Raw genomic sequence first — 69,734 nt, forward strand, 5'->3', positions numbered from 1 at the left:
GGGCCGGCCTGGATCAGGGGGTCCGGTCCACTAAAAGACGACGCGCGGCCCGGCCAACCTGTTCGGAGTCCCGCACAAGGAGTCAAGACAGATTTGGAGATCAAGCAAGATCCTGGTTGGTTAGAATAGGAATCCTTATCCGGCCACCTATGGCAATTGTAACTGGCTAGGATTAGTTTCTAGATCTGTAACCCTGTCCCCCGGACTATATAAGGCGGGCAGGGACCCCTCTAAAAAACATCTCTCATTGACATACAGTAATACAATCAAACACAGGACGTAGGTATTACGCCTTCGCGGCGGCCGAATCTGGATAAAACCTCGTGTCTATCTTGTGTCACCGTCTTGTTTGTGGCTTGCGCATCTTTCTGCCAACAATCTACTACCTTAGGCATACCCCTAGGTAGACTGCCGACCATATTTCGTCGACAGGCATCAACGCGATCAGGACAGTGACCCTGCTGACACTGTTCGAGCAAGAGGTGCTCGACACTGCTCTGATCTGACTACTGCAGCTGCAGCGGTGGTAACACATACGACGCATTCGAACACACCATCAACCATGTGTTAATCGTAGACCAGTGCGGCAAGGCTCCTAACTACCACTTACAAATTTCGTCACCACCATTGTCGGTAGCAGGAGGCGCCTGGTCGGTGGTTCCGTCGCCGTTGTTGCCAGTGGAAGGGGGCGCGCGCCTGGTTGGCGCTTCCAACGTCGTTGCCAACAGTAGGCGGCGGCGGCGTGGTGCTGTCAGCATGGCCAACGTTGCCGCCACTGGTGCTTTGCCCATCGGCGGGCGGTGAAACAAGTGGAGTGGCATCAGAGTCGCAACCTGTGCGATCGAACAAACACAAGAATATGAATTCTTAACTTTTGACAGTCATAAGTTGAGCGACAAGTGTGATATTATTGGCTACACGCGGTGAAGTGTACGTGGCGAGATTACCCGAAGCGAGGGAGGCGAAGGCGATGGTGTAGCCGACGGCGCTGTGGCAGGTGAAGGTGCTGGAGCTGTCGTCATAGGCGTAGTTGTACGTGCGCGGGCACGCCGACTTGACACACGGACGAGTAGGCCGTCGCCTGCGGGACATTTTTGAACCACGCCATGCTCTGGTCATGGGATACTACGTGAGAAGAGAGAATTAGAGAGGTTAAACGTAAAAACACATGCCACGTTGTCATGCCAAAAAAAATACCTACGTGTATTATATGGACTTGCGGTGTACCAGTTGACAAGTTTAGGGACCCAAAAATGCATTTTCCGAGTTTGTGGACCCAAGTGACATACGCTTACAAGTTCGGGGGCTGCTGGTGTATTTAACTCTATTATTATTATATCTAGGTGTATAGCAAAATAGATGTACTAAAAAGGTCAAAGCGACTAGAAATTTGGTACGGAGGAAGTATATTATTTATGATGTTTGTTCTAAACACTAAAAATATATGGAGGACTGTAGAAATGGAGCTCACCTAATGTATGGATCTCTTTGGACCTGTGCTCTCTCCGTCCTGAAATATAAGGTATATATTACAGCATTCAAAATTTATCCTAAATTGTTATAAGATATTTTAGGTGAATTAATTAACATCCCAAAGGTCCAGTCACATACATATGTGCCATTTTATAGTTAAGAGAGGGTTGCACACGTCATTTGCATTACTTCATTCGTCCTAAAATATAGTGCATTCTAGTTATTTCCAGACAAAATAGGGACCAATGCAATAGATGCATGTACCCCTCACTTAACTTCCTAATTTATTGAAATCTAATTCTATTCCACATGATTAAAGTGTGAACTCTCATTCCCTTATACAAAATATGGCAACTACATGATTTATTTTCCTTATACAAAGTAATCACGTATTTTTATTTAAGTAAATATTATCTTCTTGTTCCTGAAATGCACTGTATTCTAGGACAAATTTCAAATGTCAGAATGCATATATTTCAGGATGGAGGGTGTACTTCATAATTTGTTCTAAATTTTTTGGACCTTATATTTTTGGATGAAGGGAGTATATTCAAAATAGGTGCAAATGGAAGGACATGCATGTCAGCTGCTATATAAGTTATCATGGTCCGAACTGGGGTTGAACATTGACACATAGATAAATGAAGCCCCCAATATTCTTGTTAAGTTATCAGGGACAAGTACTCAACCTTTGCTTTTGATACGAAAAGCTGTGGCCTCTGAACAAATGGGCAAAAGCAGATATATATAAGTGCTCTGCAAGGCCACTTGAGCAGCCGTATAGATATCTATGCGAATTATGCACTACATAAAAATGATACGTTGAAAGAGAGAGATGGACAAGGCCAAGCCACACATGAAAGCAAATTTGCTTACTATCCATGCTTTATACAGAGTTGGCAGGACCGATCTGGATATGCACATATATATATGTCGCTTTGAATTCCCGAAAACAAACTTGATGTGGACTGCAACCGTCTCTGCCCAATATTTTCCTTGTAGGCAAATACTTCCTCATTTTTAAATTATAAATCACTTTAATTTTTTACATGATTTTGCTATGTATCTAGACATATATTATATCTAGATACATAGCAAAATTGTCAGCAGTTCCCTTGAAGAGCCAAATTTAATCACACCATAGTATTTACCTTTTTGGAATTAGTGCATCCAAGTCAAAAGGAAAGCAATTCGTGATCGAATAGATCAGTGAGGACGATTTGGTCATCGTACGTACGTACGTGTCCTTCATGTCATCGTCCAGGAAAATTTTGACATGGGCCGTTAGGAATAAGCAAAGTCAAATCATGAATATGTCTAAGTGTGCTTGGGATCTGTCCTGTTCTATCTTATTGCCAAGAACTAGAACGTGATAAGTCAGATAAGATGGTTGGAGGTACGGTACAAAATTCAGTTGCATGTGACCAGGTGACTTCTCCACATTTTTTTCCCCCCACAAAAGGCTTGGCTTATGGCCCACAAATATACAAGGTTATCCTAAACTCTGGTGGACAGAATATTTGCATCCGACAAAAGATAGGAACTGAACAGGGAATAATTGGTGAACAAAATGATAATATGGATCATGTGGTAGGTTTCTATAAGAACCTATTTGGGGACACTGACCATAGACAAGCCACAAATCTTTCTAAATAAGTAACTTCTAGAATGACAATCAAATCCTCATAGAGGAGAGTAAAGAAGGTTTAATCAAATCTTTTGAGTAATAGGAAGATTACAAAGCCATCTTTGAGATGGAATCAGATTCTCCACCTGACACAAATGGATATGGGGTCAATTTCTTCAAGAAGTTCTGAGAGACCATTAAACCTGATTACATGCACATGTTCTAGTATTTTCACCAGGGATGTTTTAACATCAAACGGCTAAATTTTCAAGTCATTACTTTGGTTCCTGAGATCAAGGAGGCTAATACAATTAATAAGTATAGGTCAATCTGTTTAATCTCAATGTCGACTATAAGGGCTTCACTCAAGTTATGACAAATAGACTTGTTACAGAAGTCGCCAAAAAGGTAATTGGGGCCAACCATACAGGATTTGTCAATGGTAGGAATATTTCTAGAAGGGGTTGTAGTCCTTCATGAGGTGATGCATGAATTGAGCAGAACAAGTGACAAGGATCTAATTTTCAAAATAGTTTTTGAGAAGGTATATGACAAGGTCAAATCGAATTTCCTCAAAGTGGTTCGGGGGAGAAAGGGTTTCGCAGATCATTGGACTTAGTGGGTGATGCAGACTGTTAATTGGGGCCAACCATACGACACTGTTGTGTACTAGCATTTAATTAGTTGTAGACTCTTCTTCTAGGTCAACGTAAAGCTATTCATACAGAAGAGATAAACATCAGTAAGTACAGGATTAAAAAATCAGACATACATTCCGCTTCTGAAGTTAACTGCACGGATCAAACTGAAATATATATATTTAACCATGGGCTATGAAACAACTGAAATTAACCATGAGCCTTGCAATGTTCTGTTCTGTCCTTCTGGACTGATGTAGCCAAGAAGGTCGTGGCCAGAGACAAGAAGGGAAATGCTTAGTATATATATGTATCATTCAGATATATGATGTGCAGATAATCAGCGGACAGCGATTTGAGCATAAAATATATATATAGCAAGGCTTGGACGTGTATGGCTGTAGCCTGTAGAAGCCGGAACTATTCCGTCGTCTTAAAAAGAAGATGGAGCACTTGCGGACGATACTATACTATGCTGCAAAGAACAGACGACGATACACAGCACCCTCATGCCCTAGGCCAAGGAGCCCGGCGATCGACGAGCGCGGATCTTAAAGCAAGATAAGGCGTGGACGGACAGCCAACTCATGCTCGAGCTCGACAAGGTGATTGTTTGATTAATCATCAGTTGGCCGCAGCCTCCGCCAGCAGCTTGGCGCGCAGCTCCGCCGCGTCCACCTCCGTGCCAGCGCTACCTGCTGGGCGATAGTAGCCGGTCACAGGGTCCGGCACCCACGCCTTCTTCTCCTCTGCCGCAGCGGCAGCCGTGTTCACTTCCTTCTTGCCCATCACGCGCTTGGTCACCGCAGCCGCCGCCGCCTTCTTCTTCTCGTCGGCGCCCCTCGCCATGGCCGCGGCCACAGAGTAGGCCCTCCTGCAGACCACACGTACCACCAGAATAATAACTCTTCATCAATACACCTAAAAAAAGGAACATGGCAGAAAACAAACAAACCAAAGCTTCATGGCAGAGGTACAGCTAACTAATAGCTGACCTTTGTGCTAGGAGGCTGACGCAGCTTGATGCAACTCTCTCCATGGAAGCTAGCTGGGTTGATAATCCTCCGTAGCTCTCTCGCTCTTTGCCTCTCTGAATCTGTTGAAAATATGTGTCTAGCTAGCTAGCTGTTTCTGTTTCAGATGTGAGAAGAGATGGTGCAGGGTGGCTTGTTATATAGAGCAAGCCAGAGAGGAGACGGAAGGAACCAAATGAAGATGGCCGCGGGATTAACAAAGGCTCTTGGAACATGTCCAAGGGGCGGGCAATGCCAGATGGCCGCCATACAAACCTCAAAGGCTGGCTTGCCAGGTGTATTAGCTCCAGCGTCCGAGAGCCCGAGCCGCACACGCTTCATTGTGACTGTCGTCTGTCGATGGCAAAGCCATCAGGAACTTGCCGGCCGGCTGGTTAGGTCGTCTCGGCTGGGATCTGGAATTCTGGACGGGGTCTTGGTTCCAAAATTCGAGTTTGTGCGCGATTGCGATGTTTGTTCGGTTCGGGTGGACCGACGCTGAGTGCAACGTGGAGTGGAGAGATAAAGATATGCTTCGTGCGTGAATTATACGATGGCGTATTGGCGTCCCCTGTCTAAAGAACATTATACGGTGACGTACGTCTCAATGGGACATTGAGATGAAGGCTTCTTTTCTCCGCATCACAAACTTTTGGGGTTATTAGGGTCTGTTTGGACTCCAAACTTGCTCCAAAAACTTTAGAGCAGTTCTCACTTTTGAATTCTAAAGCTCTAATATGAGGTGGATTAAAGCTTAGAGATAATTAACTTTAGACCACTTTTTTGGAGCTTAGCTCTAAAGTTCAAAGAAGAAAATCCAAAAGATCCTTAATTTGATTTGAGTATTTTCCTTTCATCCGGTAATTGAGGTGAGGAAAAACTGCTAGCGGTCATAACCAATATAAAAAAGCCGTACAGCCCATTACCTAATTAATTGGAAAATACAAAATGAGAGGGCTCTCATTTTAGCTTGAGATCTTGTTTGGTTGGATTCTAATTCGTTTCAATCCACGTGTATAGAGCTGATTGGATGAAAAACTAGTTAATTTTCCACTTATTACAAGGCCTCATATGCAGTCACATGGGACCAAGTAAGATAAGTGATGAGGTAATAACAAATTCAACTTTTTCTACCAATCCATGGTGCGCAGCGCTATAGCACCGTGGAATGATTTGACTCTCAAATAAATTAAAATAACTTACAGTTTGGGAGGGAGAGAATATTCCGTGAGGAGCCACCTTGGCCTAGCTTGGCCAATGGCCGTGTATCCGTTGACTAATATATTATTAAAGCTACCACGGCTCTCGCGCTTGCTTGGATCTCAAACCCTCCCTTTTTCATGACACTGCATCCAAGTTAGTTTACTTTTGGTACACTCCGATCCAGCTGGTTGCCTAATGTTGTGGCTAACGTCCAAAAGGTTCTACGCGCCAAACGCCAACACGGATCGCTTGCATGCATGAAGGAATGAAGCGGTGAAAGGAACGCCGGCGACAGAGCCAGCATGCACCATGCAGGTCCACACTCGGCGGCACCAAACATTCGGTAGGGGGCTAGCATATATATTGCAAAGACTAGATGTACCCTTTTGTCCATGCATGGGCATCATGATTTAAGAGAGTATAGGAGAGCTGTTTTATTATAATAAAGAGTTCCTTTTATTTTGGGTCCATCATATGTATCATGCATTCATGTGCCATACCAAATAAAATTACTACCCATACGTATATATACAACTAGAAGCATTCCCCGCACGTTGTTGCGGATGTCAAGATAGATGAATGGATTTAGGGGGTGTTTGGTTTCCTGGACTAAATTTTAGTCCATGTCACATCGGACGTTCGGATGCTATTTAGGAGAACTAAATATGAGTTAATTATAAAACTAATTACACAGATGGAGACTAATTTACGAGACGAATTTATTAAGCCTAATTAATCCGCCATTAGCATATATTTACTGTAGCACAACATTGTCAAATCATGGACTAATTAGGCTTAAAAAATTCGTCTCGCAAATTAGCCACAATCTGTGCAATTAGTTATTTTTTCGTCTATATTTAATACTTCATGCATGTGTCCAAACATTCGATGGGACAGGGACTAAAATTTTCCTGTAGTAACCAAACACCCCCTTAGACATTAGCCACTGAATAATAGGAGTATGTATATGTATGATATCGATAATGTAGGAACACGTATGAACTTGTGACGTAATATGATGAATTACCACAATCATAGATATCCGCCAGATGGTGGACGGGCAAGAGGAAGATGGTTCCATGGCCGATGTGGTGCTAGGAAGGTAGCAGGCGGTGGCAGTAACAGTGTGAACGGGAGGGGAATGGTGGCAATGTGGCAGTTTGGAGCAGCGCATGAATGTGGGGCATGGGAGGAGAGCACCAAGCACATGCAATGAGAGTCAACACTAGGGGGAAAAGTGGAGGCAAAGGGCAGCGACGTGGAACACTAGAGCAGCAAGCGCTTTCTTTTCCTTTTTTCCGTGGGTGGCGTTTCTCCAAGATGGAATAACGCAAGAAGTGCAAAGGTGGCGGCGTGAGTATTTGTTTTGCTTTTTTGCATTTGCTACTGAACAGTAGGGTCAAGTGGTTCATTCAGACTTGTAATGCATGGGGACCTATAAATTAAGAAATACTATACCACAACCAATCTGTAGCGTCAAACAACGGTAGCTAAAACGTAATATTAACATCCAACCATCGGTCGCTATAAATTTATAACAAATCATCGGTCGCTATTTTTACATATATCGACGGAACATTAGTCGCTACATATATTTAGCCTATTACGTCAAACAATCGGTCGCTAAAACCAAATGCTAGAGTCAAACGATTGGTGGCTATAGCCCATTTTCATTTTTTGGCGCGCTCAGCCCAGCCCACTCGCGCGCACTAAAATTAGCACGGCCCACCAGTCAGTGCCACCCAAAACCCTATCTCCAGCACTATTATCCACCCAGCAGCCGCATCTCACCCAGCAGCTACCAGCCGCACACATCGTCTCGCACAGCAGCGTGCATCTCGTCCGAGCTGTCGCCGCCGCTGTCGTCCCCGCCGGCGCCCGCAAGCTCCGTCTGTGCTGCCCGCATCTCACCTCTTCACCAGCGCTGCCCGCGACCTCGCTGTCCCCGCCAGTGCAACTGTCGTCCCCGCCGGCGCAACCGCCGTCAAGCCATCGCGACCGTCATCCAGGCTGCTGTCCCTGCTACGCGCTCGCCGTTATCGCCGTACTCACCCGAGCCGCCGCAGCTATCGTCCCCACCCGGCCCGTCATCGCAGCCGCCGTCCCCCTCTGAGCGTCCCCAAGCAGGTACTGGTTCCCTTCCATCCCGTCCGCTGCTCTCTTCCCCTCCTATCCCCTCTCGGCATTGGTCCCTTTCCTAGGCTTCCTTGGATGCACGCACAGCAGGTTAGTATGGAGGCGTTACTTGTTTTTTATACTAGATGGAACCCTGTGTGAACAATGTCGCCTGCATTTGATTGCACGTAAATACTGTGTAAAAAATAGCATGGTCAGTGATTTTTGTGTGGCTTGAATGGAAGTATGCAATTTATCCCCATGCATGGTTGACTTATTATTTCCAATGCATCAAGGCTAAGGCTAGTATCTTGCTAATTAGAACGTGTTTAATTTTCACCTATTTGCTTGATGAAGAAAGCATGATGCTTGTCCTTACAGAAATAAACAATTTTGGATTTTGTTTCTTATCAATTAATCATACCAGCTAAACCAAAAAGAATAAAAACTGTAATACTATTATACAAAAGCTTGTTTAAAGAAAACTGAGGCCAAGCAACCAAACATTAATCTGTTCCTCTCACCCACACATCAATATGAGCTACCATTCCAAGAGATGATGACTGTGCACCGTGAAACAATAAGTATTAGCGAAGAATGATTCTACCTACTCAAATTCAGACTCAGGTCCCATGTTTTATGCAGATGAAAGCTTCTAGTTGCAAATGCTTATAGGTGTGTGGATAGAACTGTTAGCATAAACCCATTCACTGCAGCATAGCCACCAATCATTTATGCAATTCTTAGTTGGAAGATATATAGACTTGTTTGAAGTAATAAACTGAGCTCAGGCAAGCAGGAACTAAATGATTCATCTAGCCTCTAATTGATAAAGAGTGACTTATAAATTGAAGTTGGGAGACTCAGAGAGACTGCAGTCTAGAGACTTATATACTATGTCGTGCACCAATTTTCTCTGAACTTGTTGGTATATACCAGCCAAGTCTGACCAACGCATAGCTAAACTGGAAGAGCAAATGAAAAGGCAGGAGGAAAGGCATACAGAGGAAAGACAAAATTTTATGGAAGTCATGTCACATAATGGTTCTAATTCACACCATCATGTGGTATAATACTATAACAATACATCAGCTAGTTATTTTGGACTCTTAAGACCCTGTGCAGATTTATCTCATTATTGCTTCCATTTGTTTATAGAGCCCAAGGTCTACAGAAAATGTTGATGCACATCATCATGATGCTCATTTCGAAGAAGATGAAGATTGTGGAGATAATGAAGACCATGATGCATGTCCCGAGGAGGGTGAATATTTGTTTGCACGGAGGCGTCTTGTAGCCCATACTATGCAGTTTCATCAACATAGCCCCACTAGTGCAACCCATACAGTGCAGACCCATGCAATCTCACCCCATCAGTGCACCCCCAACGATATGGCCCCTTTTGCACAGCACCATGCACCCTTGTCCAGTCACCGCTTCCCCAACAATGCAACCCCTACAGTCCAACACGGTGCAGCACATGAAGAGCAGCCCCATGCAACCTCATCCCGTCAGTGTATCCCTAGCAATGTTCTTCCTGCAGTCCAGCCTGATGCAACCCACGAAGTGCAACTCGATGCAGCAAAACAAGCAAAGACAGTGCAACCCCAGGTTGGAATGAATGTGATATTATATGAAGTGGTGAGATCCGATGCACATGTGGCTTTGGGAACAAATATTTCAACAAATCCTAAAACCATTATTGGATGTGTAGCTCTTGGAAAGCAATATTGTGAAGTTGTTGTGAACCATATGCCGAAAAGGGACGCAACTCTGCCTCGCACTTATCCTAGTGTGGAAAAGATGGTTGATGCTCATAGGTTGTCGATTGCATGGTCATACAATAGAGTAATAAACTATTCTTGTCATCGTTTCTTGTTTTCTCATATATGACAAATGGTCAAACTTATAATTTCTGATATTTGTGACAATTGAAGGTTAAGCAGCAGGCATCAAAATCGGTTAGGAAGGCATCAAAATCGTCTCAAGGTGTTTCAGGTATGTTATTCTTAGGTCACTTATCTTCTCTTGTGACAGTTGAAAGGTTAGCAATTTTCATGATGCTGATTAGAGCCTATACTCTGTTGTTTTTACACTGACTTGCAGGAGGGGGAGAGAGGAGCTAGAACTCAGGTGGGCAGTCGATATGTGATTTCTACCTTTTTCTGTTGAGGTTGGTCAGCGTTCTGTTTTTATCTTTTTCAAGCTTGCATGCAAACTGTTCATTGGTGACTAGTAGGGAAATTGCATGAAACTAACCAAACTGACCACCTGTGTATACCTCAAACACTTGAATCACTAGCACTGAAGGAGTACAACTGTCACAAGATATATAAGTTGAATACACTATCTTAAGTGCATATACTGCCTCAGTACAACCCATAACTCTCAAACAAGCAACACAATCACATGCCAGATTTAGAATAAAGTTGGGCATAACTCTAAGAAATTGTGCCATGAGTGATTGCTCGACTTCCTCTAGTGGGATATTAGCAAAATTCAGAAGCAATGGTCAAACCCAATTCAAAGATTCTTTTATGCTTGCAACCAAAATTAACTCCACATTTTCCTTATAAGAAGACAGTAGCCACTCAAGCATAAACAACTGATATGCACTCATATTACTCCAGAGTAGCCATAGATTAAGCTGTGCTATTAACTATCCACCTTGAATGATTTCAGAGGCCATCTGACTTGCAAGTACCATAAAGCCAATAGCATATTTCAGCAACTGGCAATGCCCATGAGTTAAGTTATCCGCCTTCAAATGAATCTGTGATAGGTCCCTTCTAGCTGAAAAGTGTAACTGCTAACCAAGTGCTTACATAATCTAAGAGCAGCAAGAGCATTAGGCATGTATAGTCTAGAAATAACTGTAATTTTTTTGTAGCTAGTATCTCAGTGAAAAGCCAAATCTGATAAAAAATTGATAGAAATAGATCAATAGCTTCTTTTCTATTGCCCTCGTCAGTATGTGCAACACTTTGAAGAAACTAAAACCACTGCAGCTTGTGAGGTGAATGAGATGGATTAAAACCCAGATTGAGATTGTGCCAGGGTGAGGACTCAAGCAGAAATCCATCAGCCAAAAGTGTCTTCTCAGACCATGATCTAGCCAAATCAATAAACTGAAACCATGGAGGCTTTGACATCTTACTACCTTGCTGAGGCCTGACATTGCTAGTACTGGGTGGATTGCTAGAGGCCATGAACATATCTAGCAGGTGACTATGCAGCATGTCTGTAGCTTTGACATCTTTGGTTGGCTACAGTGTAATGAAAAACACTTTGTTTGGTTGGCTGGGGTATCGTTTTCCATTCCCTTCAGTGTTCGGTTAGGGACAAAGTGCTTAGTTTTTCTGATCTATGCATGCAAGCTAGTCATCTTTGAATATGAATATAAACTATGAGGTTATCTTTATTTGTATTTTTTTACCTATGTAGGTCTCATCATTAACTTCATGTATGTACTGTGTTGTTGTGTTCAGGTGGAGGGAGGCCTTGGAGGTGTACATGATGTTGGATAATGTCACCAGGAAGCCAACATATGACATTTTACTTTTGATAAGATGGAGATGAGGCATTTTGTAGTGAATCTAGTTAGATTGTGCAAGCAAACATATGACTTGTGCCTGCCATTTGACCTAGCTAGGTTGTATGTGTGTTTTTCCTTTTGTAATGATGACCTGTCATGGATCAAGATGATATAACTTGATGTATTGCTAAATGTTGGCTTCAATGAAGACTTGAGAGATACCTTTATCTAATATAATGTGGTTAGTGTTGTGGGCAGCTATGGATTACATATGTATGTGGTTGATGAATAATGTGATATGTTATGTATGTTTATTAGGTTTGAAATCTGGATAATACGAAATTAATATTATATATAATTGTGTCAGTTCATAGCTACTGACTATTGGTTGCTAAAAAGTTTGATATCCTCGAACCATTGGTCGCTAAAACTTATGACAAATCATCGGTCGGTATAAATATTTGCGTCAAACTATCGGTCGCTATAAATCCTGTCAGTCGCTATAGACTTATAGCGACGCCACTTACGGCGACTTATACATCGGTCGCTATAAAGTTATAGCAACCGATGATCAGTCACTATAACGGCTTAAAGCGACCGGTTTAGAGTCGCTACAGATTGGCTGTGGTATAGTGAAACTGATTGCGAATAGGTGAACGGATATATGAGCATATGGATTTGGTTGACAAATCTGATTAAACAGATTATACTAGGTGATGATGTGAATCGTTGTGGAATTAGATAGACTCTCTAGTGGGGTTTTATTTTATAAGAGATAAAGATTGTTTTGGCCATGTATTATTTGTGAAGCTAGAAGTTGGCACCGCTAGAACTTAGAAATAAAAGCTAGAAGGTTAGGCGCAAAGGTATATATTACTTCTATCTCACAGGCATACAACTATGACTATGCTAATAACCAACACAACACAACTAGGTATGTTGCAATAAGTAAAACACTAAGACAAAGTATATAAGATAACTCTGTCGATGTTTTACCACCGATAGCCTGCCACAGGGGTACCCAAGACAGTTGTTCGGGCTTCGGCGAATAGCGGAATTCGGCGGTTACGCAAAGAGACTCACGATTTATACTAGTTCAGGCCCTCGACTTGGTCGAGTAATAACCTTACGTCCAGTTTTGGCGTTAGCCTGTTTGCGTTGTATTGCTTTGAGTATCGGGTATGCGCTCTTTTTTTACAATGGGTACCCTCACCAGCCCTTTATAGTCCAGGCGCTGAGAGGCGTCATTTGTGTCCTATTTAGGTACAAGGTCGGAGTCCTAAGCTACGCTTCGGGCGCCTTTTCTTGTATAGTTTGAGTTGGAGTTTTGGTTTTGCACGTTGCTTTGCTCCGTGTTCTTCTTGGCGATTGGGCTGTAGGCCTTGTTACCAAGGCCTACCTCCCTGTAGTAGGGTCTATGGGGGGCCCATAGGGTTCCCCATCGACAAGCCCCCGAGTATTTCATCATTGAGCTTCAAGGGCCGAGTTGTTGTAGTCTTGATCTAGGTCCTTCTTGAAGTGAAATCTTGAGATGGACCTCTTTGATTCTTCTTTTGGCTGATGTGCACTTTTGCTTGATGTCCTCCGGGTTCTTTTTCCTTTGAGTGCAGCGAGTGCAATTTTGCAAGAATTGCACTCATTGAGTGTAGCCCCCGAGCCTCTTGTTTTTTGGTATAAAAAGCTGGAGGGTCAAAAAATTTGAAAATATGTTTTTTCTGTGGTAGGTACTTGCAGCCCCCGAGCCTTCTCCGGGTTCTTTTCTGTTGAAAAGAAGCCAGAAGAAGGGTCTTGATTTGTACTCCTTTGATCTTTGTCTTTTGCTGGTCATGGATGGGTCTTGTATAGCCATGAGTGAGCGTTTTCTTTTACTTTTTATCAGGAATCTTGCTTTTGGGTACTATTTGCCTTTGTTGCTTTGCTCTTTTGTTCTTTTCCTCTTTCTTTCTTATGATCTTTAGCCTTGTTTACCTCTGGTTTGCTATAAATAGCTTCTTTGTTGGTTGTGGTTCTGCCTTGAGTAGGAAAATTCTTCTTCAATTCTTTCTTTATTCATAGATATGCTGGTGTGTGAGGTTGAGCAGCCCCCGGGCTTATGCTTGCTTGGTAATGAACATGCTGCTCTATCTGTTCTTCTACGTCTGGGCTGCCGCTGCTGCCGCCACTGGGTTCCTTGTGCAATATTTAAGAATCTTGTCTCTATCTTATGTCTGAGTTTATCCGATCCTGTTTGGCCGTCTGTAACCTTTGTATTTGTCTTCGATCAATGAGATGTATAATTTTTCTTTGTCCGAGTTCTTTTTCGACTGTAATCCTTTGACATTGTAATTTTGTATGTGATCCTTCATACGTCTCTGAGTTGTTTGTTCGGTTACTTATTGCTGTTGTCATTCTGGTTGTTGGAGAATTCAATGCATGTCTTCACGGGTTGTATTGTTGCTTGTGGAATATTCTCTTGGATATGCTTGTCCTTGAGTGTTGTTCTTTCACGCCAGAGTCCTCTTTCATTGAATTTTGTCTTTTCATTGTGTCCTTTGTTAGATTTCTTCTGTTGGTGCTCCTAGTCCATGTGCACCGCTTCTTTTGCCTATAAATGCCCTTCTAGAGTGCTATTTTGATTCATCGAGCCTTTTGTTGCCTGTTCTGAAGTCTTTGTAGTTATGAATATGATAGTGTGTGAAGTAGAGCAGCCCCCGGGCGTATTTTGTAGTTCTTGTACATTTTGTTGTGGCTGGAGGAAGTCTTGTGATAGGGATTAGAGGTAGACTAATCCCGCAGCGACATTGTACTTGAAAGTACATGGTGGTAGTTGGAGGAAGTCTTGTGATGTGGGCTTCGTTCCTTCATCCGGTAGTTCTAGGTTGATCCTCGCCGTCTGTCTTAAGACTATCCGGTGCAGATCAACACCTGATCCTGCATCACGTCGGGCTTGGGTAGACAGATGTCTGCCGACTTCCCCTGGTCTATGTTGTCCCACCGTACTACTGATTTCTACCTTGGATGCACTACGTCCGTCCTTTGAAGAAAATAGTGTAGCCGAGCACGGTTTGTTCTACCGAGTAGAAAATTGGAGCACATAGTCGTTCCAGAGCCTAGTTGTGTCCGGGCTCCTTTTTGCTACCTTGCTTGTCGTAGTGCCAAGTTCATTAGGTCTTGTAAGATGTGTAATCTTCTACTTTTGAAGCCATTTGTAATGGAAAGAATCTTGTCTTCAGAGTTGTCATTCATTTTTCTGCTGTAATCCTAGTTATTCATGAGGCTCCTGAGTTCTTTCTTTAATAACCGAGTTCTTTTGTTCCTTGTGAGGTGGCCCTTCATTTCTTCATGGTTGACGGGTTGTTCTTGTAGTAATCTAAAAACTCTGCCTTGGTGCTGGATGGATAAGTCTGAAATCTGCCCATTGGATCGTACCATTGTGTAGATTTGTGCCTTTCGTCATTTTAGCTATGTCAGTAAATGGATCATCGTGTGGTTGACGGTAGAAGCCGAATTGCCATATTGGTTTTGATGAAGGAATTAGCTCTGCCCTTAACCTTTTATGAAGAAAGTTTTAACTCCATCCTTATCTCGAGGAGGCTGTTGAACTGCTTGGGATGGCGATTTGGTCTCTATTTAACTGGCCACTCCGCAATTGTTTTGCCATAGCCACAATGACGAAGAAGAAGTTCATCCATAGGCAGAGTGTTCGTAAGGTGTCACGTTCTTCGCTTGTTCACTCTCCGAGGATGGCCGTGGTGGAGTCGTCGAGCGGAAGGTCTTTGTCGTCGCCTTCATTGCCAGCCCCTCCGGTGGTGGTGAAGGCTCCCCTTGTTGGGATATTAGCGCCGGTTGTCCCTCTACAGAAGAAGGAGGATCCCTCGGCTGCTCCTGTGGTCACTCTTGTCCCCCTCTTTGCTACTGATGCTACTTCGACAAGGGCGGATTTGATCGTCCTTAGTAGTGACGGTGAAGATGAGGTTGATTGGGAGGCGCTCGCCACCGAAGACGAAGTCAACTAGGGCGCCCTTGCTATCGAAGATGACGATGATGTCAAATCTATGGGTAGCGGGTCTTCGGCGAGGAACTGATGATGGCTAGATGCATTGTCATTAGCCCTCGCTTTGATGTTGGCGTAAAGGATATCGAAGGGCAGATTGTCCGGTCGTAGATTTATCTTGGTGATTTGATGTATGTAGTAGTCGTGTTCTTCTATGATCATCATAAACTTTGTTTCCCCAATTTCTCTTTTCCTTTTCTTTTGATGTGGCTTCTTTTGTTTCTCTACGTGGATGTCTCTACTTTACTTATTCGTCAGACGAATTGTGTGAGTGATCAGGATTTCTTCCGAGCAGTTGCTTCGTGGTACGTATCCGTAGCTTTGAGTAGACGAGTTGTTTCCATTTGTTGTGAAATGACTCTTTGGTAGGTGGAGTGCTTTGTCTAGCTTTCGTTTGTGCCATGTAAACAACTTAGTATGTGTAGAACGTCGTCTTGAGAGACTGTCTTTGAGTGCTTTGTCTGGCTCTCGTGCAAACAACTCGGTATAAATTGTTGTTTTGTCAGACTTCATGTTCTTGCTAGTACTGAAAAGACTTAGGATCGGTGATCTTGAGATTGATAAGCCTCTGAGTACTTCATGGTGGAGCTCTGGGAATTTCTTCTTGTTCCTTTAGGTCTTTGCCGAGCAGGGATTATCGGTGCTTTTTTCCCGGTTTTATGATTTTGTGAAGGGTGGCTTTTACCGGTGCATCAACAATGTGGTTTCTTATGTCCGGATTGTTGCCCCTGATGCTCCTTTTGAGCGGATTACTAAAGTTTCTATAATGGCTGAGTTTTCAAGACACTAGGGGGAGGCCAAAGTATAGCTTAGTGGTCTATCAGACCAAATTCTTGATCAAATGAATGTACTTTCTCCTTCTTTTCCGTCTTCTTGAACAGATGTGAAAAGTCAACCTTCTTTTGATGTCCTTGTAATATACTTTGTCTCCGAATTTTTAAGATGTGAGCAGGCTTCGTCCTGTCTTTCTTTTCTTCTTAGATGTCTTTGAATAATATGGACAAGTTTCGCCCTGTCTTTCCTTGTGACTTTTTTCTGCTTTGCCATAGCTTGTTTCGCTCTTTGGGTCGGCGACCAAGTTGTTTGGAGTGTTTGTGCCGCTCTTTGGTCGAAGTAGTCGATTGTACCGCTCTTGGGGTAGATGATCGAGTTGTTGGAGTGTTTGTGCCCCTCCTTGGGCAACGTAGTCAATCGTGCCGCTCTTGGGGTAGGCGACCGAGTTGTTGGAGTGCTTGTGTCCCTCTCTGGGTGAAGTAGTCGATCGTACCACCCTTGGGGTAGGCGATCGAGTTGTTGGAGTGCTTGTGCCGCTTCTTGGGCGAAGTAGTCGATCGTACCACTCTTGGGGTAGGCGACCGAGTTGTTGGAGTGCTTGTGCCGCTTCTTAGGCGAAGTAGTCGATCGTACCACTCTTGGGGTAGGCGATCGAGTTGTTGGAGTGTTTGTGCCCCTCCTTGGGCAACGTAGTCGATCGTGCGACTCTTGGGGTAGGCGACCGAGTTGTTGGAGTGCTTGTGTCCCTCTCTGGGCGAAGTAGTCGATCGTACCACTCTTGGGGTAGGCGACCAAGTTGTTGAAGTGCTTGTGTCGCTTCTTGGGTGAAGTAGTCGATCGTACCACTCTCCGCTTCTTGGGCGAAGTAATCGATCATACCACTCTTGGGGTAGGCGACCGAGCTATTAGAGTGCTTGTGCTTCTTGGGCGAAGTAGTCGATCGTACCACTCTTGGGGTAGGCGACTGAGTTGTTGGAGTGCTTATGCCGCTTCTTGGGCGAAGTAGTCGATCGTACCACTCTTGGGGTAGGCGACCGAGTTGTTGGAGTGTTTGTGCCGCTTCTTGGGCAAAGTAGTTGATCGTACCACTCTTGGGGTAGGTGACCGAGTTGTTGGAGTGCTTGTGCCGCTTCTTGGGCAAAGTATTCGATCGTACCACTTTTGGGGTAGGCGACCGGACCCGTATAGCATAATCATTTCCGGGTTGGCTGTTTATAGGGTAAGTAAGCAATTGTACCAGCTCTTGGGGTAAGCGATTGCGCCCATATAGCAACAACCATTTTCGGGTTGAGCTATTTGCAGGGCTGCCCCTTTTTCCCCAACCTAATTACAGGTTGGTTCTGTCCGTTGGATAGGGCTATCAGTCGTACCATCTCTTTATGGTAGAGTGACAAATGCTAGCTTGGGTCTCCTTACCTAAGAAGCTATTTGGCCATTGGCCGTCAGTCAGACCATCTCCATATGGTTGAGTGACAAGATTGCCCATGTAGCGCAACCATTTCTGGGTTGGCTGTTAACAGAGAAGCCCCTTTTTCCCCAACCTGATTACGGGTTGGTTTTGTCCATTGGACAGGGCTCATATTTGAAGTTGTTCTTCTTGAATAATCTCTGTTTTATTTCTCTTGAAACTTGAGTACAATCTGTTGTACTTAATTGTAGAATCTTTTGAGCTGGCTGATATGCCAAGTGTTCTTTATAGGTATTTCATCTGGAGTCATCAACACGTATGTGCCGGGTCCTGTTGCTGTCTTCACGATGAAGGGTCCTTCCCATGGACTAAGTAGTTTGTGTCGTCCATCTTTCTTCTGGATTAGTCGTAGTACTGAGTCCCCTGGCTTTAGTGATTGAGGTTGAGTACTTTTGTCATAATGTCTTCGTAACCCTTGCTGATATCTTGCATTTTGTATGATTGCACTGTCTCTTATTTCTTCTATTGAATCAATTTCTAACCGCCTTGTTTCTTCTGCTTTGCCTTCTTCATATTGTTCTATTCTTAGAGATAGCCATATTAAGTCGGCTAGTAGTACTGCCTCTGATCCATAGACTAGAAAGAACGGTGAGTATCCAGTTGCTCTGCTGATCTGGGTTCTTAGACCCATACTACTTTTGGTAATTCGTCGATCCATTTTCCACCATAATCTTTCAAATCTTCATATAATCTTGGTTTTAAACCTTGTAATATGAGTCCATTTGCTCTTTCGACTTGTCCATTAGCCTGCGGGTGTGCTACTGATGCAAAGTCGATTTCTATCCCACAATCTCTTGCCCAGTATTGGAATTCTCTTGCTATAAATGGTGAACCAAGATCTGTGATTATTCTGTTGGGCATGCCGAACCTATGCATGATGTCTTGTATGAATTTCACTGCCTTTTCTGCACTATATTTGACCAAAGGTTTGTATTCAATCCACTTTATAAATTTGTCGATTGCCACAAATATGTATTTAAAGCCTCCTTTTGCTTTTTTGAGTGGTCCGACTTGATCCAGCCCCCAGCATGAGAACGGCCAAGCCGGCGGTATGCATATTAAGTTGTGAGCCGGCACATGTGATTGCCTAGCAAACATTTGGCAATTCTTGCATGTTCTGATGAGCTCTTCTGCATCTTTGAGTGTTGTTGGCCAATAGAAACCGGTTATGAATGCTTTGCCGACTAGTGTTTTAGAGGCTGCATGATTTCCACAGCATCCTGAGTGGATTTCGTCCAAGATTTCCTTTCCTTTATCTGTCGGAACACATTTAAGCAGTACTCCTGATGATCCTGCTCTTTTGTATAGTTTATCCCCCACCAGAACGTAGTTTTTGCTTCTTCATACAACCCGACTTGCTTCTGCTTTGTCTTTAGGTAGTTTCTTCTCTTTGATAAAATCAATGTATGTTTGTCTCCAATCACTTTGTATGACCATAATTTATCTTGACTGGTCTGGTTCTTCTGCTTGATCTATTTCCATTGGATCTGTTGTCTCCTTCTCTTTTTCTGTGTTTCCGAGTTGTTTGATGGATGGGGCTGTGAGTTCTTCCACAAATATACTAGGTGGTACTTTTGCTCTATCTGATCCTAATTTAGCTAGCACATCTGCTGCAACATTGGAATCTCTTAGTACATGATGGATTTCGAGTCCTTGGAAATTTTTCTCTAATTTTCTGACTTATGTATAGTACGCATCCATGTTATCTTTTGTACAATCCCAATCCTTGTTGACTTGATTGATTACTATAGCTGAATCATCGTAGACAAGTAGTCTTTTGATCCCAAACGAGCTTACAACTCTTAGACCGTGTATTAATGCTTCGTATTCTGCCTCATTGTTAGTTGCCTGCCAAAGTATTTATAGCACATATTTTAACTGTCTCCCTTCTGGTGATATGAATAGTACTCCTGCTCCAGCTCCTCCTAACTTTAGGGAACTGTCAAAATACATTTTTCAATGATCAAGTATTGGTTCGGGTTCTTTTTGGCTGATTTTTGTCCATTAAGCAATGAAGTCGGATAATGCTTGAGATTTGATTGCTGTTCTTGGTTTGAAGTCTAGGTTGAGAGCACCGAGTTCTACTGCCCATTTTGATATCCGACCTGTTGCATCTTTGTTGCATAGAATGTCTTGAAGTGAAAAATTGGTTACCACTGTAATCTTGTGTTCATGGAAATAATGTCTCAGCTTTCTTGATGATATCAACACTGCATAAAGTAGTTTTTGCATGTGTGGGTATCTCACTTTTGATTCTATTAGTACTTCACTTATGTAATAGACTGGTCTTTGCATTTTGTATGCGTGTCTGGGTTCTTCTCTCTCAACCACAATTGTTGTGCTGACAACGTTCTTGGTTGTTGTAATGTATAGCATCATGTCCTCTTTGTCTTTTGGTGGTGTCATTACTGGTGATGATGCCAAGTATTCTTTTAATTTTTAGAATGCTTCTTCTGCCTCTTCTGTCCATTCAAAATTTCCTACCTTTTTCAATAATTTGAAGAAAGGTAGCCCTCCCAGTCGGGAGATGAATCTATTGAGTGCTGCCATGCATCCTGTAAGCTTCTGTATGTCTTTAACTTTCTTTGGAGGTTTCATATCCATGATGGCTTTAACCTGCTTTGTACTTGCTTCAATTCCTCGATTACTGACTAGAAACCCGAGTAGTTGTCCTAATGGTACCCCAAAAACACACTTTGTGGGGTTTAGCTTTCACTGCCATGCTTTTAGATTCTTGAAAGTCTCCTCGAGGTCTTCTATCAATGATCCAGGTTCTTTTGTCTTGATTACTACATCATTAATGTATGCTTCTGCATTTCTTCTGACTTGACTCCCCAAGCAAGTTTGAATTGCTCTTTGATATGTTGCTCCTGCATTTTTTAGCCCAAAAGGCATTGATTTATAGCAATATGCCCCAAAGGGTGTAATGAATGAAGTCTTGCTTTGGTCTTCTTCTCTTAAGGATATTTGATGATAGCCTGAATATCAATCTAGAAAGGATAACAGAGCTGATCCTGCTGTCAAGTCGATGATTTGATCAATCCTTGGTGGGACATTTGGATCTTTTGAGCAATGTTTGTTGAGGTCTGTTTAGTCGATGCACATGCGCCATTATTTTGAATTCTTCTTCTCTACTAGGACCGGGTTGGCAAGCCAATCTGGGTTGATTATTTCTCTGATGAATCCTGCTGTCATGAGCTTGGTGATCTCTTTTTTGATTGTTGCTTTTCTGTCTGGAGCGAATCTTTGTAACTTTTGCTTAACGGGTTTGGACCCTTTGTTCACATCAATTATGTGCTCAGCCAACTCCCTTGGGACCCCTAGCATGTCTGCTGGCTTCCAAGCAAAAATATCTTTGTTGTCTCGAAGAAAGTTGGTGAGCGTGAGTTCCTATTTGGGGTCGAGATTTGCACTTATGATTGCCGTCTTCTCTGGATCACCAGTCAGTAGGTCAATAGTCTTGGTAGCGGCTTCTTTTGGTGGTGCGAAGTTGCTTGGCTTCTTAGCCGGTATCTTAATCTCATCTAGGTTCATTTCGTTGGCCAGTATTGCAATCTCCTTTCCTTCCTTTATATCTTGTAATCTTTCGGATATTTGTACTGCTTGTACGTCGCAATCATGTGCTTTCTTTAGATCTCCTTTTCAATGATAATACGCCCTTTGTTGTTGGCATCTTGAGTAGTAGGTATGGATAATGTGGTACTGCCATGTATTTTGTTAAAACTGGTCTCCCAAGTATTGCGTGGTAGCATGATTCAAAGTCTGCAACTTCAAATTTTATGAATTCCGTCCGGTATTTGTCTGGTGTGCCAAAGGTGATGGGTAGGGTTATCTGTTCGAGTGGCATAGCTGCTCTGCCGGGTACTATTCCGTAGAATGGTATGCTTGTGGGTGTCATTAGACCTTCACAATCCAAATTCATCCTTTTGAGAGTATCTACGAAAATTATGTTCAGCCTGGCTCCTCCATCGATGAGTACTTTAGTTACTGCTACTCCTGTGATAGTTGGACCCAGTACCAGTGGGTAGCATCCTACGTTTGCTGCACTGGTCCATTGGTCTTCTCTTGTGAAGTGAATGGGGTACTCTGACCAATCTAGATATCTTGGGATGGCTGGTTCAGCTACCAGGATGGCTCTGTGAGCTAGTTTCTCTTGTCTTTTGATTCGTGTGTTAGGAATACCTAAAAATATCACCGCTAATTGGCGTTGGGGTTCTTGATAATCTCCTTTAGCTCTCTCTTCCTCCTTCTTGGATTCTTCTTGCTTTGGCTCTGAGTTGTTTTGATTCCTGTTTTCTCTCTTCATGAATTGCCGCTGAAAAGTGCTGTATTCAACTAACTTGTGTCTGGCCCCTAGGTGTATGTGACATGGCATGTTTTCTATGTTTTCTGGCGCTCTTCCTCGGTAGTTATTACTCTAATAGTTGCTATTACTGTTGTAACCGCTGTTGTTACGGTTGTTGCTATTGTTGTAGTTGCCATTGTGATTGCTACCATTGCTATCATTGCCGTTGCCATTGTATCTTCTTTTGTTGTCTGTGGTTGCCACCATATTGTCCTGCCTTGGTCTTTTGTCTTGCTGTCTGTAATCGGGTCTTCTATTCTCTGGGTTGTCCCTAGCAAATCTGTGCCGAGTTCTTTCTTCTGACGAAATTAGCTTCTCAACAACCCTCTTGAAGTCTTCATTTGTTCTTGGGTTTTCATTGAAATAGTCCTTGTATTGCCAGTTTGCCTAGATTCCTTCTGCAAAGGCCTCTATCACCTCTCTATCAGTAATGTCGTGGACTTGAGACCTGAATTCTCCAAATCTTCTATAGTATTCCCTTAGACTTTCTCCTCTCCTTTGCTTTACTCCTTTCAATTCGACTGTAGTCATTAGATGGGTAATAATGCCTGCGAAGTTGTTGCAGAAAGTTTCTTGCAAGTCTTCCCAATACCTGATTGATCTTGGCCTCAATTTGTCAAACCATTGTAGCGACATTGCTTCGAGGGCCATTGGGAAGAATAGAGCCTTGATGTCGTCGTCTCCTCCAGGTAATTCAATAGATTGGGAGTAAACCCTTAGCCATTGTCTTGGTTCGACTTTGCCATCATACTTGGAATGATTTGCTGGTTTAAACTTGTGCGGTAGCTTTAAAGTTTGTAGTCTTCCTGCAAAACAAGGGAATCTGTCGTATGGTTCCGTTCTTCCGTAATCTAGCGATCTTGCCCTTCTGTAATAAGACATGTCTTCTTTTAACTCAGACTCTCCGTAGTCATCTTCTTTGTCAAATCTTCTTGATATTTCTTGGTAGCGTTGGCTCAATTCTGGTTTGTCTCTTTCTTGTTGCTTTGAGTAGTGTTCCTTCCTTCCATTGATATCAGCACTTTCTACTGGTCCTATCCTTTGAAAATTCAATTTTTTGGGTGGCTGCTCCCTTTGTGGCTCCTGTGGAATTTCTTCGCCGGGTTGTTTTCTGATCCCCCGACTTTTTTCTTCTGGTCTTCCTTTGCTTTCCCGTTATTCATGAGGGTGTACAACTCCTTTGTTAATTCTTCAATTCTTTCCCTTTTTGTATTTTTGTGGCTTCTTTTTCCGCTTTCTTTCTGTTGTATTCCATTAGCTCTGCTTTGTATTTATTCCAGACTTGCTTCCTTTGTTTAGCCCGGTTCCTCCTTCCAGCTTTCAATTTGTTTTTCTTTAGCCTTGCTAGTCTTTGCTCATCATTTTCGTTGTTGTCGCTTTTCTCATCTGGTGAGATGTTGCCTTCTGATTCGTCTGAAGATTTTATATCTGGTATCTGTGGTGGTTCCAAAGGTTGTTCTAACTGCTCCGCCATGTATACAGTATACCTCTTCCGAGCTCTTCTTGTACGGTATTCCATCCTTCATTTGGTTGAGCTATCTGTAGCTTCTGAACTGGATCCGAGTTCTTTTCCCTCTTGATAAGGTAGTTCTTCAACGCGCGTGCCAGTCTAGACTTTGCTTGAGGTGAAAGAATCTGGCCAATGCACCACACAATCTTGCGGGGTCACTATCATGATCATCCCTTCTTGTGCTCCCTCCAGGAGTATTCTTCTTGCTGAGTTCATCTTGTTTTGGGTAAAGTGTTGATAGACTGATGCCGCGTTGCGCAGTCCATAAGTTTCCAAGTTCTTCTTTGAGTTGTACGGGTCATATCCCTTCGCGATCGTTGTTGTGTCTCCGAGTCTAATTAGGCTTGGCTCTTGTGCCGTGAAGATTGTCTTGGAATCAGGTTGTATCTCTTTTTCAGAGTCGGTTTCGTATCCGCTTTCTTCCTTATTCCAAGTTGTATCCGAAGTTGAGAGTTTCATCATCTTCTCGATGAGTTTGTATTGAACTTCATCATCGAATTCTTTTTCTTCTCGGAGACGGGTACGAAGCTTACCGTCATCGTCAGCCTTGCAGATCCAGGATCCGAAGACAAAGGTTGTTCCCGCTGAAAAGGTCATCTTGAGGTTGAGGTCCGCCGAACTCTTGAGAAAAAATTCGTCGAAAGCCCCTACCTGGCGCGCCAGCTGTCGATGTTTTACCACTGATAGCCTGCCACGGGGGTACCCGGGACAGTTGTTCGGGCTTCGACGAATAGCGGAATTCGGCGGTTACGCAAAGAGACTCACGATTTATACTAGTTCAGGCCCTCGACTTGGTCGAGTAATAACCTTACGTCCAGTTTTGGCGTTAGCCTGTTTGCGTTGTATTGCTTTGAGTATCGGGTATGCGTTCTTTTTTTACAATGGGTACCCTCACCAGCCCTTTATAGTCCAGGCGCTGAGAGGCATCGTTTGTGTCCTATTCGGGTACAAGGTCAGAGTCCTAAGCTACGCTTCGGGCGCCTTTCCTTGTATAGTTTGAGTTGAAGTTTTAGTTTTGCACGTTGCTTTGCTCCGCATTCTTCTTGGCGATTGGGCTGTAGGCCTTTTTACTAAGGCCTACCTCCCTGCAGTAGGTCTATGGGGGGCCCATAGGGTTCCCCATCGACAAACTCAAAGTCTTACGAAGAAGGAAAAGGTACAAGAGCTTTACCATACCTCCATGAAGACTAGATTGAGAAACCCGAGACTAAGCTCAACTCACTCTAACTCCCAACTATACTATTACTACTACTACATCTTGAGAGAGTGGAGAGGTTTGCACCTTATGTTGTGTGTTATATGTGAGAGGAGCACCTCCTATGTATGGCCTAGAGAGAGCGAGGAGGTAAGCCCTTCAATCCAAGTGATGGATCCTGCACACCTTTGGATCAGGCCAATGTAAATCCCACGGCTAGAGATGTCTACAACCATGTTTCCTTGCATGTCCAAAAGATTGAGGTTGTATGGTGCATGCAACTTGACCGTTAGCCGACCATATGGTACATTAGCCAATGCCCCCACTGACGCCTAGGACCGCCATCGTTCATGTGGTGGGTCTTAGCATGATTATAGATGTGGGTTAGGCTAGGAATTGGTGTGTTGATCTTGTTCGATTGCCTTGTGGTCCCATGGATCCATGTGACACTTCATGCGACCCATTGATCCTCCACTGACTTAATCCTGATGGTGGGATGTGATTCCTATTGTGTTTCTTCACCGTGGACCAAAGTTGGGGCCACTGGGTCTGGTTGACCGTCAGGCGACCCCCTACTGGGCCCATTTTGCCCATCTTTTGCAAGTAGGCCCCTAGAGGTGTGAGTCTTCCAAAAAGTATGGATTTTCTATTTTAGGATGTTTTAAGTATACATGACGTGCATTTTTCATCTCAAATGTGAACTCTATTGACAATAGAATTGAGAATTTAATTATCATCAACGGCTTCCTACACCAAATAAACTTCATGTACATGTGGAACTTGTCATTAGAATAAAATATGTTCATGCTATGTTCATTTCCTTATGTTTGCATGGCAAAGTTGACGGTTTTGACTATACAAAATCATACTAAAATGACCATCAATACTCGTTAACGAAATGCTTTCAAAATATGAACCGCTATATCTAATCCCATGGAACATAACACAACCTTATTGATCGGGTGTGTGATTCCTTTTTGGAGCATCAACTTGAATTAGAGGTGGTATTTTGCCAACCAATACCATGGAATAAACTTGCGTCTCTGAGGTTTTGCTTTTTGTTGCTCATGCCTTACTCCAATTATGCTTCTTCATTACTTGTTGTTGCATGTATTCACCATTCCTAGATTAGCTAATAGGCTAGTTGATAGTACTTGTACTTGGTTATAGGGTGTGCAACTCTTTTATGGGGGGTAAGTAGAGCACTAGATTATTCCTAGCTGCACTTATTTATAGCACGTTTAATGAAAAATAAGTAGAGTTCATAAATTTTTTCGGTGATGCAATGTAACTCTCCACTCTTTATTCGTGACCACATGCATCTAGATTCAAGGCACCTTGGTCCCTCCTACAATGGACTTGTTCATTGTAGCTATTGTTGTAGCTTCTATATTGTTGTTTGCACAGTAGCCTGTGAGAGGCAGCTGCAGCTGCAGCAACAACCACAACCACAACAACAACCGCTTACAAGGGCTAGGCCCAGTGTTGTGGAACAAACCGGCCATAATGTGTTACACTTTGTTTCCAACTTAAGATGAAACTACTATGTCATGGTGATGTTTGTTCTATTTTCAATATATAGGCAAGCACGCATATGCACAGTAGGCTTTTATCTAGATAGAGCTTATTATTTTTTATAATCTTTTTATAGTGTTATCTATTTAGCTTATATGACTTTTTATTTAATAAGATTAAAACTCTTAAAAATTGCACTAGGAAATGAGAAAAAGGTCCACATATGCTGTAACTGTAACTACCTGGTGCCACCCCTGCCTCCTTTTTCTTTGGAAAAACTGCAAGTTTACTGTTCCCTCAACCTCGAATAGCTAGGAAACTTTATATCGAAAACCTTGAATTGCAAATAAGGTACTCACTCTGTGTTAAATTATAAGTTATTTTAAATTTTCTAAATGTATATTATTTCTACATGTATAGTAAAAGCTATTTACCTAAAAAATAAAATGTTTTATAAATTCATAACTTAGAATGGAGGAAGTACTCTGTTCCTTTCTTTACTTGTCGTACTAACTTTGTCCTAATTTAAAAATGTGTCTTTGAACATTGATTTCAAATTTTTTATCTTGTTCATGACATAAGACTTATGTTTTTAGATTCACTGTGAAAAATCATTCATAATATATGATTTATATGTTATGAAACTATAAGGATTGTTTGAAATAAACGGTTAAAGATAGCAGTGTTTAATTTACGACAAAACTAATACTCCCTATAACATGTAAAAATAAACGGTGGAGTATTTAAATAAACACAATTCCATTTACTACTCCCTCCATTGCTAAAAGAATGCAATTCTCGTTTTACGATGAGTTAAATAGCTTAAACTTTGACTAAATGAGTATTAAAAAGTACTAACATTCGTGATATAAAATGAGTATCATTAGATTAGTTATAAAAAATATTTTTATAATAAAATTACTTAGAGACATAAATACTAATACTATTTAATATAACATTAATCAACCATAAGTTTGTTTGATCGGCACGGTTTTTACGGTTACATTCTTTTGTGGACAGAAACGGTACTGGGCATTCATACTTCATAGCCCGCTCTGTCAAGCATATTAACTTTTGGTCGGAAAAAAAATTCAGAAAACTGAATGGCAAATACACGTATAGATATAAAATAATAATAAAAAGACAATGTTGCCCTGACCTTATCCGCTAACTTTTCTGCTCGAAACGAAACGAAACGAAGCATTCGGCCGATTCCCCGTTGGCTGTCTCTGCTTACTCTCCCTCTCCTCTGAAACGAAGCATCAAATCAAAGCGTGATATATGGACTGAAAATAGGTCGTGAAATGGATTGAAATACCTGGGGCTTGAGCGTGATCTATTGATTTGAAGCGGCAGAGAGGGTGGAAGAGACCAAGCGACGTTGGGCGAGCGCCGCCGCCAGGGATTCGTTGGTTCCTTCGCCTGTGACGAGCATCCGCCAGGTACGCTCATCCCTCCCTTTCCCTTCCAGCCGTGCGAAAACGTGCACCCCATACCCTAATGTAAGTTATTTGTATTCGGATCTGACCCAACTGCAGGTCTAATGGTCTATGCGTACTAGCTAGTATGCCAACTAACTTCGTTTTTTCCCCAAAATTTCTGAAAATTGAATGAGCTATGCCAGCAATTTATTTATTGATTCATTCACTCGGCTGTGCTCTCTCCTCCACATTGCAGATACAAGAATGAGCAACATTGTCTAAGCACCTCGTCCAGACATCTAGGGAAAAGCAATGCTGCACCTTCACCACCACAGTTCACCTGTCTCTCCGCACCGTGCGATTTGTCCGCCCACTAGGCTTGCTTGTTCTTGCATATGTAACAAGGCAAACAGCAGAACCACCGCTTTGCAATCAACCAACAATGCAAAGTTGCTCCTTCCGCGGGGGTGGTCTTCTACAAGGCGGCGAATCACCACTGTTGCCAGTGGCCAGTCAGTACCAGGATACACGCCTGATGATGGCGATCAATGCCTTGAAACAGACAACAACATCTCTTTTGCTACCGTAAAGGACGCCGTCATGTAAGACTAAAAATTCCACTATAACTCTATGTGGCTTTGATTTTCACATGTCCCTTGTTCTTTAGACTGGTAGGCTACAGCTATGTTGCTCTGTATCTTAATGTCTTTCATTTCAAATGATATAGTGTGCCTTTTCTAACGATCAGATGAATAAACAGCAACCTGAATTCTGTGGGTGTCAGAAGTGAGCTAATTCTTCTAGCTCTACCAGCAGTCTTGGGTCAAGCTATTGATCCAATGGCGCAACTTATGGAGACTGCATACATTGGTAGATTAGGTACCTCCTTTACTGCTATATCTTACGTTCATTGCTTAAGTTTATTGCCATAAGCCATCCAATGTGCTTAATTCTCAGTACTTCTGTTTCATTGGAAGTAGATTTTATACCTTATGTAAGATAATATGTTAGTGACACCCAACTCAGTGGCATTATTTCTAAAAAAAATCTGGTAGAAACTTACTGTAACTGCAACATTAGCTATACTACAGCATGACTGAACTCAAAGAACATTGCTGTTTCCTTCTCTATCAAGAAAACTATTTGGAATGTCACAGTTGTGCTATATATTAATCCCTTTAATGCCTCTTACTATCTATTTTAATTTTTATGGAGTGCGCATATTAATGCATGAGCTCATCACTAGAATGCTGCTATAGATCTCCTGCGTGATAACTGCTGACATGAAACAACAGATTTCTGGCCCTAGTGTGGCAGTTACAGATGCACATTACATTATCATGTGGAAATGCACATGAGCCTGTCCTTGTTCTCTAGAAGATTGTGCATTCTGTAAACTGGCATGCAGAACCTAGGCATGTTAAAAAATACCCTACACGCTTGCCTGTCCAACTGGAAAAATGTCTTGTACTCTTTACTTACTGCATGAAAGCATCTGTTACTTCTTCCCTTTCTCACCTTTTGCATATTTTCTGAAAGGTGCATTGGAATTGGCATCGGCTGGTATTGGTATATCAATTTTTAATATTGTGTCAAAGATCTTCAACATTCCACTGTTGAGCATTGCAACCTCATTTGTGGCAGAGGATATTTCTAGGAGTGCTACCAAGCATCCTAGTTCAGGTAGCTGAATCGTCAGATAAATGCCGATTTTTTTTAACCTCACATATAGTTACATGTCTTTTATGTGCTTGCTTTATAATTCAGGGTTTGTATCTGCCGTCTGATATCATTGCAGGCAAATTGGAGCTGACATCTGTATCATCTGCCCTGATCTTAGCTGCTGGAATTGGTATAATGGAAGCATTAGCATTGTTCCTAGGATCAGGATTGTTTCTTAAACTAATGGGCGTGTCACCTGTATGTTTAAATTATGATTCTTGTTTTCATGTTTTCACTTCGTGTTATAGGGAGGAACATTTTATATTGCCTCTTCTACTACATTATTGGCAATGACTCTTTAACTGCATACAAAAATAAGTAATTTTGCACCTGTTGCAGTTCTAGATATCTCATATTAGTATTTATACAGGTCTCTCCAATGTATAGACCTGCGAAACTCTTTCTTTCATTGAGAGCTCTCGGAGCACCTGCAAATGTGATTATGTTGGCAGTCCAAGGTATCTTTCGGGGATTCAAGGATACAAAGACTCCGGTGTTTTATATAGGTAACTACCAAGAAATACTATATATTGCAATTTCATCAGCTTTCCCCTTTTTTCTATTGGAAAATTGCTAAAGCCACCTCATATGTCACTCTGATTTTGATATCTCCCCAAAAGGTGTTGTAGCAGAAGCCCACCCCTGCACTTGGCCCCATTGCAAAAACCACCCCACCATGCCCATGCTCGGTCGATTCCACTCATGGTTGACTGAGCTACCTTGGCTTGTACTGGCTCTGTGCACTGCGTAGTACGTTTTGATGCAAGTAACAGTGAGTTTCCATGTAGCCAAGTTCCTTGTTTTGGTTGACTTTTTTTTTACCATTCTTACCTGATATTCTGAGTAGTTCTGTCTATTGTGCTGTGGAATATCTTATGATTCTCCCAGTGGTGGGGCAGTGCTATTAGAGGTCTCCGTAAGGAGATGCGCAAGGCCTTAACTCTCTAATCATTCTTGTTGCCTGGGAGATATGGAAACATAGGAACGCCATTGTCTTTGAAGGTGCTGGACCAAACATTCAGACTCTCCTTCTCACAGTGGCTAATGAAAGCAGCCTGTGGATTGGCTGGCGCCTCGGCCTTCCACGAGCTCCTCTTTAGGTCGCTAGGCCCTGACCCTTGAGGGTGGTTGCAGGTGGGCTTGTTGTGGTCGTGTTTGTGTCCCTTAGCTTGGCACATCTTTTTGTAGTCTCGTGTGTGTCGTTGCGTTGGGAGGGGCTTCCTTTAGCCTCTCCCTTTTCTCTATATAGTTTGTACTCTTTTCCTTCTTATAATGGAATGATGTGCAGATCTCTTGTGTTTTTCGAGAAAAAAAAAGAATTTCTTATAATGTTCCATTCTCAGTATTGTAAATCATGTTATTCCTTTTATGCTTTAAATGTGGATGCTGTTTATTTGCAAAGTTTTATTTGAACTTTATTCTTCCATACTGTCTGGTGCCAAATCCCTGTATTCTTCCACTTCATGATTCCTGTATCATTTTCATACCCTATAGGTTTGGGCAATCTTTCCGCTGTAGCCCTTCTTCCTCTACTTATATATGGCTTTCAGCTTGGCATAACTGGTGCTGCAATTTCTACAGTTGTGTCCCAGTAAGTTCCTATCAGTGGTACTATGCAGTCATAAATTTGGATCACTGACAGAACTTTTGCTAATTACAATTTGAGTTTGTCTAACAACGTTTCCATTCACGATGCAGGTACATTATTACAGTTCTTCTTCTTCGGTCTCTAAGTAAAAAAGCTGTTTTGCTTCCTCCGGGAATAGATCAGTTAGAGTTTGGTGGATATCTAAAATCTGGTGAATGTCTGATGCAGCCACTCCACTAGTTAATTTTTTGTTCAGTTGTGGATTTGTCACGCATTCTATATGAAACTTCTTCATAATGCGTTTTTACCGGCTTTTGTAGCATCTTTGGTATACTTTGTCAGAGTTTGGATCTTTCTTGCTTGGAGCTTTGAGCTATTTTGTTTAATTTAGAAGTTTGACCCATTGATAATTCCATTTCTTCCAGCATGATGCATTTAATTTGGTCCAACACAACTCTGAAAAGCAGAAAAGGGCACTGAATGTCTATGTTCTAGGCTTCTTGCTAAAGCCCACATTGTCCTTTATGAATTCATCATTCTCTAGCCACTTGTATATCTTCACCATCAGCGAATCATTAGCTAACATATGGGCATTGTGTCATTTTAAATTAGTTATCTGTTTCTAGGTGGAATATTTATGGATCTGATTAATGCAATTAGGGAAAAAGAGAACCAGTTTTTCCAAACACCATAAAGTTTGCTGTAAGTGGTAAAAATCATGTGAGGCTAATCTATAGTTTATGGGGGTGCAAAAGACCTTAGAAGCATTTGGCAATGATTTTGTTGTTAGGTTGCTGGTCAAGTTTTATTTTGGCATTTTTTTCTCTTTTTTTTTGGACCTTGCTCTAGTGGGCTTGTATGAGTCTTCTTAGCTCGTAGTTTCTTAATACAATGATGCACAGCTCTCTTGCGCAACAACAACAACAACAACAAAGCCTTTAAGTCCCAAACAAGTTGGGGTAGGCTAGAGTTGAAACCCCGCAGAAGCAATCAAGGTTCAGGCACGTGAATAGTTGTCTTCCAAGCACTCCTATCTAAGACTAAGTCTTTGGGTATATTCCATCCTTTCAAGTCTTCTTTTATTGCCTCTACCCAACTCAACTTTGGTCTTCCTCTGCCTCTCTTCACGTTACTATCCTGGCTTAGGATTCCACTACGCACCGGTGCCTCTGGAGGTCTCCGTTGGACATGTCCAAACCATCTCAACCGGTGTTGGACAAGCTTTTCTTCAATTGGTGCTACCCCTAATCTATCACGCAAGGATAAAAAAGGCGACGCCTCCCCGCCTAGGCGCGCCTAATCGCTGGGCGATGGGGTCCCGCCTGGCCTATGGGGGTAGGCGGACCCCTAGGCGTTCTCATCCCCGCCGGACAAGCTCCTCCCCGCCGGGCGCTCGCATCCCCGCCGAACGAGCTCCTCCCGCCGAACGCCCTCCTCCCCGTCGGGCGCCCGCCTCCCCGTCGGGCGCGCTCCTTGCCGGACGCTCGCCTCCCCGTCGGGCGCGCTCCTCCCTGCCGGGCGCTCCCCTCCCCGCCGAACGCGCTCCTCCTGCCGGACGCGCCCCTCCCGTCGGTTAGTCCCCTCCCCGCCGGTCTGATGGATAAGTCATGTGTGGCTGGTCTTTGTGGGGCTGTGTGGCTGGTCTTTGTGGGGCTGTTGTTGCTCACATGGTCCTTGTGGCTGTTTTTCTGTTTTTAGGACAGCATCTTAGACTAGAGGACAGCATCTTAGCTAGGACAGCATATTAGCATCTTAGACTAGCATCTTGGCATATGCTTGGCTGGCTAGCAGCCTATAAATATGTAACCCCAACCCCTGAGGTTGGCATGGCATTTGTGTGAGCTTGTGTGAGAAATAGACAAGAAAATTGCCCCAACTCCTAGTGTCATCCTCTCTCGATGAGAGTAAGAATTCTCCTACTACCAAGAGTGAGAATTCAGCGACTAACAACTGGTATCGGAGCCGTATTATCCTGTAGCCTGAGCATCTCTTGCTCATCTTCTCTCCCAGCCCCACAACAGCCCCAGCTGTTGGCAGCAGCAGCTCCTCCGGCCGCTCCTGTTCACTCCTCTCCCAGCTCGTCTGAAGCAGCCCTCTCCCCACGCAGCAGCCCCCCGGTAGCGCGTCATGTTCGCAGGGCAGTCTCAGCGCTCGGTCGCCTCGAGCACGCGGCGTCGGCAGGAGGCCGAACTTGCCGCGGCAGAGGAACGCGAGCGAGCGGCGGCAGAGACCGCTGCGGCGGCGGCAAGGGCGTCGAGGCTGGCAGCGGCGGAGCTGGCAGCAGCCAAAGCGGAGGCGGAAGCAGCGGCAGCGGCGAATGCAGCGCGTGCGGCGGCGACGGAGGTCGAGGCTCTGCGCGGCAGCATCGACAGCTCCATTTCCGCTGACGATACCGCCGACGCGGACCTCGAGCTGCTAGAAAGGGAGGCAGCGCGAGCGCGGGCGGCGCAGTGGGCAGACGCGCACGTCCACGAGCGTGGCGGCAGCCCAGACAGGCGCGGACGCGCTGGCGGCGCTCCTGGAGGAGGCGCGCACGGCGGTGGCGCTCCTGGGGCAGCCGCGCACGCCCACGAGCGCGGCGGCAGCCCAGACAGGCGCGGACGCGCCGGTGGCGCTCCTGGAGGAGGCGCGCACGGCGACGGCGCTCCTGGAGGAGGCGCGCACGGCAACGGTGGCGGACGGGTCGATGGAGAGCGCGGCCTTCACAGGCAGCGTGGCTCTCTCTCCCCGGATCGGTACCGACGGGTCGATGGAGAGCGCGGCCTTCACAGGCAGCGTGGCTCTCTCTCCCCGGATCGGTGCCGTGGTTACCACGGGCTCCAGGCTGTTGTCAGGGACGTCGGTCCCGGTGGTGGGTGGCCTACCCTCACCAAGACCAACTACGTCGAGTGGGCTGCGGTGATGAGGGTAAAGCTCCAGGTGCAGCACATGTGGGAGGCAGTCCGGTATGGCGACGTCGACTACGACCTAGATCGACGGGCGCTGGATGCTCTCATCGCTGCAGTCCCGCCCGAGATGCAGTTCTCGCTTACCAGCAAGCGGACTGCCAAGGAGGCTTGGGACGCCATCGCTGCGGCACGCATCGGCAGCGACCGCGCCCACAAGTCCACACTGCAGGCACTTCGCAAGGAGTGGGAGAACCTGGCCTTCAAGCCAGGTGAGGACGTTGATGACTTTGCTCTCCGTCTCAACACTCTGTTGCAGAAGATGGTGCAGTTCGGCGACGACACTTACGGCGAGGAGAGAGCTGTCGAAAAGCTATTCCGCTGCGTCCCCGAAAAGTACAAGCAGATGGCTCGCTCGATCGAGTCTCTGCTGGATCTCTCCACGATGTCGATCGAGGAGGCGATAGGTCGCCTCAAGGTCGTCGACAGCGATGAGCCACAGTCCCTCTCGGGGCCCATCACCACTGGCGGGAAGCTCCTCCTCACTCGGGAGCAGTGGCTTGCCAGCCAAGGTGACCGGAGGAAGGGGGAGCCTTCTTCCGCGACAGGCGGCCGCAAGCGTGGCAAGCCACGCAAGGCGCGCAGAGACGCCCAGGCCAGGACGCGAGGACGTGCCGAGGGTGATGCCCGCGGAGGCGCCCAGGGCGGCGCCGCCGGCAGGCACAAGCCGGCACGAGACGACGCCTGCCACAACTGCGGCCAGCTTGGCCATTGGGCCAAGGACTGTCGACAGCCACGACGCGGCCGGGCCCACGTCGCACAGGCGGAGGAGGAGGAGCCGGCTCTGTTCATGGCACATGCCAGCATCGAGCCACCTCCAGCGGCACCGGCCGCAGCGGCTCTCCTCCACCTTGACGAGCCAAAAGCACACGCCCTCCTCGGCGACAGCTCCGGCAACGACAAGACTGACGGGTGGTGCCTCGACACCGGCGCCACCCATCACATGACCGGTCGACGGGAGTTCTTCACCGAGCTTGACTCTAGCGTCCGAGGCTCCGTCAAGTTTGGGGATGCCTCCGGCGTGGAGATCGAGGGCGTCGGCTCCATCATCTTCACCGCCGTGTCTGGTGAGCACAGGCTGCTCACCGGAGTCTACTACATCCCCGCGTTGAGGAACTCCATCATCAGCTTGGGACAGCTGGATGAGAACGGTTCGCGCGTGGTGGTTGAGGACGGAGTCATGAGGATTTGGGATCGTCGTCGTCGCCTTCTTGCCAAGGTATCCAGAAGCGCAAATCGACTCTACGTCCTTAACGTGCAGGTGGCACAACCCCTCTGTCTCGCTGCTCGTCGGGACGACGAGGCGTGGCAGTGGCACGAGCGTTTCGGGCACCTTCACTTTGAGGCCCTGAAGCGGCTCAGTGCCACGGAGATGGTGCGAGGCCTGCCGTGCCTCGACCATGTGGAGCAGCTCTGCGACGTCTGCGTGTTGCCGAAGCAGAGGCGACTCCCCTTTCCCCAGCGGGCGAGCTTTCGAGCCAAGGAGAGGCTCGAGCTCGTGCACGGGGACTTGTGTGGCCCGGTGACACCGGCCACACCGGGAGGACGACGCTACTTCCTGCTGCTCGTCGACGGCCTCTCCCGCTACATGTGGGTGATGGTCCTCGGCAGCAAGGGAGAGGCTGCGGACGCCATCAGACGCGCGCAGGCTGCTGCGGAGGCGGAGTGCGGCCGCAAGCTGCGCGTGCTGCGCACCGACAACGGCGGCGAATTCACGGCGGCTGAATTCGCGTCGTACTGCGCTGACGAGGGCATTCAGCGCCACTACTCCGCGCCGTACAGCCCGCAGCAGAACGGCGTCGTCAAGCGGCGCAACCAGACGGTTGTGGGGATGGCTCGGGCCCTCCTCAAGCAGAGGGGGATGCCGGCTGTCTTCTGGGGAGAGGCGGTGGTGACGGCCGTCTACATCTTCAACCGCTCGCCTACCAAGGCGCTCGACGGCAGGACGCCGTACGAGGCTTGGCATGGGCGCAAGCCGGCGGTCTCCCACTTGCGGGTCTTCGGCTGCCTCGCGTTCGTCAAGGAGCTTGGCCACATCAGCAAGCTCGACGACAGGAGCACTCCGGGAGTGTTCATCGGCTACGCGGAGGGCTCGAAGGCCTACCGCATCCTCAACCCGAAGACACAGCGTGTGCACACGGCGCGCGACGTTGTGTTCGACGAAGGGCGAGGATGGGCGTGGGACAAGGCGGTGGACGATGGCTCGGCTCCGACGTACGACGACTTCACTGTCGAGTACGTCCACTTCGAGGGAGCTGGGGGAGTAGGCAGCTCTTCTTCGGCGAGCGCGTCTACCCCAGTCCCCGAGCCTCCGCCGACCCCAGCGCCTGCTACTACGACAGCTCCACGCTCTCCAGCCAGGACCTCGGCTGTGATGAGTTCTTCGCCGGCTTCACAGCCGGCAACGCCACGCACTCCAGCACCGACAGGCACCTCTCCGGGCACGTCTACTCCAACACCAGCTCGTGTCGAGCACAGCCCGGTTGAGCTCGCTACTCCGCTCTCTCACGACGAGGAGCGCATCGACGCGTACTACGACGGCGAGCCGTTGCGGTACCGTACGATGGAGAACCTTCTCGGCGACCAGTTGGTGCTGGGACTAGTGCCTCACGACCTGGAGGACCTGGAGGCGCAGTTGCACCTTGCATGTGACGACGGCGAGCCTCGGTCGTTCGCAGAGGCCGAGAGACACGCGGCATGGCGCGCCGCGATGCAGTTGGAGATGGATGCGGTTGAGAAGAACCGCACCTGGGAGCTTGCTGACCTTCCTCGTGGCCACCGTGCGATCACCCTTAAGTGGGTGTACAAGCTAAAGAGGGATGAAGCCGGCGCCATCATCAAGCACAAGGCTCGCTTGGTGGCACGAGGTTTTGTGCAGCAGGAGGGGGTCGACTTCGACGACGCTTTTGCTCCCGTGGCACGGATGGAGTCCGTGCGACTCCTCCTTGCGCTAGCTGCCCAGGAGGGCTGGCGTGTTCACCACATGGACGTCAAGTCGGCGTTCCTTAACGGCGACTTGAAGGAGGAGGTCTACGTGCACCAGCCGCCGGGATTTGCGATCCCCGGCAAGGAGGGCAAGGTGCTCCGCCTGCGCAAGGCCCTCTATGGCTTGCGGCAGGCACCGAGGGCGTGGAATGCCAAGTTGGATTCCACGCTAAAGGGGATGGGCTTCGAGCAAAGCCCGCACGAGGCGGCCATCTACCGACGGGGCAATGGAGGAAATGCCCTGCTGGTGGGTGTCTACGTCGACGACTTGGTGATCACCGGCACCAAGGATGCGGATGTGGCGGCATTCAAGGAAGAGATGAAGGCCACCTTCCAGATGAGTGACCTGGGGCCTCTCTCCTTCTACCTGGGAATCGAGGTGCACCAGGATGACTCCGGGATCACGCTTCGACAGACCGCCTACGCCAAGCGCGTCGTTGAGCTAGCTGGGCTCACCGACTACAACCCAGCTCTCACTCCGATGGAGGAGAGGCTGAAGCTGAGCCACGACAGCACGACGGAGGAGGTGGACGCTACACAGTACCGGCGCCTTGTGGGGAGCCTTCGCTACCTCGCCCACACACGGCCGGACTTGGCATTCTCCGTCGGCTACGTTAGTCGGTTCATGCAGCGACCGACGACGGAGCACCAGCAGGCTGTGAAGAGGATCATCCGCTACGTTGCGGGGACTCTCGACCACGGCCTCTACTACCCGAGGTGTCTTGGGGCGGCACACTTCGTCGGGTACAGCGACAGCGACCACGCCGGCGACATCGACACCAGCAAGAGCACGAGCGGGATCCTCTTCTTCCTCGGCAAGTGCCTCGTTAGCTGGCAGTCGGTCAAGCAGCAGGTGGTGGCCCTGTCCAGCTGCGAGGCCGAGTACATAGCGGCCTCCACCGCTTCGACTCAGGCGCTCTGGCTCGCTCGACTGCTTGGTGATCTCCTCGGCAGAGACACTAGAGCGGTGGAGCTCAGGGTGGACAGCAAGTCCGCTCTGGCCCTGGCAAAGAACCCCGTGTTCCACGAACGCAGCAAGCACATCCGGGTGAGGTACCACTTCATCCGAGGCTGTTTGGAGGAAGGGAGCATCAAGGCGAACTACATCAACACCAAGGACCAGCTTGCGGACCTGCTCACCAAGCCCCTTGGGAGGATCAAGTTCCTTGAGCTCTGCTCCAGGACCGGGATAATTCAACTCTCCCACAAAGACGACGCACAAGACTTAGGGGGAGAATGATGGATAAGTCATGTGTGGCTGGTCTTTGTGGGGCTGTGTGGCTGGTCTTTGTGGGGCTGTTGTTGCTCACATGGTCCTTGTGGCTGTTTTTCTGTTTTTAAGACAACATCTTAGACTAGAGGACAGCATCTTAGCTAGGACAGCATATTAGCATTTTAGACTAGCATCTTGGCATATGCTTGGCTGGCTAGCAGCCTATAAATATGTAACCCCAACCCCTGAGGTTGGCATGGCATTTGTGTGAGCTTGTGTGAGAAATAGACAAGAAAATTGCCCCAACTCCTAGTGTCATCCTCTCTCGATGAGAGTAAGAATTCTCTTACTACCAAGAGTGAGAATTCAGCGACTAACACGGTCTGCTCCCTAAGCGGCAGCAGCCAGCAGGTCCTCCCCTGCTCCTCTCCTCTGTTTTCTTTGAACTTTGAAGTGGTCTGAATGATTGAATCTGAAGCCTCTGAATGACTGAATGACTGACAGGCTGTTCGGTTGGCTGGTTCGTATCGTTGCTGGTTCGTGAAGAAGTACTGCTAGCTGGTTTGTGTGAGAGAAAAATACTGTTCCGGCTGAAAATTTACGATCGTTTACGACAAGCCACAGCCAATCTGAAGCCTGCTCCTCTCCTCTGTTATTTGACTGATCCTTTGATGGCTGCATGTATGTATCTGTGATTGCCTGAACTCGGAATGTATAGCTGATTGACTGAATGACTGATGGACTGAATGTATAGCTTAGCTAGTTAGCTGATTGACTGAATGCATAGCTCAGCTAGTTAGCTGTCACTTACTCACTTGTTAGTTTACACGCTGGATGCAAAATTAGGAAAACGCCTAGAAAAACGCCTTGAAACGCCTAGGCTAGCCCTAGGCTCTAGGCTGTGGGTTGTCGCCTAGAAACCGCCTAGCGCCTTCTTGAACATTGCTATCACGTATATCATCGTTCCGAACTCGATCCCTTCTTGTATGACCGCAAATTCAACGTAACATACGCATTTCCGCGACACTTATCTGTTGAACATGTCGTCTTTTCGTAGGCCAACATTCTGCACCATATAACATAGCAGGTCTAATCGCCGTCATATAAAACTTGTCTTTTAGCTTCTGTGGTATCCTTTTGTCACATAGGACACCAGATGCTTGCCGCCACTTCATCCACCTTACTTTGATTCTATGGCTAACATCTTTATCAATATCCCCGTCATTCTGCAGCATTGATCCTAAATATCGAAAGGTGTCCTTCCTAGGCACTACTTGACCTTCCAAACTAATATCTTCCTCCTCCCGAGTTGTAGTGCCGAAGTCACATCTCATATACTCAGTTTTAGTTCTACTGAGTCTAAAACCTTTGGACTCCAAAATCTCCCGCCATAACTCCAGTTTCTGATTCACTCTTGTCCGGCTTTCATCAACTAGCACTACATCGTCCGCAAAAAGCATACACCAAGGGATGTCCCCTTGTATGTCCCTTGTGGCGTCATCCATCACTAAGGCAAACAAATAAGGGCTCAAAGCTGATCCTTGATGTAGTCCTATCCTAATCGGAAAGTCATCCGTGTCTCCATCACTTGTTCGAACTCTAGTCACAACATTGTTGTACATGTCTTTAATGAGCCCGACGTACTTCGTTGGGACTTTATGTTTGTCCAAAGCCCACCACATAACATTCCTTGGTATTTTATCATAAGCCTTCTCCAAGTCAATAAAAATCATGTGTAGGTCCTTCTTCTTCTCCCTATACCGCTGGCTTATTAAGAAAATGGCTTCCATGGTTGACCTTCTGGGCATGAAACCAAATTGGTTCATAGCGACCCGCGTTATTCCAGGCACAACTCTCTTGCGCGTTTGAGAAAAGAAAGTAAGTTGTAAAAATCCATGCCTACAACATACAGTCCTTTGAGATCTCATGTCAACCTTCTGGGCACTAATACACTCATGTTCTGTTTTCCTATTTTCTTCTTATTTTCCTTATTGTTTTGGCATCTTTACTTATCATCTATGTATCCTTGGATATGTAGGTGGCATGCTATTGGGAAGAACTCTTTCAATTCTGTTAACTATGACCATTGGTACATCAATGGCTGCTCGGCAAGGCCCAATAGCGATGGCCGCTCATCAGATTTGTTTGCAAGTATGGCTTGCTGTATCTTTGCTTGCAGATGCTTTAGCTGTTTCTGCCCAGGTATGTATGTTCGGTTCTAGAAGTCATCCTCCCGTTAAAATTGGTTTCCCTAAACTCTGCTGGTCAACTATACTATATGCAGAGCCTGCAAACTTTTAGAACATACTATTATATACTGAGATTGTTCTAGCTTGATGATCTGATCATGATCTATCAGTTATAGTCCAACTAACTTTTCTTCTTTTAGGCACTGATAGCAAGCTCTTATGCAATATTGGACTACAAAAGGGTTCAAAAGATAGCAATGTTTGCATTGCAGGTGAAATGTATTTCACTTCTTTTTATTTAAAGTTTAATTTATGCATATGGATGCACGTTTTCACTATTTTTTGTATGTTTTTCTCTCTTCCAGATAGGAGTCTTTAGTGGATTAGCTTTGGCCATTGGATTGTATGCCTCATTTGGCAATATAGCTAGACTATTTACCAGTGATCCAGAGGTCCTAATGGTTGTCAAATCTTGTGCATTGGTAAATCCTCCAACATTACTGCTAATTTCTGTGTCATTTATGTCATTTTCTAATGTTAAATTTCGTTTCAGTTTGTCTGTGCCAGTCAACCAGTTAATGCCCTGGCCTTCATCTTTGACGGTCTACACTATGGTGTATCAGATTTTGACTATGTTGCTCAAGCTACTGTATGTTAACTAGTCCTCCAGCTTTTTCGTATCCTTTGTTTTTCAATTGTTTATTCATTTCTGTATTTTTCTTTCTATAGATTGTGGTTGGTGTTATGTCTTCACTCGTCCTGTTATGGGCTCCGTCTGTATTTGGCCTGGCTGGAGTTTGGGCTGGTTTGACTACACTCATGGGGTTGCGTATGGCTGCAGGTGTTCTGAGGTGATTGTGTTTATTATTCTACCTTGTACCTCGCACAATGCATTTGTGATCCTGCATTTTTTTTTCCATTCTATTAATCTATTTTATAATAAAAAATCATATTATGATGTTCTGTAATTTCATAAGATTGATGTGGCTTAACAGTAAAATTGACATTAATAGATGTTAAAGACTTTTACTGCTACTCATACTGGTTAGATCTTCCACTTGTCATCATGACTTCATTTGTGAACATGTTTTCTGATCATCAGGAACAGATTACATCAATGCCAGGAAGCATTGTTTTTCTGTGATCTTTTAGAGATCCTCACTGTTTGTGTCACTTTTCTTCGCCCTGTTCGTTTGGGCTTGTTTGGCTGATAAGCCATGGCTGAAAATACTGTTGGCTGATTTAATGTGAGAGAAAAATACTGTTCGTTGGCGGAAAAAGTACGGCTTATAAGCCAAACGAGCCCAAGCTTCAGCTAGATAGGTGAAATTTACGCCATGTGCTTTGTACCAACTGGCACCTGGCAGCACATAGAGTTTCTTCTTTTGACGAACATGACGCTTTGGCTGGTAAAAAGGCGCATTTTTGGAGCTGCTTATTAAATAAACACCCTGACTGACATCTATGCTTTTTTAGTTGATGCAATGCATGCTCTGTTATGCTCTGATATTAATTAGTGAACTCACTGGGAAAAAAAAAACTCAGGTTGCTATGGAAATCGGGGCCTTGGTCATTTTTGCATGAGGAGCCATAAGCCGAGGTTCATCAATTATCAGCCTGTGCAGTTTGGAGTTGTTAACTTATTGCTGGGAATTTACATCACTGCAAATATTACCCGAGTGTCATGGACTCAGTGAAGCTGTTACCCTGTTACTCCTCTGGCCCAGATCAAAATCTGACTTCATTGCAATTCTTGTCGAGAGAATAAAATCATTCTGCTAGATGGCATGGTTTAGTGAACCATTGGTGTGACCTTTTGCTAACTCCTTTTTTTTTTTTTGCTAGCAGCTGTGCAGTTTCTCTAGAAGAAAAGATAACAGGGTCATGCATATATAGCATTGATATATGTAACCCAAGGCGTTTGATACTGATGTGTTTGCGTCGTTTCATAATTGTTGATTTTGTTGCCAGATGGACGAACGATGGGCAGTTTGGACACTCTGATCAGATAAGAGTGATTGAGGTGCCTCCGAATGGTACTCAGTGTAAATTATTTTAGAACCTTTTTGTTGATTAGGTACATGCATGTTCCATACTTTAGGCAGTGTTTTGATTCATTATTTGCTAACAGTTAGCCGGCTGGCTAATAGCTCATATCTAACATTAGCTAGCTAAATATTAGCTACTTGTTAGTTGGAGGGTGTTTGGATGCATAGCTAATGAAAAATGTTATTAAGATAACTATTAGCAGTTATTATCTGATATGATCCAATTAGTAAGATAGTTACTATCTAGAGGTCCAGATAAAAATTATCTATTTTATTAGTTGTGAATGTTTGGATCCAAAAGTGATAACTATTGGCTGATAGCTATTATCTATAAGGATTCAAACAGGGCCTAACATACACTTGGCGTGCGAATGTGGTGTTCATTCGTGTATCATGTGCTCCGTAATGAAAAGAATACAACCATGGGTTACGTGTCACGAAAAGTAGTTTAAGTTTTTTAGTGAACAATATTCACAGTTATTTATTATGAAAATATATTTCGTAATTAATCTAATGGTATTTATTAGGTATCATAAATATGAATATTTTTTTATCTATAATTGTTAAATTTAAAGTAGTAAAATGTGATACTGTGCTAACTGCATTCTTTTTTGGGAGGGAGGCAGTACTGTGTACGATTCAGCCTGGGGTCCGAATTGATGACTGGCGCACAGCATCCGAACAGCCCAATGCAATGCATACCCTGGGTCTTCTCGTCTCGTCTAGAAGCCCGTCCGCTGCCAACTCCTCTCCGTGTCCCACCCCAGGAACGGTCGGCCAAGTCCGAATCCAGAAGGGCGGGGGTCCTGCGCCCGTAAATGCAGTGCCCTTGCTTGCCGTGCCTGTGCACCCCCAACTTTTTATTACAAAAATCAGACCCCCTTCTCGATCTCTTCACCCACGCTTCGCGAACGCGTTAGACGCGTGTTCCGGGCGCGGCGACCGTGGAGTGGACATGGAGGTCGAATACCACGAGGTGAGGGTGAGAGGAGTCGTCTGCTCCGCGCATTGCGGTGGGCGACTGGTGGTTGGTTGATTTTCCTTCTACTTTCCTTTTCCCTTGTCGCCGGCCGGGCCTTCATTTCGGCCAAGTTGCTTCATGCATGGGTAAAACATTTAACAGTGAGACGGAGACAATGCGTTGCACGTGCTCGTGTTCTGGAACGGCCATGCATTGCCTAGCTGTTCACACTTGTCAAGCTCCTTAATTAATATATGCTGCTCGATTACTTGTACGTTTGGCATACATATCACGTCCTGAATCCTGATCGACCTGACGACGATGCTTGCTTCTCGCCGGAGCTTTCGCCGGCCACTTCGTCTAGACGTTAAGCCACAGAAACGATTAAGCTGCCCCAGACCAACATGCACCAAACCTACACCATTTTCTTTTCTCGCCGATATGATCGCCGTACTTGTAACACGACCATCGATCTGGCCGCCGTACGTCGCCGGCGAGAGGGGGCGCTTGGACGGGTGAGCTGCCCCCGACCAACCACCACCGCCCAGCCCGGCCGGGTTGCCATCACCCACGCAATAAGCGCCTGCTTCGTGTGTAGGAGTACTTGGTTCAGGCGCTATACGAGGGCTAGTAGCCGTGTGGTGGACTGGTGGATGGTGGTCACTGGTCACTGGTCACCACTCATCAGTACTTGTATTGCAAATCCCTAATAATGTACACCCAACCTAACTGAAAATTGTAAAACCATACAGAAATATTGAAGATTCTCTAAACCAAGCATGTGTGCTTGAGTTTTGTCTGTTAGTATATCTGGATTGTACGTAGAATATTTCTCCTCTTTTTATGTTTTGATGAGGTGATGATTGAAGTACATATATCATATCGCCTGCTTTGTCAACGTAACCTCATTTTCTGCATGGATTTGGTTGATACATGGAACTCAGTTGGACGGGCATAGTACTTGGTAACATCGAAGCTCTTCTGGTTTTAATAATCGTATAGTATATATATAACGAAAGGTTAGGCATTTAGACTCTTGAAGAACGAGAACTTCTAGAAGCTCATCATGATCGACGATGGCCTCATCAGAGCATCGTATAGAGCGGTGGCTAGCCACCACCACCGGCCCCAAGGCTTCGTGCAGGTCGGCTTGATGGCGCCGATCGAGCCTTAACTGCGTGGAGGTCGTTGCAGTGATGATGGATGCACACAACAGCACAGCAATGGCGGGAATGGCCGAACATGTGGAGTACTTGTAGGGTGGCCAGGCCTCATTTATAGTGGATTGAAGGCGTTGTCAATCAAGAATTTAGGCCTCCTCCACCTTCTTCCCTATTGCTATGTTTAGGATGCTTGTTTTCAAGGCTCCCAACTCCCCTTGGCATTGCAACTTTCTGGGATTGGAAATGTTCTGCAGCAAAGCACAGCACAAGTTCTAGTTAGAGACTGTACAAATGCTTGAGGTCAGGTTGTAGTTTAGATTTAACATATGGGAGGGAGATGGAGAACGCAAGTGACCCCGCCGTAGTGTTCGTTCATTTGGCTTGTTTTAGTCAGTTGAGTGGAAATCGTACCGACAAACTAACCTGAATAATAATGTCTATGCGTGAAGTAAGTTCAACGGTTTATCATTATAGCAAAGCACAGCATAATGTGTATTCACTCACTGATTCTCATTGTTTCTCAATAATACGAATGCGTGGACGATCGATGAGTGCAGAATGCGGCGTGCGGCTGGCGGCGGCCGGGTACGGTGTGTTCGGGATGGACAACGAGGGTCACGGCAAGTCCATGGGCGCGCGCTGCTACATCCGCAGCTTCCGCCGCCTCGTCGACGACTGCAGCCATTTCTTCAAGTCCATCTGCGGTGGGTGAGCCGTGAGCTACGGCCTAGGCTGCATCGTTGATGACCTTCTCCATCTGCCATTCCTATTTCCTGATCAGATCGCTTTCATAAATCTCTGAACCTGTTCCTATGCCTTGGTGCAGAGCTTGGGGAGTACCGGGGCAAGAGCCGGTTCCTGTACTGCGAGTCCATGGGCGGCGCGGTGGCGCTGCTCCTGCACAGGAAGGACCCTGCCTTCTGGGACGGCGCCGTCCTCGTCGCGCCGATGTGCAAGGTCAGTGGGTCCTCGGCTGAATCCTCTGCTTCGTCTGCACGATCAGTTGCATTGTAACATCCCGCCTAAATGGGCCGAGCTGAGCCAAATTGAATAGTGCTGGGCCACGGGTACTGTAGTCGCGAGTACGGTATCGCCAAGTTGGGCCGGACCACAATCGGAGGTACTGTAGGTGGGGCCCACTCCTTTGTAGAGTGGGCCTGTGCCGTGTACCGGGCCTGGGGTGTTACAAATTGTATTTAGAGTAAAGTCTCGTTGTTTCACGGACGTATGGCTCGGGAGCTCGGACGGGCTACGCATGGCTCTGCAAGAGCATGGCACTTGGGGCGGAGAGCTGGGAATATGAACGTGGCCCAGAGAGTCGATTCTCAGCATTTGTCCCGTATGGGTAAGCTGGTTCGATAACTCGACGAGGACGTCGAATCCTAAGAGGGTGATTGTAACATCCCCGCCTAAATGGGTCGAGCTAGGCCGAATTAAATAGTGCTAGGCTGTGATACTGTAGCTGGGGGTAATGTAGTCGCGAGCGCGGTAGTGCTCAGTTAGGCTGGGCCACGATCGAGGTACTGTAGATCGAACACCTACGCGGGCTACTGTGGCATCGTGGAATACTGGTCGCCCAAGATTTAGTATGAGAACTCAGGGATGATTAGACCAGCTTAAATAGCCCGGTCAAGGACACGTAGTAATCATCGGTTAACTGTTTTGCGCGAAGCGAGACGAAAGCGTAAACGAGTTGCTATGTAGGTGGAGCCCACCCTTTGGTAGGGTGGGCCTGTACCGTGTGCCGGCCTGGGGTGTTACATGCATGCTTGTGCTTGCCTCAACTGAAAACTCTTGTCCGGCCTGTTGCGTTGCCGGTGAACGCAACCAAATTTGTTTGTTTTCAGATATCAGAGAAGGTGAAGCCGCACCCTGTGGTGATCACGCTCCTGACGCAGGTGGAGGACGTGATCCCCAAGTGGAAGATCGTGCCCACCAAGCAGGACGTCATCGACGCCGCCTTCAAGGACCCGGTCAAGCGTGAAAAGGTCAGTTATCTCGTCGACGACTGCCTTGCTTTTTGACAAAATGGTCTTGTCTGAAAGAAACGCTCTTATGATGCTCCTGCCATGCCAAGCAGATCAGGAGAAACAAGTTGATCTACCAGGACAAGCCGCGTCTCAAGACTGCGCTGGAGATGCTCAGGACCAGCATGTACATAGAAGACAGCTTGTCACAGGTACCACCAGGCTTACCTGATGAGCACGTTTTTTTCAGTCTCAATGTTGCATTAGTTTGCTGAGGCTATTCAAAACTATTCGACGACGGTAAAAACCTGTCAGTCACAGCAGCTCAACTCCGGTTCTGAACTTTTTCTGAATGTTTTTGGGCAGGTGAAGCTGCCGTTCTTCGTGCTGCACGGCGAGGCCGACACGGTGACGGACCCGGAGGTGAGCCGCGCCCTGTACGAGCGCGCGGCCAGCGCCGACAAGACCATCAAGCTCTACCCGGGGATGTGGCACGGCCTCACCGCTGGGGAGCCCGACGAGAACGTGGAGGCCATCTTCTCCGACATCGTCTCCTGGCTCAACCAGCGCAGCCGGAGCTGGACCATGGACGACCGCTTCAGGAAGCTGGTGCCAGCGCCGGCCAAGTTCATCGATGGTGACGACGCCATCGACGGCAAAGCGCAGACACAAGGGCGTCCTCGCCGGCGGCGCCCGGGCCTCCTCTGCGGGCTTGCCGGCCGGACGCATCACCATGCAGAAATGTGAATACAGAATTACCGTCCCGGTCCCGGATCAGATGGGCGCCTGCTTCAACAATGGCAAATAAGGAAGTGATGATGTGCAAATTTGTAATATATAAAGGTCTTGGGTATGTTCGCTTGACCTAATCAGCCGGCTTATCAGCTAGAATCTACAGGATTTTTCTCTCAGAACAAAACAGTTTTAGCCGGCTTTAATACCAGCCGAACAGGCCAGGTGCTGTTTATATGGGGCAGAGGGATATAAATGATATCTCCCCTCTCCCTCGGCAGTCATCTTCTCCACTCATTCATTCCATCGGACTAGCTACTCCCTTTCCTCCATTGATGCTCCCAACCATAAGTTTCAATCTTAGTGATTCCTTGTGGTGTTTGGCCTTGAGAGAGAAGTGAGAAGCTAGAGAAGAGCAAGCTTCATCACTTTAGAACACTTGGTGAAGCCCTAGTCGACACGTGGTGTTTGTTACTCTTGGAGCAACGCTTCTAGCCGGCTAAATGTTGCTCGTGTAGCATTCCAAGCTTTGCGAGGTGCTCTAAGAAGTTTGCATTGTCCTAATTTGATTAGTGGAACCCTCAAGCCTACCACTTGGTAGTGGCCTTGAGAAGATGTAGGAGTTAAAAGAAACTACGAGCCTTTGTGGCTCCCTTAACAATGTGACTTAGGCGAGTTTTGGTGGCGAGCTAAACCATGTGATAAATCTTGTGTCTCTTGTGTATTGTGCTTGTATTCTTTTCACTTGTGTTTGAGTTAAAATTCTAGGGTTTGGACCCAATCTAATTGTGGCAAGCCAAACATGCAGCCACGAACCAAACACTCGCCAAAAATATAGGGCGCGGAAGGTGCGGCGCCGTGTGGCAAGATGCGGCTATGAACCAAACAGGCCCTGAATGCAGATGTCTGGTTACCGAGGCCTAAAATGATTAACCTATTTCTTTTAAAGAAAATCAAGGAGTACCATTTGAGCCTACACTTGTTTTGCTTTTCAAAATTCACGATGTCTTGCTTGTCTCATGAATCTGGCTCCGTTCATGGAATCATGGGCATGTACGGCATGTTCAGTTTTAGACCCTAAGAATCCATGACAATTTTTGTCATGCCACGAAAATTTGTTCCTTACTTGGTTTAAGACCAAAATTTATCCTGCCAACAACAATTTGTCACTAGTCAGCTTCAGTCAACAACTAAAGTTAATATCCCGCCTAAAATTTTCTGAAACTGCTCAAGTTAAGGTGTCTTTTTCGATTACATAGTACAACGCAGACACTCACAACGCACGTACACACACCCCTATGAACGCACGCACGCAAATCCTACCTCTATGAGCATATTCGAAGACTGGGCCGGCAAATTCTCGAGATTAGCGAAGGCACCACACGCGTCTCGCTGTCGACGAGAATGTCGCCAAAGTTGCTCTTACTCGCAGGCCGCAGGCCAACCGTCCATTGTCATTTCGGGCCTACGGATGAGGTGTCAACCATAAACCATTGCATGCATGTAGATTGAAATTTTAAGATAATCAAACTTCAAATGCTAATGTTTCTGCTTAATGTATGTACGATTTGCAATTTGTTTTCACCATGATATTCCTTAAGATTTTATCTACAAAATAAGATTCCATATGGCTATACTTCTTTGAAGAAAAAATGACATGTGGCCCCGACATGGCATACTCACAGCTCTGACATCGTGGCATGACTGGCATCCAAACACACTTTACCACTCCAGATTTTGGCATTCGCTGAATTTCGGCTCTATCATAAGCTAAACATCATTTTTAGGACTAATATTATTTTTAATATAGTCCATACTCTACAACCCTTGCATTTGTCAATCACAACGTAATGTTATTAATGTTTGGCATTACCCTCTGGTCTCAATAATTTTGTTACAATATGAATTCTATCTGGCAGGTAACCAATTTTGGGTAATTACTCGTCATAATCAGTGCACAATAGGGCAACCATGAGCTGGTTGGTTTCTGGGCTGATAAGCCCGACTGGTGCTGGTTTGTTGTGAGAGGAAAATGTTAGTATTGATCTCCCACCAGTTAGGCCCAACAGCCTAACTGGGCCTTGTCCTCGCGCCCTGATCGGGGGCGCCCAACCCTACATGGTTGGTGAGCCCCCGTCGCACAGCGCTATAAAGGAAGGTGGGGGCCGGGGCTCGCGACACGAGGTTCACCGCGCCGCCAGTCACCCCACCGACATCATAAACCCTAGACCCGATCGAAAGTAGGGGCGCTGCCAGCGACGAGAAGTACCACCGACGCCGGCAACGCCACCCGACGCTCACGCCGCCGCCGAGGACGCCACAGCGTCGACTCCCTCTCCACCGACCATCGCTGCCAGCGCACATATGGCGTCCGTCAACGAAACCCCGGCCGGAGCTTCAACAACTACGGCATTTGACGGTTTGCCACCTATCACCCATCTCTCAATCTCTCTGTGAAATCCGAATGCTCTATTACTGTGCTAAGTATCCCGATCCGATGAATATACTAAGAACACTAAATCTAACAATGGTATCAGAGCCACGGTTCATCAAGAAATCAGATGCAGATCGGGAAAGAAAGTCGAAAACCGAACCCTAAGACCTAACCCTAATTCCCAAAATCAAAACTGAACAAGGGATTGAAGAAGGGGAAAAGGGAGGGTCGGATTCAAGAACCCTAGAACTCTAATCTGAAAGAGGGGAAAAGGGGAAGAAGAAAGAAGAAGGGTCAAACCCTAACCCTAATCCCATTTTCCATTCGGATGAACGAAAAGGAAAACGAATCGGCAAGAACAAAACTCTAAACCTAACCCTAGTTTTCCCCATTCGGATAAAACCGAAAAGAACAAACTCAAAAAAAAGGGAGAAAGGGGAGAAAAAAATTAGGGTTAGGATTCGTCGGGGATAAACCTCCACCGGCGTGGAAGAAGAAGAAGAAACGCACCGGCTCTTTCGTCGGCGCTGGATAAGAAACCGAGCCGATGCGCGCGGGCTCGGCCAAGAAACGGCTCGCCGGGCTCGGCCAAGAAAGCGCCGCGGCTAGGCCACTCGACGGCGGCGTGCTCACCCATTGGGGAGCACGCGCGCCGGCGAGGGGGCCAGCAACGGCGCCAAACCCGCTCTGCTCTTCCTCGCTCGTGGCTGCTCGGCGGCGGCCGTCTCCGCTGCGGTTGAGAAGAGGAAAACAGCGAGGAGAGAGAGAGGGGAAGAGCCGAATGCCTAGGGTTTCCTGGGTGTCGGCCACGGCGACGTTTTGATCCGCGCAAAACGGCCGCTCGGCCGTCGGATCGAGACGGACGGCCGCGATTCGCTGGGCCAACGAGCCAGCCCAGGCGGGAGCGAGCGCGCGCGGCGCTTTGCTGGCCTAGGCCCAGGTTGCGGCCTGGGTGCGGCCTGTGCGCGCGAGGCAAGCCGGGCCGAGCCGGTTCAGCGCGTCTTGGGTCGCGCTGGGCTGAAAAATGAAAAGAACAAGAAATTTTTTTCTTATTATTTTCCAGAAACAATTTTAAATGCATATTTTGATGAATTTGAATGATTTTGACACAATTTTCTATGCAAATTTTATCCAACGATATTTTGCCCAGAAAACAATGAATTTTTTAGTGCTTCTGGAAAATAATAACATGAAAAGATCATTAATGTTTCCGCTGTGTATGATAATTATTGTTCTCTTTGATTAAATTTGAACCAACGGGATAATTTAATTTTAAGAGAAATGAATTTCTGATAATTTTGATGCAATTATGATATTGTTATTTTCTGACCAACGTTGTTAATAACAATATTATAACTTTTGATCCATGAGAAATCATGCATTAATTTTACTTCTGCCCAACGGTGATGTAAAATGTTTTGCATAGATGAATTATAAGTTTTAATTTGACCAACGTTGAGTTAAAGCATGGAATTTTATGTATAAATATTTCTTACTTACTCTAGTATGATTTCAGGAGGCAAATGCATTGTGAACATTGCCAACATCCCAACACTCAACGGAACCAATCACCGTGTGTGGCGGGAGAAGTATGAATTGGAACTTGTGTTGGGAGAGGTCGATTTTGCCATCACCTCACCGTGTCCTACTAAGCCAGAGGACCCGGTGAGAGGTGACAATGAATCTGACGCTGATTTCACTTCTCGAAAGCGTGATCATGCTGAAATAAGAATAAAATATGACCTTGAACATAGGCAATGGACTCTCTCCAACCGCAAGTGCCTGTTGGTAGCCAAAGCCACCATAGAAGATCTGATAAGGGGCTCAATCCCTGAATGTGCTACAGCCAAAGAATATCTTGAGAAAATCAAGAGTCAGTTTACTGGGTCTACCAAGGCCACAGCAAGTTCACTGATTAAGAAGCTTGTGAATGAGAAATTCACTGGTGGTAGCATAAGAGAGCACATTTTGAAGATGAACACTATGGCATCTAAGCTAAAAGAAATGAATTTGAAGGAGGAGGATTTCCTAATTCATTTGATTTTTGCTTCTTTGCCAAAAGAATATGACACATTCATTGTGAACTACAATATGCAGCCTGAAAGATGGGGCATAGAAAGACTCATCTCAATGTGTGCTCAAGAAGAGGAGAGGATAAAGTCCTCACAAAGTGAATCTGCTCATTTTGTGAAGGACAACAAAAGAAAGAACTTTAATGGCAAGAATTCTAAACCACAAGGAAAACCTAAGTGGGATAAGTCCTCTTCCTCCAGTTCACAGGGAAAGAAACCCTAGGATTCTGAGAATCAGCAGTATGGTGGAGTAGAAAAAGATCAGTGCAAGCACTGCTTCAAGAAGGGACACTACAAGAGGGATTGTCCAGACTTTCTGAAATCTCTGCTAAAGAAAGGTGATGAATTTATTACATTTGTAGATGAATCTCTGTATTTATATTATGATAAATCCACTTGGTGGGTTGATTCAGGAGCAACTACTCATGTTGCAAATTCTTTACAGGGGTTAAGTGGGACAAGAACCTTGCAAAGAGGAGAAAGAACGATTAAAGTTGCAAATGGACTGCAAGCCAATGTTGAAGCCATTGGAGATTTTTCTTTAGAATTGAATAATGGTTTTGTACTTAGACTTAAAGAAGTACTTTATGTTCCCTCTTTGCGTAGAAATTTGATAAGTGTTTCGAAACTTGATGATGATGGAATTGATTGCCATTCTGGTGATGGCAAGTGTAAGATACTGGTTAATAATAAATGTGTTGGTCTTGTCTTCCGACAAGACAAGCTTTATTTATTATCTCTTGCTGAGAATGCGAACAATGTATGTGATGAGAATGTGAATGATTCCCCATCTGTGGATGTAACTAAGAAGAGGAAGAGAATTGATACTATCTCTTCGAAATTATGGCATTGTCGCTTGGGCCATATTTTGAGAGGGAGAATGGAATGATTGGTTAAGGAATCAATTCTCCCGCACTTAGAATTTTCAGATTTAGAACAATGTATTGATTGCATTAAAGGAAAGTATGTCAAGAAAATTAAGAAAGATGCCAAACGAAGCACAGGAATTTTAGAAATAATCCACACAGACATATGTGGTTCTTTTTCTGTGAAAAGTGTGGATGGTTATGACTCGTTTATAACATTCACAGACGATCACTCTCGTTATGGCAATATTTATCCAATTAAAGAAAGATCGGAGGCATTGGATAAATTCAAAATATTTAAAGCTGAAGTTGAAAATCAGCACAACAAGAAAATCAAGATAGTATGATTAGACCGAGGTGGAGAGTACTATGGGCGACATACCCTATATGGCCAAATTCCTGGACCTTTTGCAAGATTCCTACAGAAAAATAGCATAGTTGCTCAGTACTCCACACCGAGGGAGCCTCAGCAGAATGGAGTGGCTGAAAGACGTAACCGTACCTTAATGGATATGGTAAGAAGCATGATGAGTTACTCCACATTACCGATTAGTTTATGGATGGAGACACTAAAAACCGCCATTCACATACTTAATCGAGTACCAAGTAAATCGGTGCCTAAAACACCGTATGAATTATGGACAGGAAGGGAACCCTCACTTAACCATTTACGTATGTGGGGCTGTCTAGCTGAGGCAAAAGTGTTTAACCCGAACATAGGAAAGTTAGACTCCAAGACAGTCAGCTGCCATTTTATTGGCTATCCAGAAAAATCAAAAGGATATCGCTTCTATTGCCCTGACAGACATACGAAGATTGTAGAAACAAGACACGTTGTGTTCTTGGAGGATAACATGATCAGGGGGAGCATGGTAGCATGAGAAATCAGCCTACAGGAGAAGCGGGTACATGTACCCACTCCGATGGTTGAAGAACCATTCTTCACGCTACCTGCTGCTGTTGCACCGACAGTGCAGGACACTGTAGTGCCAACACCTGTTGCAAGTTCTCCCGTGGCGACAATGAATGAACATGAGGAACCTGTCCTTGAGGAACCTATCCTTGAGGAAACTATAGAACCAAATGTTGCATGTGAGGAAGAACAACAACAACCCAATATGGAACAAGTGTCGGAGGCACCTAGAAGGTCTCAAAGAATAAGAAGATCAGCTATTACAGATGACTATGAAGTTTATGAAACTGAAGAATGTCAGATGGGGGACGATCCCACCTCATTTGAAGAAGCCATGAGAAGCGACCACTCATCAAAGTGGCTTAAGGCCATGAAAGATGAATTGAAATCAATGAGTACCAATAAAGTTTGGGACTTAGAAAATATTTCTAAAGGAGCCAAAACAGTAGGCTGTAAATGGGTCTACAAAACAAAATATGACTCCCAAGGGAATATAGAAAGATTTAAAGCGCGACTCATGGCGAAAGGCTTCACGCAAAGAGAAGGGATTGATTACAAAGAGATGTTTTCTCCAGTCTCATGTAAAGATTCCTTCAGAATTATAATGGCACTTGTAGCCCACTATGACTTGGAGTTACATCAAATGGATGTAAAGACAGCTTTCCTAAATGGGGATTTGGAAGAAAATATTTATATGGCACAACCGAAAGGTTTTGTCATAAAAGGAAAGGAAAATATGGGATGCCGCCTGAAGAAATCAATCTACGGATTGAAACAAGCTTCAAGACAGTGGTATTTAAAGTTTGATAGAACGATAAAAGGTTTTGGGTTTGAAGAAAATGTTGAGGACAATTGCGTTTATGCAAAGTTCAAGAATGGAAAGTACATATTCCTAATTTTGTATGTGGATGATATCTTGCTTGCTAGCAGTGATATCAATCTACTAACGGAAACAAAGAAATTCTTGTCCTCAAACTTTGATATGAAAGATCTCGGTGGGGCCTCGTTCGTTTTGGGAATAGAGATTCACCGAGACAGGAGAGAAGGGGTTCTAGGATTATCGCAAAAGGCATACATAGAAAAGGTCCTGAAGAAATTTAGTATGCATGCATGCAGTCCTTCACCTGCTCCTATAGTCAAGGGTGATAGATTTGGGGAACATCAGTGTCCCAAGAACCAATATGAAATTGACCGAATGAAAGTGGTACCGTATGCTTCAGCTGTTGGAAGTTTACAATATACTCAAGTGTGTATGCGCCCTGACTTAGCTTTTGTTACCGGGTTACTTGACAGATATCAAAAGAATCCAGGAATTGAACATTGGAAATTAGTGAAGAAAGTCCTGCGTTATTTGTAGGGTACGAAAGGCCTCATGCTTACGTATAGAAGATCTGATTCCCTGCAGATAGAGGGGTATTCAGATTCTGATTATGCGGGAGACGAAAGAAAATCTACGTCAGGATATATATTTACTCTTGCAGGAGGGGCTATATCGTGGAAAAGCTCCAAACAAACCGTAACTACATCCTCGACAATGTATGCCGAGTTTGTAGCATGCTATGAGGCAACGGGGTAGGTGAACTGGTTGAAGAAATTCATACCCGGATTGAAAGTGATTGATGATATAAATGAACCACTGCAATTGTATTGTGATAACAATCCAGCAGTACAGTACGCTCACAACAATAGGTCAAGTGGTGCTGCCAAACACATTGACATAAAGTACTATGTTGTGAAAGATAAAGTTCGGGATCATGTAATAAATCTTGAGCATATAAGTACAGAGAAAATGCTCACGGATCCGCTCACAAAGGGCTTACCACCCAACGTGTTCAGAGAACACGTAGCCGGTATGGGTTTAAGAGAAATCCTATGATACCCGAACATACGAAGGGCCCAAAGAAAGTTTACATTTCAAAACGGAGAATTGTATTGTGGCTGTTAGTCTAACGGCACTAATTGCTGTGACGATGGGACAGTTCTATGCACTAATCTGTGATGAAATAGGATGGAAGCAAGAAAAATATGAATTGAAAGTTTTGAGTATAAAATTAAAGAACGAAGAATAGATGAGAGATCAAGGGGGAGAATGTTAGTATTGATCTCCCACCAGTTAGGCCCAACGGCCTAACTGGGCCTTGTCCTCGCGTCTTGATCGGGGGCGCCCAACCCTACATGATTGGTGGGCCCCCGTCGCACAGCGCTATAAAGGAAGGTGGAGGCCGGGGCTCGCGACACGAGGTTCACCGCGCCGCCAGTCACCCCACCGACATCCTAAACCCTAGACCCGATCGAAAGTAGGGGCGCTGCCAGCGACGGGAAGTAACACCGACGCCGGCAACGTCACCCGACGCTCACGCCGCCGCCGAGGACGCCACAGCGTCGACTCCCTCTCCACCGACCGTCGCTGCCAGCGCGCAGATGGCGTCCATCAACGAAACCCCGGCCGGAGCTTCAACAACTACGGCATTTGACGGTTTGCCACCTATCACCCATCTCTCAATCTCTCTGTGAAATCCGAATGCTCTATTACTGTGCTAAGTATCCCGATCCGATGAATATACTAAGAACACTAAATCTAACAGAAAACACTGTTGGCCGGCTGATAAGCCCTGGCTGAAACCAACGAGCGAACAAGCCGCACAACAAAAGGCTTTGTATTTGTACCAATCTGCTCCTTAAGATCAAATTGACATAATGTGTTTTCTAGTTAATTTCTAAATCTGATTTTGAACTCTCTCGGATCGCTTTATCGTGCAAAAAATCTGACAGCCTTTGCTCTCTGCGGTGGAAATGAAATGCGGTTATTTGCAGCTACAAAATGTGCGGTAACCGTGTGATCACCTGGACACTGACTTGACATGCACAAAGGAAAGGAAGAAACAAGGAGCGAATCTAATCAACTTTCTAAATTTTCGGAGAACAATACAAGTTCTACTTGTTTGTCTTCAAATATAAAAGCTTCACGAGCAACTTGTTCACCCAATTAGTTCAAGTTTATTTCAATGCTCACCCAATTGGGCACACAAGATCCAAGGTCACTATTATTTATTTTGTCGCAATAATAAACTAATTGTCCTTATTACCGTTGAACCTGTTGATCTTGAAGTGGCCGAGTTCCACGCCGGCCTCCACTGCAGTCCTGGCCTCGCCGTCGATGGCCATCTCAGCCAGGATCCTGCCCACCGCCGGCCCCATCTTGAAGCCGTGCCCAGAGAACCCGGCCCCGACCACCACGTCCTCCCCGAACTCCCCACCCAGCCAGTCGATGACGAAGTCCATGTCTGGCGTCATGGAGCATATGCACGACTGCCGGACGACCGGCCCGCCGGCGGAGTCCACGTGATCCGGCATGAACTCCTGGATCCACGTAGCCACCCGGTCGGTGATCTCTCTGTCGCCGGAGGCCCAATCGCGGTTGTCCGGGTCGCACGGCGGCCCGCCGTTGCAGCTGATCTTGATGAGGCCCGGGAGCTCAAGCGACGGCGTGCCGTAAACGGGCGTGTCGCCGTAGCTGGAGAAAGTCGGGAAGCCAGCCTTCGCCGTCAGGCCGCGCTCGCGGCCGGGCTTGATGCGCCAGTAGAGGGTCAGCGTGTGCAGCGGCTGGATGGGGATCTCCACGCCGGCGACGGACCTGAGAAGCTTGCTCGTCCACGCGCCCACCGTCACGACGCACTTGGCGCCGTGGAACTCCTCGCCGGCGCTCGTCGTCACCACGACGCCTCCCTCCGGCCCCTTGCTGATGTCCACGACCTCGGCGTTGTCCCTGACCACGGCGCCCATCTTGACGGCGAGCGCCTGGAACATGGCCACCGCCTTGGTCGCGTTCAGCACGCCTCCGCCGCGCTCGCTCACCGCGGTCACCCACCCTTCCGCCGGTGCCTTGAACGCGCCTCCCCACATCTGGCTTAGGTCCACCTCCTCCGCGCCGGCGCTCTTGACGGTGGCGAGCAGCGCGGCGTTGCCGCGCGGGCCCATGGAGAGGTGCGGGGCAGGGGTGAGCACGCGGTACCCGGACTCCGCCTCCGCGTCCGCCCACAGGCGGCGGGCGAGGCGCACCATGGGTGGGTACTGCGCCGTCACGTAGGCGTCGCGGATGATGCGGGAGTCGCCGTGCGAGGAGCCGAGCTGGTGGAGCAGGTCGAAGCGCTCCAGGAGCAGGGTGTGCGCGCCGCGGGACGCGGCCGCGTGCGCCGCGCAGCTTCCCATGATGCCCGCGCCCACCACGATGACATCGTAGTCCAGGCGGAGGCCCGCGGCAGCGGCGGCGTCATGAGCTTCTGCGGGGGCAGTCATGACCACGACTCCACGAGGCGGACGACGCTCGATACTGGGTTTCCGTGTCCTTATGCAGTTATGCAGATGCGGATGATTTTATATATAGACAGAGTGGGGAGGCTCTTAGATCGTCAGATCATGATCTTACTCCAGCTAGTATCCTGTTTAGATAGTTATATCTCTTTTTATGCTTTGATTTTGTTCATGTCGAAATTTCTTTCTCTTCTCCCATGCTAAAATTGGGCTTACCCGTTCTAAATTTTGATTAAAGCAAGCCACAACAAAAGAAATGATATTTTGTATAAATTTTTGAATAAGACAAGTGATCAAACTTGATGTTAAAAAAGTCAAACGAATTATAATTTAGAATGGAGGGAGTACTTTTGAAAAGAGAGAAAAAAATTGCTCGGCTCAGTGTTGTAGTGTAGCTACAGTGCGCATAAGAGCAAGTGTTGAGCCGGCCAAATCTCCACTAAAAAGAACGTAATTAGAGTAACTAGGAGAGTCTTTCTTAAACTCACTCTCTAAATTATCATTTGGAGTCATGAATAAAAACCACTCTCTATATCGTTTCGCACCCTCCAATAACTTATCTATATCTTGTGTACTCTAGAGAGTCAGCCCTGCTCTTCATCTTTAGCTAGCGAGAAAACCGAAATAAAGGACGGCAATATTTAAAAAAACTAATCACGGAAGTTGTTGGGCCCATTAAAATTTATATTTGTATCGATTAGAAATGATATAAAGAACCTCTTGGAGTTGGTCTTACCTAGCTAAGAAATATATAATTAATAAAGCCAAGAAAAAGAAAAGCTCCCAGCAGAGGTCACGCATGTCTACGTGAAGCGCACTGTCGTATGTTTTCCAATATATATTATTACTGTCGGTCATATGTAATCACGCATGTCCAAAAGTCCATTATGTAGATGGATGCATGAGATGACGATTGACCTGCAGCGAATCTAGACTAAACTGCTGTCGGGGTCGCACAAATTCATGAACTCAATTTGATGGGGTCGTAGCTAGCCGGAATACGCGGGGTTCCACTGATTCGTACAAAGTTATCGGGGTCGTATGACCCCGACACATATGCACTGGCTTCGCCGCTGCGATTGACGAGCTAGGCAGCCCCGAGCGCAATGTGTTCGGCTGGTCCAGTACCGGCTTGTTCTCGCTGGTTTTAGTTTATTCTCTCTCACAGAACATTATTGAATCATCCAGAACTATCAAAAATCTAATGTGTATGGCACCAGCCGAACACAGTTAGTCAGGTAAGGTAGTCAGGTAGCATCTGAGACACCTTTCATCAATAATGCCCATAATCATGGATGCAAAACGATCTAAAAAAATAGAAAACCGAATTTTTAGGATAAACATGCACAAATGGCATGAACATAGGCGATTCTGTAGCCAGCATTCTCCTTGACTATTTGATCGGCCAGTGTACTAGAGTGTTTGAAGGAAGAAGACAAACGAGGTAAAGTTCAAGTTCCGTAAGAGTGAAAAGTGGAAACGTGAAATTTGATCGACCAGTGTACTAGAGAGTACAAATATGGTGTAGTGGAATACTTATAACTTTATACACTGTGTTCGGCTGGTGCTACTAGCGCTGGGATGTTCAGACGGACTCCCGCGGCTGCTGGCCTATTGCGCCTGCCCGCCTGCTGCCGCATGTCTGCGCCGCTCCATGACCGCTCGTGCCCGCCTCACTTCCCGCGTGCACGTGGAGACCGCCTGCGGCCGCGGGACTGCCCCTGCCTGCGCCCGCTTCCGGCGCTTGCTCATGAAACGCACTTGCAACATGAAAAATTTGTTGCAACATGGGTCATAAATAGATAAAAAATTTAGAACATACGCTTACGACATATGTGTATAGCCACTGCCACATATACAATATTTAGATAAAACATTTGTAACATACGTCTGAAACAGCTAAAACATTTAAAACATACACCTGAAACATACGTGTATTGCCATTGCAACATGTGCAGCATCCAGATCTACTTTTGCAACATCCAGATAAAAACACTTGCAACATATGTCACAAACAGCTGAAATACTTGTAACATACGTCCGAAACACTTGCAAAAACACCTGAAAACACTTGAAAACAATTGCAAACAAACACAACATGCATATAAAACACTTGCAATATATGTGTGAAACATATGCAATATCCAGATAAACACACTTGCAACAAACGTCTAAAAAAAAGATGAAACATTAGGAACAGATGCCTACAACATATGTGTACAACCATTGCAACATATGCAATATTCCGATCCACTTTTGCAACATCCGTATGAAAACACTTGAAACATACATCTGAAACAACTAAAATACTTGAAACATAGGCTTGCAACATGTCTAAAACCGCATGAAACACTTAAAGACAGCGTCGCTGATGGCCATGGCCTACCCTGGTGGAGAACTGCGGTAGCTAGCAAGTTGGGTCAGGAGGACGTCAAGAACAACGGTCCAGCATACACCTCTGTTGCAGGACTTCCCTTCCTGTCGTGGTGTGTTCGGCTGGCCGCAGGACACAATGTCACAGCCGGCGACGACCTTCGCCCGGTGACGCTGCGGCTGTGACGAGCGAGGTGGAGTGTAGCGCAGCAGGGGATGAGGCATGGCGTGGCCGCCCATGGGGTACGATGCGGTAGGTGGAAGTGCAAGGCACAGCGAGAGACGGCGGTGGGACGGGGTGAGGCGGGTGGATGCGAGTGTGAAGAAGAGCAGGAGATGGTGTTGGTCGATGTTGAGAAATGAGTATATAAGAATTAACGTTTTTGAGAGAAAGATAAGAATTAACGTAGAGAATGAGCAGTTGAGATGAGCTTGGAATCCATCCGATATTTTTGGAAACATCGGATGCTCAGTTTGGAGCGTTTCCAATACTTATGTAGCCAATTTCACGACAAATTTGGAGCTGTTTATACTAGAATTATAATAAGGAATCGTACATTTATTTCAAAGTTGTTACGGCGTACACTACTTAAAAATCCATGGTCCAATCATTAAAAAAAAATCTCTGGAGCCAACATGTGTAGATGCGTGGATCCATGGCGATTTCAAACTGCAATTACAGCACCAGGAACGAACCAGAGCCAACCCTGGCCCATGGAGCAATGGTGCACCGCTCAGAATTCACATGGCCAAGAACATGCATGGTATCCACTCAAAAAAAAAAAGCATGCATGGTAAAACCGAAAAGGGGGCATCAGATCAGAGTGTCCTTGTGTTTCTGACAAGAGTGAAATACTCACCACCAATCGTTACAGAACGTTAGCAAGCTCAGCCTGACAAGGTACATTAGCAACGTTTTAATATGGTTCCTCTCAAAAACTTAACCATTGTTTACCAGTCTTTCTTCCAAAGATTGAGATCACACAGGCTGTTTTCCTGGAGAGATCAACCATATCAAAGCGCGCGCTCTTGTAAAAGAGCGGGAGTCCAGACAAATTATGCGGTGAAGGTGTAGACATGCAGAAAGAGCCAAGTTGCAATTACAGCATAGCTTTCTCCTATTCGATGGATGCAGCGCAGCAAGACAATTGTTAATTTGGCATCCGAGAAGACAAGCGCACGAGCGACCAACCAAAGAGGCATCATGTATGTATTGGGTTGGATGGCGAATTGGCCCACCAACTTGTGCGGCTAGAGAGACGTTGCAGATCAGCCAATGCCGCTGTTTCTGTAGGAGTATTTTTGCATTTGAGATTGACTCGACGACGGCATTATTATGGGTGTATAGCAAGGTTGGATTTATAAAGAAAGACAGTATATATATACAACAAAGAGCAAACCACCATTGTTCTTGTCTGTTGCTTCGAATTTTACTTGTCTACTAGTAGTTATCAGAAATTGCCCATTAGGGAATGCTTTGCTGATAAGCGTTCCCGTTCCGGGCAAAAGCAAGGATGATCATATTCCGTTTTTCTTGAGCGAAAGAGATTGATTGCTACTGATCCTAAGCCCTTTATTTCTCAGTTTGCATACGGACGCTAGTGATGAAACAAGGCTGGCTGTTTGGAAAGTTCCGTTCGATGAATCGCCACTCAACCTGCTCGTTTGGCCGTGTCGAGTGGGCGATTCGCAACCATTGCAGCACTACAAAAACCGAAAGTGATGTGCATGCATCATGTAGAGTAGTTGTAGTCATGTTGACGATTGTGAATTAGCGATGTTCATTCATGTCCTCGACCAGTTGTATCGTGTCTGACAATCTTTCTTGCCTGATTGAACGTATCCGAATCACGTTGATTAAGATTTGAGAATACGCCTGGACTGACTATGAGAAACAGTTGTTCATCGTTCCTGTTTTACCGCATACTCGGGTCCCTCTGGTCCACGGACTCGTTGCAGCGGTAGGCGAGTCAGTCAGACACTATTGTTTATTTGTTTTACGGACTTTCCAGGGCGATAGCGTCCGGACGTCGCCGCGCAGAGGAAGCAAACGAGTGTATAACGCATCAGGCTTGTGTGGGAGCGCAACAGCAGTGTACCCGTGCCGCCCCGAACATCACCCACGCCACTCCGGACATCGTCTGCGCTGCCGGCCGTTTCCCACGCGCATCTCACGTGCAACACCTGATCTATTTTTAAAATATTCAGATGCAATAGTTGCGACATACAAAAGAAGGCAAATGAACCACTTGAAATAAGCATTTGAAACACTTGCGAAAACGTCTAAAAACATTTAAAAATCGTTGCAAACATATGAAACACTCACAAATATGAAACACCTTAAAACACTTGAAATATATGCTTGCAACATACATGTATATGTAACTTCCAGATAAAACACTTGCAACATTCGTCTGAAACAGATGAAACACTTGAAACATACTATTGCAACATACGCGTATAGTCATTACATCATGTGCAACATCCCGGGTTACTTTTGCAACATCGATATACAACACTTGCAACGTACATCTAAAACATCTGAAACACTTGAAATATACTATTATAATATGCACTTTCAGCATAACATCTCCTTGTTGCTTGGACGAATGGAGGCTCGTCAACATGGAGCTCGACACCGGCGCGGAGCTCGATGTCGCGAGTGGCGCGGAGGTCGCCGGTGTGGAGCTCATCGGCGGCGCGGACCTCGGCAGGGGCAGGGGGCAGGCAGATGGAGCGCGGTCGCGACGTGAGGCGCGAGTCTGGGTGGGGGCATGCGGTGCGGGCGGGGGTGGCGCGGGCGAGGACGAGGTCTGTCCTGGAGCAGAGGCGTGCAGTGCGCTGAGCGAGCAGGCGACGCGAGCGAGGTACAAAGCGAGCGGCAACTTATACGGTCCATTCGGACGGATGGATGACCGCTATAAGCAGCATCATATCACCGTTTGTTTTATTAGTTTTGTACTCCATGCTAGATATATGCTTGTGCATTGCATCGGAGACGCCATAAGACACAATTGACTTGCAACTTAAACAGACATATTATTAAGAAATCTACAAATCTAATTATGTAGAAAATATAAAGCCCATTTGATGATATAGTTTTTTTTTAAAACCTAACAAAGTTAGTTTCAATTTTTTAATACTTATGTAATTACTCTTAATTTTTATCACCTATATCCAGTAGATCTGGTTTATAGAATATAACAAAATTGGTTTTATTTTTTTTAATTAATACTTGTGTGATCCATGATTCTATCACCTATATAGATCGTATCGTGTCTGTGCACTCTTGGAAGGAAAAGCTTTAGAGGCCTCCTAGATAGATAAAATATTCAACCCGCATTTAAAAAAAAAGTGCTCTGCCTTATCTTGCTACTATCGATTTTCTCTAGTCCACGGACTCTTCCTGCTGCATTATTATTGGCAATGGGTCATCCAAGCAACTACCAACTAAGCGAGCGGCACGCCAGCCCATGAAGCCCATATCGATCAGTCAGCCCAGCAGCAGATTAGCAACCCAGCCCATCGAAAAATTACACGGCCACCTCGTCTCCAACCTTGCGGACTTGACACCGGACCGGCGGGCTCCACCGCAGCTGACCGCACCACCACTGAAATCCCCCTCCCGCAATCCCGCCTACTCCTATGCAATGTCCCTTTCTTTCTACAGTTCTATCTAGTATTCATTCGTTGCAAATTTGTAACCGTGTTTGGGAAGTGTAGTTCTTTAGTTAATTGATTTCTTGCCCAGTGATCTGTAGTAGCCTAAAAGTTCAGTCTCTGTTCAGATAGTTTCAGTACAACAGCTTGTCTTGTTTTTCATCTTGTGCAGCATCACTTTCAGATGCAAATGGTTCACTACTCAAGCAAATAGTAGCCATTTCTTTGAGCATTAATTTACTATTTTTTGCTTGATCATGTGTACACAGGTGTGTTCTCAGGTCTGACGGTTTTCAAGCTTGTGTTAGAAGCTCTGTTTAAATTGCCTGGTTTCTATTCTATCTGTAGCTTGCAGACAATTTGCCATAGCTCACACTTAGACCACAAGTGTTCAGAGAGTTTTCTCGTGCTATTTTAAGGTTGCCAAAAGTTTGCTTTTGCGTGGTTGTGAAATAGTCCTAACCACACATGCCATGAGTTGGCTTGTGTGATTTTAACGAAAAGAAGGGTGTTGGGGCAAAGAATTTTATAGGCTCCTGTTCACCCCCACCCCCACCCCCCTCTGGTCGCTTGTTCAATCCTTCATATTTTGATTATAGCAAAAAGCATAAGCATTGAAGTAGAAAAGCAAAAGGTTACGAGTAGAATCTTCATCATTCGAAGCCTTTAAATTGGGGGGAGCTACAGGTAACAAACGGCATTACCTGTTCAAATTAGCAGTATCTCATTTGGTCAGTTGTCGTGCAATGGAGAGTGTGGACCACGACCGCAACTGCGCAATATATAGCAGACCCAGCCCCAGACAAATGACTAGACTCTCAGCCATTGTGTTGCACCATTGTCTATTCTAGAGATCCATTGTATTGCAACGGTGTATACAGTGCAAACTACAATAGTGGTTGCATGGTCTTCACAACCTCTTTAGTCTGAAAAAAAAAACATTGACAATTGCAGCACTGGATATGGGTCCAGATTGGCTGTGGGTTCCGCTATTTTGCCATGTTATCCATTAATGGAATCCTTATTTGTAAATTATAGAATCTTTCCAGTGTTGTTACATTGCTTCTAGAGTTTTATGTACTAATAAAGACATATATGTGTTGTACACTATGTTTCTATTTCATGCATGGACTTCGCAATTCGTGAATTACATTTGACATATGTATCCAAGCCTCTACAGAATATAGATGGGATATATTATCATCACATTATTAGATCTTTCTTTATTTTCTCTCCGCAACACTGGATTGGTTAGATAAAATGCATGTTGCATGGCTTTGCTTTATACAAAGCAAAATAAGAAACAAAGTATTTGTGTTGGGATTTCCAGCTTACATTGCCGCTGTACCTGGCTTTTCAAGCGCAAAAACAGACGTGCACTACCACCATTTGGGAATTTCTAATTTATTCTATGATGTCATTATGTTTCTATGAATTGATTTTTGTTTCTTTATCAGCTCCCTGCCACACACGTTACAGTTGTTGTTGGATCCTGCATGCACTTTGCTATGAACTTGAACTGGCCTGGTTGTCTGAAAAATGGAATTAGAATTACATCCCCATAATTGGTACCATGGAACATATATGGTAGATCCGTTCAGAGGTGAATATTGCATGATGTTGCCAATAGCATTGGTGATTGGTTCTAACTTCTAGGCATTATTTCTCTCCACCACAATTTTTCACTGAAAAGATCTTGAGGAAAGTACTTAGAGATTCCAGCATTGAAGTCATGCTATTGCAAAATTGTCGCTTTCCTTCCCCTCTATGTAATGTAATGCAGTAAATTAAAGCATGTGTTTCAGCAAAATTGCCTCTCCCTTGTCTATTTAGTACAGTACTGTACAGTGGCACATGCACTCCCGTGGCATATCATAGCAGCAGCACAGCCCCGTTCGCGTGCTCTTAAACCTGGCTTGATCCGCTTATTTTTTTTATCCGGAACAGTATTTTTCTCTCACAAATTCCTCCAGCATTCCTCCAAACCATCAAAATTCCTCCAGGGTTTAAGGGCACGTGTAGAAACTTCTTGTTCATCATAAAATCATTTCAGTTCATCTACCAATACATTAAAATTCAGAAGAAGAAAAAAAATCACACGGACATGCAGTAGGACACAACACGTGACCATATCCATGAACGACCTTACTGATCCTTGGCATTCCCCATGGGGTTACCCTCGAACCGGTTGATCCTGAAGTGGCCGAGCTCCACGCCGGCCTCCGCCGCAGTCCTCGCCTCGCCGTCCAAAGCCATCTCTGCCAGGATCATCCCCACCGCCGGACCCATCTTGAAGCCATGCCCAGAGAACCCAGCCCCGACCACGACATCCTGCCCGAACTCTCCTCCGAGGAAGTCGATCACGAAGTCCTCGTCCGGCGTCATGGAGTACATGCACGGCAGCTGGTCCACCGGCCCGCCGACGGTCTCCACATGTCCAGGCATGAACTCGTCAATCCAGCGGGCCACCCGCTCCACGACGTCGCCGCCGCCAGAGACCAAGTCCCGGTCGTCCGGGTCGCACGGCGGTCCGCCGTGATAGTTTATCTTGATCATGCCCGGGCGCTCCAGCGACGGCGTACTGTACACGTAGAGCGGGTTGCAGTAGCTCGAGAACGCGGGGAAGCCGGCCTCCGCCGTCAGCTCTCCCTCGCGGCCGGGCTTGATGCGCCAGTACAGGACCAGCGTGTGCAGCGGCTGGATCGGGAGCTCCACACCGGCGGCGGACTTGATGAGCCTGCGGGTCCATGCTCCCACGGTGACGACGCACTTGGCGCCGTGGAACTCCTCGCCGGTGCTTGTCCTCACCGCAACGCCTCCCTCCGGTCCCATCCTGATTTCGACGACCTCCGCGTTGTCCCTCACCACGGCGCCCTTGTGGACGGCGAGATCCTGGAACATGTTGACAGCCCCGGTCGCGTGCAGCACGCCGGAGCCGTGCTCGCTCACCACGGCAACCCACCCATCCGGGAGCCGGAACGCGCCTCCCCACCTCGCGGCCACGTCCACCTCCTCCGCGCCGGCGTTTCTGGCGGCGGCGATGACCGAGGCGTTGCTGCGCGGGCCCATTAAGAGCAGCGGCGTCGGGGTGAGCACGCGGCGGCCGGACTCGGCCTCAGCGTCCGCCCAGAGGCGGCTGGCGAGGCGCACCATCGGCGGGTACCGCGCGTCCGGGTAGGCGTCGCGGATGGTGCGCGACTCGCCGTGCGAGGAGCCGAGGCCGTGCAGCAGGTCCAAGCGCTCCAGGAGCAGAACGCGCGCGCCTCGGGACACCGCCGCGTGCGCCGTGCAGCTACCCATGATGCCGGCGCCCAGGACTATCACGTCGAAGTCGAAACCCACGGGAGCTGTGGGTGTGGCCATGGTTCTTCTCAGATTTTGGCGAGGAAGAGGAGGCTGGAGGCGGCGGCGGCGCCTGCTCTGGCGGCGTGCGTGCAGCCTGTACTACTGTAGCAACCTGTCCCGTGTTTGCGCCTTTGCGGGCCTTTCGAGCAGCCTAAGTCAGCCCAACAGCACAGTGTCAGCGTGGAGGCTAGCAGGCCCAGCTGCTAATATTGTGTTGTGGCCCACATCCACATGAATGAGCCGGGTGACTGAGAAATCCGCCCACGTATATTTTGCCCTCTCCACTAAAAAAACTCGACATTAGATAGTCTCTGTTTCTGATTAAAATTTTTATTTATTCTCTTTTTTCTGTTTTCAAATTTATTTTTATCTTTTTATTTGTTTTTCCTATTATTTGTTTAATAATTTATTATTTCTTCTTCTTTTTCTTTAGTTCCTTTATTATTTATCTTTATTACTATTTTATTTAAAGTTTAGTTCCCACTTTATTTTCCTTTGTCTCTTTATAACTTATATTCAAGAGCCCCTTAAAATTATACTGGGACATTTCTTTTGTTATGTTGGATAATTTTGATTATAAACTCAGGACATGTATCTTTTTAAGCTGTAATATTTTTCTTCTGGAACAATTTTCTGAGCAGAGAGTTTCATCATTCTTCATGACTTACAATCGTTCAATAGGTAATCTCTCTCGTGCCCAAACTAAGTTAGGGTATCATGTCCAAGCACGGTATGGAGTTCAGTTCTAAAACAAAATGGAATACAAAGTGTTTCCGTGGTCTGCGCCATACAAGTTAGAGTAGAGTGTTCACACATCATGAGGAATCTAGTCCCATAATCAATTGCAAAGCTTGACGTGACAATTGATAAATCTCTAAAGATGAATTAAAATGCATGACATAATTAATCACTGAATAAATTCCTAAACTGCAAGTCATCTAAGTAACCATACAACATGTTAAACGTCCCATCGTAATGCACACGTAACAAGTCAATGCACATATATATTTACAAACGTCGACATATTTTCACTAGTAAACAAGAAATTGAGGCACCAACCAAGGATCACTATAGAGAAGCACAAGAGGTCCGAATCATCGAACCACGACTATAGGACGAAATAAGGCATCTAGGGGCCGAAAACTAGAGACACCAAAGGTTAGCAGGAGCAATTGAGAAGCGGATCCAAAGAGGAACAACAGATGTTTTCAAAGTAGGAAAACACAAAGAATTAGTGTAATCAAAGGCAGCATTAACCACTGCACTTTCCTACACAAAGAATTCGTGTAATCAATGGCAGCATTAACCACTACACCTGAGTACTAAATTATAACTCGTTCTAGCTTTTGTAAATACATTGCTTTTGCTACTCACTATATATGTATCTAAAAAAGCCAAAACAACTTAATTTAAAGCGGAGACAGTACCTGACTGATGCCTAGTACAGATCACACAGTCAACTCAAAATGAAGAACGACATACCGGCACGACTGCATGTTAACAAATGTACCAACAAACAAGAAGACACAGATGTTCTTAGCACATTACCACATTCGTTACTCTTTTAAGTTTTCATTGATAAACTCATGGAAAATTTTCGCCCAGAAACTAGGGAACTACTATAAAACATCTGTGCCCATACAAAAAAAAAATCAAATCACTGGTAACTAGTTGCCTGCTCTATCAGCGAACGCTACAACAAAGACATGCTATCCATTAATAGCTGCTGCTAGTGAAGCAACACTACAACATACATGCTTCACCACTTACAGCACTGCATAATTCTTCACCTCAAGGAATCCAACATCCTCACATCATGCTTCTTGCGCCTGCAACGGTGATGGCTCTTTTGCTCCCCAAAGTTATTGTCACCAACGATTCTCATTTTATTCATATCTGCAAAGGAAGGGGGAAAGAACCATCAGGAAAGCTAGGAGCACACAGATAAAGAGCATCCATTGCAACATAAGAGTACCATCCAAGAACATTTCCGGTAGTGGTAGCTGCAGGAAACCAATACCAGGACCACGAGTTCATGATGGAATGATCACAGTTCCACCAGACAACCACCAATTTTAGTAATAAAAACTATCTTCAATAAATTGAGTGCAGCAAAAATAAAGACTGCCCATCCATCAAGTTCACACATAATAGCACCACTTGATGGCAAAGTTAACGTATGACGAGTTAATCTTTGCAAAAGGACAACATTTCCAATTCTGAAAGTATGGCCAAAAAGTTTTTTTCCCTTAAATAGCAATTTTGATTATTTTTTTTAGTTCCTACTCTACTGTACAAGCAGTCAAGCACATTGAGTTACCAAGGTATATGCAATAAGACATTAGACATGCAGGGAACACCAATATTTCACATTGTAAAAAA

General features: G+C 45.8%; 7 protein-coding genes across 8 annotated transcripts in view; 3 read left to right on the forward strand and 4 right to left on the reverse strand.

Annotated features, from left to right (window-relative positions):
• Window positions 1–4,022: 4,022 nt before the first annotated feature.
• On the reverse strand, window positions 4,023–4,870 carry LOC136458196 (protein SENESCENCE-ASSOCIATED GENE 21, mitochondrial-like). Its single transcript, XM_066458177.1, has 2 exons — window positions 4,734–4,870; window positions 4,023–4,612 (listed from the first exon to the last, which is right to left on the reverse strand). The coding sequence occupies exons 1-2, from the start codon at window positions 4,775–4,777 to the stop codon at window positions 4,363–4,365; spliced, it is 294 nt and encodes a 97-aa protein (XP_066314274.1). The 5' UTR covers window positions 4,778–4,870; the 3' UTR covers window positions 4,023–4,362.
• A 2,133-nt stretch (window positions 4,871–7,003) lies between these two features.
• On the forward strand, window positions 7,004–10,195 carry LOC136460551 (uncharacterized). The gene is made up of 6 exons (XM_066460206.1): window positions 7,004–7,056; window positions 7,735–8,081; window positions 9,009–9,136; window positions 9,228–9,917; window positions 10,007–10,067; window positions 10,176–10,195. The coding sequence occupies exons 1-6, from the start codon at window positions 7,004–7,006 to the stop codon at window positions 10,193–10,195; spliced, it is 1,299 nt and encodes a 432-aa protein (XP_066316303.1).
• A 17,445-nt stretch (window positions 10,196–27,640) lies between these two features.
• Window positions 27,641–42,983, forward strand: LOC136455990 (protein DETOXIFICATION 45, chloroplastic-like). 2 transcript variants are annotated; one of them, XM_066455739.1, is made up of 14 exons: window positions 27,641–27,886; window positions 28,122–28,467; window positions 28,626–28,744; window positions 29,405–29,548; window positions 29,664–29,785; window positions 29,958–30,093; window positions 31,082–31,178; window positions 31,286–31,386; window positions 40,357–40,520; window positions 40,708–40,779; window positions 40,873–40,989; window positions 41,061–41,156; window positions 41,237–41,358; window positions 42,053–42,982. In XM_066455739.1, exons 2-14 carry the CDS (start codon window positions 28,178–28,180, stop codon window positions 42,099–42,101), a joined length of 1,629 nt encoding a protein of 542 aa, XP_066311836.1. In that variant the 5' UTR covers window positions 27,641–27,886; window positions 28,122–28,177; the 3' UTR covers window positions 42,102–42,982. The 2 variants fall into 2 exon arrangements, with proteins under 2 accessions (XP_066311836.1, XP_066311837.1); XM_066455740.1 differs by lacking the exon at window positions 27,641–27,886 and having other exon boundaries at window positions 28,328–28,467; window positions 28,614–28,744; window positions 42,053–42,983.
• A 2,267-nt stretch (window positions 42,984–45,250) lies between these two features.
• Window positions 45,251–47,631, forward strand: LOC136458197 (caffeoylshikimate esterase-like). The gene is made up of 5 exons (XM_066458178.1): window positions 45,251–45,383; window positions 45,506–45,636; window positions 46,527–46,667; window positions 46,760–46,858; window positions 47,013–47,631. Exons 1-5 carry the CDS (start codon window positions 45,281–45,283, stop codon window positions 47,391–47,393), a joined length of 855 nt encoding a protein of 284 aa, XP_066314275.1. The 5' UTR covers window positions 45,251–45,280; the 3' UTR covers window positions 47,394–47,631.
• Window positions 47,632–56,569: 8,938 nt separating this feature from the next.
• Window positions 56,570–57,998, reverse strand: LOC136458198 (probable sarcosine oxidase). Its single transcript, XM_066458179.1, has one exon. It carries the CDS (start codon window positions 57,957–57,959, stop codon window positions 56,733–56,735), a length of 1,227 nt encoding a protein of 408 aa, XP_066314276.1. The 5' UTR covers window positions 57,960–57,998; the 3' UTR covers window positions 56,570–56,732.
• An 8,014-nt stretch (window positions 57,999–66,012) lies between these two features.
• On the reverse strand, window positions 66,013–67,436 carry LOC136458200 (probable sarcosine oxidase). The gene has a single exon (XM_066458180.1). It carries the CDS (start codon window positions 67,368–67,370, stop codon window positions 66,153–66,155), a length of 1,218 nt encoding a protein of 405 aa, XP_066314277.1. The 5' UTR covers window positions 67,371–67,436; the 3' UTR covers window positions 66,013–66,152.
• A 1,449-nt stretch (window positions 67,437–68,885) lies between these two features.
• LOC136455991 (uncharacterized) overlaps window positions 68,886–69,734 on the reverse strand; it is an 11,568-nt gene continuing 10,719 nt past the window's right edge. Inside the window, exon 2 of the mRNA XM_066455741.1 lies at window positions 68,886–69,248. Within this exon, the coding sequence (XP_066311838.1) occupies window positions 69,139–69,248 (110 nt within the window). The 3' untranslated portion in view covers window positions 68,886–69,138. The remainder of the gene's footprint in view (window positions 69,249–69,734) is intronic.

Source organism: Miscanthus floridulus, chromosome 6, assembly GCF_019320115.1.
Source record: "Miscanthus floridulus cultivar M001 chromosome 6, ASM1932011v1, whole genome shotgun sequence".
Taxonomy (NCBI): Eukaryota; Viridiplantae; Streptophyta; class Magnoliopsida; order Poales; family Poaceae; genus Miscanthus; species Miscanthus floridulus.

Excerpts from the sequence above, each read along its gene's own strand:
- LOC136458196 (XM_066458177.1), bottom strand. The coding sequence starts at position 4,777 with ATGGAGAGAGTTGCATCAAGCTGCGTCAGCCTCCTAGCACAAAG. Across the intron at positions 4,613-4,733 it reads GTCAGCCTCCTAGCACAAAG|GAGGGCCTACTCTGTGGCCG; the intron begins GTCAGCTATTAG and ends TGTGGTCTGCAG.
- LOC136460551 (XM_066460206.1), top strand. The coding sequence starts at position 7,004 with ATGGTGGACGGGCAAGAGGAAGATGGTTCCATGGCCGATGTGGTGCTA. Across the intron at positions 7,057-7,734 it reads GCCGATGTGGTGCTAGGAAG|CCGCATCTCACCCAGCAGCT; the intron begins GTAGCAGGCGGT and ends TCCACCCAGCAG. Across the intron at positions 8,082-9,008 it reads CTCTGAGCGTCCCCAAGCAG|CCAAGTCTGACCAACGCATA; the intron begins GTACTGGTTCCC and ends GGTATATACCAG.
- LOC136455990 (XM_066455739.1), top strand. The coding sequence starts at position 28,178 with ATGCTGCACCTTCACCACCACAGTTCACCTGTCTCTCCGCACCGTGCG. Across the intron at positions 31,387-40,356 it reads TGGTGGATATCTAAAATCTG|GTGGCATGCTATTGGGAAGA; the intron begins GTGAATGTCTGA and ends TTGGATATGTAG. Across the intron at positions 40,521-40,707 it reads CTTTAGCTGTTTCTGCCCAG|GCACTGATAGCAAGCTCTTA; the intron begins GTATGTATGTTC and ends TTCTTCTTTTAG.
- LOC136458197 (XM_066458178.1), top strand. The coding sequence starts at position 45,281 with ATGGACAACGAGGGTCACGGCAAGTCCATGGGCGCGCGCTGCTACATC. Across the intron at positions 45,384-45,505 it reads TTTCTTCAAGTCCATCTGCG|AGCTTGGGGAGTACCGGGGC; the intron begins GTGGGTGAGCCG and ends GCCTTGGTGCAG. Across the intron at positions 46,668-46,759 it reads ACCCGGTCAAGCGTGAAAAG|ATCAGGAGAAACAAGTTGAT; the intron begins GTCAGTTATCTC and ends CATGCCAAGCAG.
- LOC136458198 (XM_066458179.1), bottom strand. The coding sequence starts at position 57,959 with ATGACTGCCCCCGCAGAAGCTCATGACGCCGCCGCTGCCGCGGGCCTC.
- LOC136458200 (XM_066458180.1), bottom strand. The coding sequence starts at position 67,370 with ATGGCCACACCCACAGCTCCCGTGGGTTTCGACTTCGACGTGATAGTC.